This window comes from Marmota monax, unplaced genomic scaffold, assembly GCF_021218885.2.
Source record: "Marmota monax isolate L192 unplaced genomic scaffold, Marmota_monax_Labrador192_F-V1.1 WCK01_AAM20220418_F8-fsc00020, whole genome shotgun sequence".
Classification (NCBI taxonomy): domain Eukaryota; kingdom Metazoa; phylum Chordata; class Mammalia; order Rodentia; family Sciuridae; genus Marmota; species Marmota monax.
In genome coordinates this window covers 14,632,565-14,693,654 of record NW_026692912.1, presented here as the reverse complement: position 1 = coordinate 14,693,654, position 61,090 = coordinate 14,632,565, and the positions used below count along the sequence as shown (strand labels likewise).

The following is a 61,090-nucleotide window of genomic DNA, read 5'->3' as shown; positions in this document are numbered from 1 at the left end:
CTGAATAAAATTACAAAAATAGGGTTGGGAATGTGGTTCGTGGTTGAGTGCCCCTGAGTTCAATCCCCAATACCAAAAATAATAATAATAATGACATAAAACCAATGGGTTTCACTTGCAACATTTGACCTTTGAAGAACTATCGCGAGTGAATGGTGACCTACCATTTGTACAGCACCAAACACCAATCATCTGGCCCTGTCAAGTATTTGTATATATATTCTCAAAACAGTTTCATGAAATACTTTGTTATCCCCACTTTGTAGATGAGGACATTGCGGCTCAAAGGTAAAAACTTAGCCAAAGTCACATGGATGGTAAGGAACAGAGCTGGCATTCAAACCTCTTCAATGCCAAAACTTCCTAAGGTGTCTTAACATATCCTCGCTGCTTACCTCCATCCCTTTTACACGCATTACACTACGGTTGTTTTTTATGTAGATCACAAGTTTTTCAAAACTGTCATGCCCAAGCAAGCCTTAAACTTTACTTTGGGGTCGTCTGATCTAGCCAAAGTTCGGTACAAATGAGGGTAGTTGAGTGGGTGTTTATAACCAGAGTGTGTTAACAAATCACTGGCCTGAGCGGAAGGAAATCAGGGTTCTGTGGACTTTGAGCTTATGCAGCCTTGGCAGTACATTATATCTTGTGATGCCCATGGCACCAGGTCCTCCCGAGGTCAGATAGTTAAGAGTGAACTTGGAGTCCTTCCTACTCATCAATGGTTTTCAAACTTCTTCTTAGCAGCAAGCCCCTTTTTTCAAAGGAAACTATATGCTAGCAAAAGATTTAAATTACCTTTTACCAGGTTAAATTCTTAAATGCACATTTATAACCCTGTAAAGTAAATCAGAGTTATGCAAGAGTTATAATCTTAAATCAGCCTCTGTACTCAACTCATTTCTCTGTTTTGCTTCTAAGTATCAGTGATTCTTATTACCACTTGAAAGATAAAATTTGAATCATATTTTTCAAATCATGGAGACACCTCAGAATTCTGGCATGGTTTATTAACCATCCGGTACAGCTTGCAATGTGACCCGAGAGGAGTCACATCCCTTCTCGGCCTCATTTTCCTCACCTGTAAAAGGAGACTGCAGTCCACCTGTTTGGGTGTCAGACCTTTTAACAATGTGTTGGACGGGCTGGGGACATAGCTCAGTTTGTAGACTGCTTGCCTTACATGCACAAGGCCATGGGTGGGTTCAATCCCCAGCACCACACACACACACACACACACACACACACACACACAAGAATCTGTTGAAAGTTGCAGAGCTTCATCTTTGGAAAGTGCATGCAGAGAATGCACATTCAAATTTGTACACTTAATGGGGAACACTGACCCCACTACCAATATCTACTCAAAGACTTTGGTACCACTGGACTAGATCATCTCTAAGGTCCTAACTTCAAAGCTATACAGCTGGCTGAATTGCTCTTACTTCACCGAAACCAAGAAGGCTAAAGGAACCCTATGAATAGATTGCCAAGCTTTCTGCATGATCCCATTTCCCAGGCTATGGGAAACCCCTGGATTCGCTGAGGTTATTTGTGACCATCTCATACAATGATGCTGATAACAGCAGGCCCACAGCAGATCCAGTCTCAGATCATGCTAAGAAAGGAATTGGACTTGTTAATAAAATTCAGCCCTTTTCAAACTACTCCACAGCCAGAAGAGAAGACATGGGCGAGAGAGGACACTGAAACCGCTGTTAAAACCGAGGTGTTGGGGGTGGGGACTTAGCTCAGTGTGGAATGCTTGCCCAGCATGCTTGAGGCCCCTGAATTAGACCTCCAGCATCTTAAAAAGTTTTTTTTAAAAGTTCTAGAGGTTTAGTAACAAGAGTGGCTAGGAAGTTTCCCAAAACATTCCTAGAGAAAAAAAAATGGCTATAAATTAAACCCCCTGAAAATTACAAGATGCCACAAGACTATAAGGATTCACTACCAATAATATTCTTTATTTTCAGCATCAGGATCCAAAACGTCTCCACTAAAATAGTTGTCTACCTCTTCCTCCTTCCTGGGAGCCACGACTTTGTTGAGTTGTCCCCTCGCCCCCTTAGAGCTCTTACCTCCCAAGAGGAGTTCACCCCTAGCAGCTGGGATGATTTAGCCCATGGATAACTCCTCACTCCTGGCCTACCGTAGGTCATGTGACCCAATATGGACTCTTGTGAATTTGGGAGGGGTTCCTTCCTCTTCCCTTTCTAGGAAAAATTCTAGAAACATCCTTTTGCTTTTCCTCTGGGCATTGCCATGCATGTGTGCAGAGCCAGATATTTCACTACCAGACTGGGGATGGCAGAGCCAGGAGAATCAACAGGAATCCCAGACCCTTTGGTTTGAGTCAACCACAAAGGCCCCCTAAACCCTGGACTGTCACATGTGTGAGCACTGCAGTGTGCTCAGGGTTTGATTTGGTTTGAGTTGGTTCCCATTGCTCTCAGCCTAATACATCTATTTGGCCCACAGCACCCAGGGCCTTTACCTCCATAAATGTATACCATGGACAACGCTTTTTAAATTTTTCATTTTTGAGCACTTACTCTGGTCATATATTGTGTCAAGTGTTGCCTCCTGTATCTTTATAAAAATTCTCAGAGGCTAGACACTGTTCTCATTCCCATTTTGCATCTAAGGAAACTAAAGAGCTTAAGATTGCATTGCTAAGAAGTGGTGGAGCTGGAATTGGAACCCTGATGCCAAGCCCAGCTATTGCCCACAAAAGTATATCGCCTCTCAGGAGGTAACAGATGAATACAACATTACCATTTTGCAAATGGAGAATTGGAAGTTCAGAAAAAAAAAATTGATGCTAAGGATTGAAACCTCATGCTGCTAAATATGAATCTATCACTGATCTACACCCCCAGCTCAGAGGAGAATTTTTAATTAATTTCTAATGGCTTGCACAAAATAAGTACAAAGTAAGTATCTGTTGAACTGAATTGCCCAAGATCCCACCCAGGATCCTTCAAGATCCTGGCCTATCTCTAATAAGAGATGCCATTTTGGCATCTAGTTCTAGTTTCACTGCGGCTTCTCAGTTGTGGGACCATCTAATGTGATGGTGAAATCTCAGTTGTAGGACAGCTAAAATCTAAAAGTATTAGGAAGAGAAAATATATGGCTGAAGTGAAACTGTTACTGATTTCATTCTTTTGCCCTTGAAGGAAAACTAGGAAGTCAGAGCAATCCAGTGGCCCCAGGCAATTTCCTCTCAGGGCTTTGCACAGTTCTCCCTAGAAGTCACAGCCACATCCTGCACCACCGTGTAGACCAAAACAACTGCCAGGAAGGTCCACCTCCAGTAACCTCCCATGAATTCCCAGGAAGTAAACTGGCTTTGTCCAACAGGTCTCCACTTGCCTCTAATGAATTCCTAGAAGCTTCAGCTGGTAACTGTTGATTGTGTTCCAAGTGTTAAGTTGATTGCTTGCTTTGACCACTTGAAAGCAACTTTTTGCGGGTAGCAGACATCATAGGATCAAGTCCAAACCCATCCATGTGGCATTCAAGGGCCCTGCCCACAAGTGGCTCAGCTCCAAAGACTGGCACCACCCAGCTTCTATCCAGCCATATCCGCTGTCTGCCCCTGAGCACACCATTCTCCTTCCTGGCTTCCTGCCAGTGTCCCTGCTGCACCCTCTGCCCGAGAGGACTTACCCATCCCCCATGTTTCACCCGGAAAATTCCTTCTCCACTACCCTCGTCATTTCTGTGATGAATCAGAATCTCAGGAGGTAGGGCTCATGGGAACTCATGCTTTTAAAAAGCTCCCTGGATAATTTCAGGGCCCAACCAGCTTTGGAAACAACAGTGTAAACACACACTCTCTCTCTCTCTCTCTCTCTTCTCATCACATCACCCTCACACTGGTGTCTGTCTTCTACAGTCTCACATAAAAGAGCTTCACTACATAACTTGGATTGGGACAGGGTGGAGGGAGTAGCATGGAACAAGAGGGGGAAACTTGGTGAGAAGAGTCCAGATGAAGGAGGAGAGGGAATGGGCTCTTCCCTTCAGCAGGTTCCTTGGACTGGTTTGTAATGTCCACAAGGAAAAGATTTTGAGGCAGTTCATGAAAATGTTGAAGAGGGACCTCTGACACCCTGAGCATGAACAGAGATTCAAACCCAAGAGATCACACAGGGCACTGAGGAATCCCTCCCCTACGTCCCAAAGCCTGCAAACTTGGGCACAACCAGGGACAGCTCCTAGGATGGTAGCTGCAGCAGCAGAGATTTCTCCAAACAGCTCTGGGACAGCAGAATAAACCTGTGGGAACCAGCAGTGGAGAGAAAGATCCAGAAAGATGTCACAGGGTGTGACAGCTATGATGATGCACCTTGCCCAGTTTCTATGAGGGAATGTAACTAAGGGCTCTAGGCTACCCCACAGCTGCCTCAAGGTCATGCCCCTTGATGGCAGAACTCAGTGGGGACATAAGACACACCTGCTTATGAGAGACATGCAACTCCTTCCTTGGCTGACTTTGACTCTGGCCCACAACACTTTGAATGAAACCGATATTTGTACACTTATGTTCACAACAGCATTAACACAACAGCCAAAGTGTGGACGCAACCCATGTGTCCATTAGTGGATGTGTGAATAAACAAGATGTGGCGTATACGTACAATGGAATATTATCCTGCCAGATAAAGGAATGAAATGCTGGTACATGCTCTAACACAGATGAATTTTGAAAATGCTATTCTAAATGAAACAAGTCCAACACAGACAACAGCTATCACGTGACTCCACAGAGTGGGCAACTTCAGAGACAAAGTAGGACAGAGATTTCCTGGGGTTGCGGGGGTGGGGGGCGGATGAAGAATTATCATTTAATTAATGTGCAAGTTACATTACATATGTTGAGGATTATGAAAAAGATTTGGGTATGAAAAAGATAGTGTGATAGCTACTCTGAGTTACATAGTGGATAATATCACTGAATTGTACACTTACAAATGGCTGAAGGGATATATATTTTGCTATGTATAGTTAGCTACAATCAAAAACAGCAAAAATAGGACTGTGGCTCAGGACTGCTTGAAAGCTTTGCTCAACCTTCCTGATGGTCAGGAAGGATGCTTCTGCCGGCCTGCTCTCCTTCTCCACCTAGGTCGTACTTGCATCCGGGTCTGATGGCCCTCCCAGTCTTCCTGCGAGGCATTTTCCCCAGTACAGTCTGAGCTCATCTCATCTCATATCAGCATCTGCTTCTTGGAGGACCAGGATTAGCACCCAGGGTGCATGTAGCTCATCTACTGGTTCCCAAGCACATGCAAGGTGCCTCTCTGTGCATTTCTCCAAATTACGAGGGTCACAGGCAGGAAGACACTATTGCTATCAGGTGTGCAGGGCTGTTGCACGAGGAGAACAGGTAAGGCATGCGAAGTTAACACACTTCAAAAAGCTTTTATTGAATTCAATTTTCAAAGCGCAGATATTTGAGGAAATTCTGCAAGAACCCTGAGATTTTGCAGGGCTGTTTTTGTCTACTGTAAAAAAAAGAAAGAAAGGAAAAGAAAAAAAAAAAAAAACCCCACACGCACACACATCTGGCTCGCCGGAAGATCACTTGGGGAGACAGACAGTTCTAAAAGGCACTGAATAGTGACCCCGGTGGGTCTTGTTGCTCCTCAGGCAGCCAGCTCAGCCAGGGCCCTGTCCAAGGGGTCCACAGACCAGTAGTCGTCATCCCAGCCGAGGAACCAGCCCACAAAGGAGGGGGGCTCGAAGCCTTGCTTCACAACAACGATGGGGGTCCGCCTGTCCCGATTAGCAGGGTCCGTCTCGATGTACCGCTTAGCTGTAGGCACACATGTGGGAAAAAGAACCCCCAAGAATTTTTAGTGCCTCCCCCACCAGGGAGAGGGTGGTTCAGGACATGAGCTGCCACAAAACTCTCAGCCCTTCCTTGGATAGGTCCTTTGGAAGACATTAAAGAACCTGCATTTACGTTCCCAGTTCCGAAATCAGCTCCATGAAACTACTAGGGATTTGCTCTCCTACATCAGAACCCTGCTGAGTTCAGCTGTCAGACCTCCTGGACGCTGGGTGCAGCTTCTCCTCTGGCCCCTCCTTCCCCTGGTTTCCCCTGAGGCTTCCTAAAGCAACCAACCTGTTTTTTTTCACTGCCTGCTATATAATAGGCTTCTGGATGCCCTCCACAAGCCTATGCAATGCTTGGTCCCTAGCTGGGCACTATTGGAAGGAGTGGGTGGTCATGGGGCCTTTGGGGAGGTCTTCTGATCACTGGACATGTGTCCTTGAAGAGGACAGTGGACTTTGCTGCCTCCTCTTTTTCTGAGTCACAACCTGAGGTGAATGGCTTTGTTCTACCACATGCTGCCTCATCACAGGCCCAAAAGCCACAGGGTTGACTGACAGTGGACTGAAACCTCCAAAACCGTGAGCCAAAATAAACCTTTTTCTCTTTATGAAATGATTGTCTCAGGTGTTTCTAATAGTAACAGAGAGCTGACTAATACACCACCCCAGGCAGGGATTACGAGGGACTGACTGTGAAGGAGGAAGTGCTCAACCCGTGATGCTAACTTCCAGACCAGTGCCCTAAGCTGTGCCCACAACCTCACAGCCAAAGATCACACAGACATCCTCACCAGATGTCAAGGCTTCCGTCTTTTCCTCTTCTTGGGAATCCTTTCCAACCCAGACAAAGACCTGGAGGTATGAAATGAAAAGTACATGAGGGGCGCTGAGCAAATTCCCTGCTGGAGGAGGAATGGGGAGGTGCCAGGTACTGGACAAGACAGAGCCCTCGGCCGACTAACAGAGCCCAGAGCTGGAAGGATGTGGAACAGAGGTCACAAAGTGGTAACCTACAAATGTGTTTGCCCGCCCGCCATATGTAATATCTTCTTCCACAAATTCAGGAACCAATGATGACATAGACGTTTAGATTTCCAACTTCTCTTAAGAAATTAGAGGATCCAGCCGCCCTGGGTGTCCACTCTCACTTGGATGAAGCTGGGCAGACGCAGTTTGCCTCAGGCTCCACCGCTCCTTCCCGTCTCCCCACCCCTGCCTGACCAGGTCCATCAGATATTGAGTTGGAGACACCTCTCAAAAAGTTCATGAACAATCCATTTAAAGGGATTTATTTGTTGAACAAATGAGTAACACATTCTTATTCATTTATTCATCCAACACATATATATTGAAAGTCTCCTACGTGCCCATCTCTGTCTGGGTCAACATGGGTCTAAGACTTGGGATAAAAACAGCCCACCGCCACTACCACCGCTTGAGCCTTACATAAAAGTCTATTCAGCTTATTTTTATGTCATCTGTTTTTATGCATTTCTAACATTGCTTTCAAGAGCACCTGCCTTGAATGGCCCTGGACAATAAGATGCCCAACTCGATGGCTCTTTGTTTATCAGTGTGTTGCCTCCTAAACTGGAGCCCCTCCAAGGCAGGTACTGTATCTACTTGGCTCATCAGAGGATTCCCAGCACTCAGCATTTGCCCGGAAGATGGTGGTGCTGGCTGAGTGGACTAATAAACAGATGGACAAGCTGATTAAGTAGCTCATGGATCAATCAATGACATGTTGGTGCTGATCTTCCAGCTAGGAACCCAAGAAGCAGCCCTGTTGCAGGGATGGGGAGGCTCATGCCCCAGTGGCCATCTATTCCACAACCCCAAGGACTCTGGGAGAAGGCAATCTGATGGGAGGGGTGACCCGACACCCACCATGAGAATGAGCCCTGGGAGGACAAGGACTCCATTCATCCCTCTATTCCCAGCATCCAAAACAGAGAGCACCAGGCACAAAGCAGGTGCTCGATGGATTCTGGTTAAATGAATGAATGAACAGTACTTTCCCAACTGAGTCCAGCACAACAGTCCCCCTGTAAGAAGAAGCAGAGTCCAGAGCCCTCTGAAACAGAAAGAGGGGCACTTCCAACTCTTCCCCCTATCCCCGGGTGACACAGGAGCTCAGCCTTCTTTACCAACAGGTTTAGGTGAGCACTCACCATCTGCACCGACATGGTGCACTGTGTCCCCAAGGTAGGAACCCTCATTCCCATTAATAGCAGATGAAGCAGAGGCTCAGAGGGGAAATGGCCTGCCGCACTTGGGGACTTTCCTGAGAACACCTGGTGCTGCCTGTTTGCAGGCCACCTGGCCACTGCTCCTAGAGCTAGAGGTCCAGCCTCTCCCCCTCCCTCTGGCCTTCACCTTGCTTCTCACTCACCTGGTCCCAGGTGTCCAGGAGCATGACGTCATCGGTAGCCAGATCTTCCTGCATGAGTTCACCAGGGACCTCTTCGATCTGGGGAAGACAGAAGGAGGTTCATGGTGGAAGGGCATCAGCACCCTTCCCTTCCCCCAGGAGGGAGCTGCAGGGCTGCCTCCCAGGCAGGGGATCCTTTCTCCTGACCCTGGGGCCCACTGGCCCCCTGGGACCCATTTCTGAAGAGGCTCACCACAAAGCGGCCGATCTTGTTGGAGCAGGCAAAGAGGCGAGGAGGGTGGGCATCCATCTTCTTGTCCTTCAGCCGTGGGGACGTGCGGTAGGCAGCCTTTCCGCCCAGGGCCTCCCAGAAGCTGTCTATGAGGGGAGGCCACAGTAGTTGCTGAGGGATGCCACTGTCACACTAGACTGGGTGGCAGGCCCTACCAGAGCCCAACCAACTGCTCTGTACCCCAACTCCACCTTCAAATCCCAGGGGGCCAAGGGGAGGGGCCCTGGGGAGTCTGAAGATGATGAAAGGGAGGCCTACAGAGGGTACCCTTGGCAGAGGCACAGCCAGCACGACAGCACATGGGACGGGGATAATTATCACCACTTGTCAAAGAGGCAGTTGAGGCTCAGAGAGGTTAAGCAACTCAGCCAAGGCACAGAGCTGGTAATCAGTAAGCCAGGATGCAAATCCTTTCTGATCTCGATCTCCATATTCTTCTCACTACACCTGCTCTGTCTCTGCCTGCGCTGCCCACATGAGCACACTGATGTTTAAACTCATTAAAATTAAATATAAACCAAAGTTTGGTTCCTCATTCCCAGAAAAGGGAAGATGCTCTTCATCTAAATTCAGCAAGAGAAGCAGCCTGATGGCATGACTGCCCTCATGCCATCAGCCCTGGTGGCTTCCTGGCAAGTGACCACCTCCTCCAGCATCCTTCCCAGACTGCCCCTGCCTGTGCTGCACTCTCCTGTCTAACTCCCAGAGACCACCCTCTCCCTGATCACCGCCCCCATTTTAATCCAATCACTTCTCTTTAACACATGCTGGGGACAGGTGGGAAGATAGAGCCCTGAGCAGAAGGAAGGAGGGAAAGCTGACAGCTGCAGAGCCTGCCAGCTCCTACCTGGCTCACTGCCTTCTGCCACCTGCACAGGCTGGGCCTGCAGCACCTTCAGCAGCTCCTGGGCCCCCGTCTTTTCGGCTTCACTGGCTCCTGCACCCACCCACAGGTAGGCAGCTGAGGGGGTTTTCAGGACAAAGGCGTCGTTGGAGTTCAGAGCACCAGCCTTGGGCATTACCTGTGAGGAAAGTACTCACTTTATCAGGCCCCTCTTCACAGCCCAGGAGACCCTGCATTGGGACCAGCCAGTGCCCAGGTGAGGACTTGGGAAAACACACCCTAGCATAGCTGAGTGCACAGACTTTGGAAGCTGAGGGGTGCAGCTGACTCCCATGAGTCTCTAATGCACAGTGATGAGCCAAGATGATTCTAGAATTCCAGGCTCCATTAACAGAGGTTCACCCTTCCTCTCCAGGACTCAGACCATCTTGGAGAATTATATCTGGGTCTGTGCCTCCCACCATGAAAGGGACAGGGCAGTTAGAATGGGATCAGGAACCGTGTCCAGGTGGTGCAGGGAAGGAGCTGTATTATGGAGGATGTGCTAAAGACCCTGGGCATCCTTGAAACAGGGGGACGTCTAAGACAGTCCTGCTGCCAGTGTAGGAAGGTAGAACATGCGCAGCCCCTCACCCGGCCCCACCCACTCCTGGGCCTGTGGATCTGCCCATCAAGCCTGGCAGGTTCCAGGGAATCCCTCTGGGATCCAGGACCTGGGCATTACCTCAACAGCCCGAGTGGCTCCAGAGCTGCTGGACCGGACCTGGAAGAGGCGAGTACTGGCAGGGGCAGTCTGCCCACCTTCGCGGGAGGTACCGCCCTTGTAGATGATCATGGGCTTCCCGCCAAACAAGCTCATGAGATGAGCAGGCTCCTTGCCCTGGACCACACGGCTCTGGAGGGAGACAGGAGAGCAAGTTGGGAAAGGGGGAGTGTTGATCAGTCCTTCTGGGTGGCACTGCACCCACCCACCCCCAAACAAGGCCATCACACAGTGTCTGAACGTGACCCTGCTGCACACAGGCGCTGGGCAGGGAAATGGGGTTCCAGGAAGGCTGGAAACAATGCTATTTCCTGAGGTCCTCTGGGCGCTGCCTTGGCTGCTCCCCCTCTCTACCCCCATGAGGACTTGCCTCACTGACCCTGAGTCTAGTCCAAGAACCAGGGAAGCCCATGTTTGCAGATATTCCCTTAAATGGAAGTTAAGGATTGGTGGTGGACATTCTTCCAGAATGGTGACGTCAGTTCCAGACACTGAGCCGGTGCCACAGAGGACTTCCAGATCTGGAGAGACCCCTCCTGCACACGGGGCTTGGTGGTGGAGGGACAGGAGCAAGAGTTACACCAAGATGTGTCACATCCGCTTCTGCCTGAGCGTCTCCCTCACTTCCAGCCCAGGCGTGGTCTCTGCTCACTGCATCGGGGCAGCCACCTGCCCTGGCTGGGCTGGAGCTCATGTCTCAGAGCCACCTGACGGGGGCACTTGGCCTCACCTCAGCCTCTTGGCTTCTTCCTCTCTGAGTGGGGCCCAGAGCTACTGCCAAGGCTGTTGCTGGGATGAATGAGCAAAGACAGTGACCCTCTCACTGTCTGGTACCCAGACCGTCACAGTCATCAGGAAGGAAGCTGACCACTGATCCACATGCAGAGCCCCACCCGCCCCAAGGGCAGGATGGAGGTGGAACTCTTGTCTGCTTCCCCCACAATCCCCTGACAGCCTGGCTCTGCGGCCTTCCAGGGCTCAGTCAGCAGCCAGGGTGACCTTTTAACCAGAAATCCCTTCACCCAAGGTGAACTTCACCATTCAGCAACTCCCCACTGTTCTCTGGGTCAAGGTCAGCATCCATCACTGTGGCCTCCATGTGGTCCAGCCCCTCTGACCACCCCTCCAGCCTCAAGTCATTTCACCCTCACACCAACTGCTGCCTCCATCTCAGGGCCTTTGCATATGCTCCTCCCTCCACCTGGAATGCACTTCCCTTCACTCCAGGCCTGGCCAACTCCGACTTGTCTGTTAGGCCCCACCTGAAGAGTTTGTTCCTGGGAGCAGGAGAATGGCTTCTCAAATCTAATTAGATCTTTTGTGGCATTTATGTCCTTATACTTACCACTCATATACACAGGAGGAGCCCTGCATGTCAGGCGTGATTGTAACTTTCTTTACAAATGTTAACTCTTACTCCTCAACCAGAGGAATTCTGTGAGGTGGGTACCATTGTCACCCCTATTTGAAGAACATAGAGGCACAGAGAGGCTAAGTGACTTGGCCAAGGTTGCCCAGAGATGAAGACAGCGTCCAAACCCGAGCGGGCTGCTCCACACCCATCTTCTTACTGTCCCACCCCATTGCCTGTCCCACTGCCCTCTCCTACAGTGTCCTATCATTTTGCTGGCTGTGCAGTCACCGTGCATGGCCCACATATCCATCAGTGTGCATGTGTGCTGAATGTCTACCTTCCCCTAGACTCTAAGGCCCATCAGGGCAGCTGTAGGCATGATGGACAAACAGAGGAGTGACCAGACAGACAAGGTTCAGGCCACAGCCCAGAGAGGCAGTGGGCTGGCTCACCTGGACAGGGGTTCCTCCCAGTTCCTCATCCAGCTGAGCAGAGAGGATAGCAGACGCAGCGACCTCATCCTGGGTAGACTGGGCGCCCTGCCTGGAAAAGGAAGTGAGACTCGGCACTGAGGTTTGCACAGAGTCCTGGGCCTGAGAAACCCACAGAGCTCCACGCTGCAAGGGATGGAACCGAGCTAGAGAAAGAAAGGGGCTCTCGAGAGAGAAACCAGAGCCAGGAGCCAAACCAACACGGCCAGCTCTTGGCTTAGCACTGGTCTTGCACAGATCTGAGTACAACAAATTGGCTTCCCTCTCCTCAACGTGCCTGCCCCACAGGGGCTTGGCTGGGTCATCCTGTGCTGGACAGCCACAGGAGAGGGTGCTTTGAGAGACAAATCTGAGATCCAGTAAAGTGGCCAAGGACATTTCTGTGTGTGGAAAGGCAGGTCGGAGAATAGCAAGCGGACTTGAGCCCAGTTGTGGGAAAAGACATCAGTTGATTTAGCCTCATGTGGACACAGGCAGAGAGGTCTGCACAGATCGGTGACTGTCCAGAGAGGGGACAGTTAGGGGTGGCTGGGCTTTCTATCCCACCCCCTTCCTGTGCTGCCTAAATGACCCATTACCAACGTCTACTATCTGAATAAGCAAAATCTGACAAATCAGTGTGCTGCCACAGCCAATTATTTTAAAAGGGCTTTCTTAAGACTTTACACCATGTGCACGTAGTATCTATTTTTAAAATTTTTAAGCATCTTTTAAAAAAGGGTGAAGTTGTCAAAAACTGAGATCCATTCTACAAGCTAATTGCCCGACATTCCTCAAAAAACGTCAAGATTATAAAAAGAAAAGGAAGAGGGAGAAAGTGCCACAGGGTCCAGGAGTCTGAGACGAGGAGTAAATGCCACGTGGGTTCCCGGGTTAGATCTGGGTCCACGGGAAAGGACATGAGTGGGAAAACTGGGGGAATTCCAGGAAAGCCCACAGACAACACGAGGCATTGTAACAATGGCAGGTTCCTGAATGAGGGTTACCTAAGATGTGACCGCAGGGGAACCTGGGTCCTGGGTGTACAAGAACTGCCTAGGATTTTTTGCAACTTCCCTACAAGCCTAAAATTGTTTCAAAATAAGAAGTTTTAACAAGAAGAAATACAAAAGCCAATAATCAAATAAAAAAGTCTGAGACTGTATACAAAGCAAAACACAATTTATAAAAATTTTTCTTAGTATTGTTTTGCTTTTGTTTTTTTGGTTATTTGGGGGGTTTTGTTTTGTTTTTTGGTCCTGGGGATGGGGCCCAGGACCTTGCACATACCAGGCAAGTGCTCTACCCCTGAGCCACATCTCAGCCTCAAACACAAATGTAAAGCACACTGAAACGTCAAGTTATAAACTATCAGGTTGATAAAACATCTAAAAGTTTGACAGCACAGTCCAGGGGTGTGGATACAGGGAAACAGGGCCTGTCACATGTTGCTGGTGGGAATACAAAATGGGAATACAAATACTCTCCAGGGAAATTGGCCGCCATCTATCAAAGTGACAGGTGCATTGGCTCTTTGACCCAGAACCCCCTTTCTGGGAACTCGCTCTAGAGGGACTTCTCTACACATTCCACATGATGTTTGTTTAAGATGACTAATCTCAGAGATGCTTGTCATAGCTAACGACTGGAAGCAACCCAACTATGTCTCAGCAGGAAGCAGGTTCAATCAGCCACAGCACCGCCACCCCAAGAAGAGGAAGCTACGCAATGACGTTGACTCCTCTCCAGGAAGAACTGAGTCCAAAAAGCAAAGTACAGAACAATATACACAGTAACTCTCTCTTCTGTGAGAAAGGAAATTAGGAATATAAAGTTATATTTCTTTACATTTGCATAAAGAACAACTGGAAGAATGTGCCAGAAATTACTGGAAGCGGTGACTCCTGCAGGATGGGCTCTGGTGCATGGGGTAGAGAAGGTGTGAGTGAGATTTCTCAATAATACCTTTTTATCATTTTGATTTGGGAGCTGACACAGAAGGGGACCCCTGTGAAAATAGGATCCCTTAGGATAAACACCTGTCAAGGGAAATGAGACAGCAGGGCCAGCTCTCAGTCTTCGGGGTCTGACAGCCACAAGAGGAGTTAACGGTGTGCCAGTCTGCAAGGCCAAGAGGGTGAGACACCTCGCCGGGGGACAGTGGCCAGGAAAGGCAGCTCAGCCTCCTGAGACTGTGGTCAGCAGAAACGCCAGCTCCAGCCAGCCAGGGCAGGGTCTGCACTATTCTGAAAATAACGACCTTGGAGATTCCCTGATGAGAAGGGCAACTCCAGGTGACCAGGGACAAATGCAGGATGCGGCAGTCACCCAAGAAACCCACAGCTGCTTTCACCTTATTAGCAGAGTAGAAGGCCCATCCTGGGTGGAGACTCAAGATGGAAATGAGACACAGAACACCTGAGGAGGTAGGAGGAAGGGTGCTGGTGCAGCTGATGACACCAAGAGACTGAGTGCCTGCTTACACCAGAGGTGCCATGAAACGTGTCCCCTGTGCTCTTTGCGCGAGTCAGCCTGGGATCACTTTTCCCCATGTGCAGTCTCCCTTCTGCCTTGGGCAGAAGTTTCTGACCGTTTTTTTCTCTGGATCTAGCCAGACAACCTTCCTATCAGTGCTGCGACTACCTGCTGGTCCAGCCCAAGTCCCTCAACGCAGCCTGGGCTGCACTTGCAGTTCTTTCTGGATTCAGCGATCCTCCTCCAACTCTGGGTCCAGGAACTGAGTTCAGTAACAGAACAACATGAGTGTGCCCTCTACTTTAAAATAATGGTTTAGTTAGTTATTTTTAGTTGATATGTTTTTAATCATTGTAAGTATTTATGGGTATAGAAATGTATGGAAGGGTCAGCCCGAGTGTGCTCGGTGCTTGGCATGGACTGTAGGAGAAGTAGGATTTGTTTGTTTCCACCTGTTAACCGCATTGCTGACGATGTCATCTTTTGATAAGAGTGAGTTAGATGTTGTTTGGAGAAACAGGTAGCACTGCGGGCTCTCCCGACGGGGCATGGCTGTCCCACCTCAGGCCCACACACCCCAGACTTCCCTCCATCCTACTCACTCTCCTCCCATTGCTGCCACGCCCAAGGCCCAGCAAGTGCCCCCTACTCCCCCCAACACAGCAGATGGCCCCAGGCCCTCACCAGGTGTAGATGATCTGTCCCTGGCGGCCACCATGGCGATAGTTGTACAGAATAATGTAGCTGTCACCTCCGTAGAACTGCCCGTACGTGGCAGGGTCCACAGGCACTTTGTTGGAGCCTTCGATTCTCCAGATCTGTCAGGGCAAAGCTGGGGTCAGACACCATGCGGCACCCCTACCCCAACACAGGCCATCTGAAAACCACGGCATGGAGGACACAGGACAAGCTTTCCCCAGGTGACACAACTTGGGCTCAGGATGAAGTTAAATAATTTGCCCAAAGCACAAGAGCCTCCAAGGGGCAGGGATGAGACTCTGGATCTTCAAACCAAACCCCCAGCCCATCCTGGACCTTCCCCTGGGAAGGACCATGAGGGCAGCTCCTGTGGAATGTAGCTCAGTGGGGGTTAAGAGCCAGGCCCAGACCCAGGATCAGGCTCCACCCTTTACAGGTCGTGTGACTTTGGACAACTTGTTAAACCTCTCTGAGTCTCAGTTTTCTCATCTGAAAAACAGGGATAATCACAGTAGCTTCTTGGAAGCATTGTGAAGTCCCAGAGTTCGTTCATGGAAGTCCAACAGGGTGCTAGCACCAGCTCACTGCTCTGTAGATGGCAGCTGCTCTTATGAATATAACTATTATTGTATTACTAATGTTACCGTTCTCTGTATCATTATTGAATCTCCTGGATTTTACAGGTCACCTCCAGAGACAGGGCCATCACTAAGTGGCCTCAGAAAGACCCCTGCTGGCAGGTCTCTGCAGCACTTCCAAGTGGTCGGGAGGCCCTGCAGTGCCACCTGGTGGTACAGAGACACCAAGTTCTTCCAATTCCTGGGAAACTGCTCCACAGTCTCAGGATCTTGGAAATTCTTGAAGGTAAATACAGCAGGATTAACCCCAATTTACAGGCAAGAAAGTGAGGTTCCAAGAGGTTAAATTACCTTAGTTCAGATCATATCCAGGCTTCTTCTACACTGCCCTGCCCCGAATATATTTTCATTTCATCCTCCCCAACCCAGTGCAGCAGTGAATGAATAACACCAATGAGAAAACCACCAAAAGAATCGTAAATCAAAATGAACACGGTTGTTATTCCTGCCATAGGAATGCAGCCCACATTGCCCTGAAGTGGACTCTGCCTCACCCCCACCCCATCCTCACCGTGACCTCCCAAGTCTCAAGGGCATCACTTTCTCTCCCCTAAATTCTTACAACGGCATCCTCACAGGCTCTCTATCTCCATTCACCAGCTTCCTATCCACTTGCACAGTTGAGTTTCTAGAGCACAGAACTGAGCATATCATAAGTCTGCTTTTTCAAAAAAGAAAATCCCATCGGGTCCAGGATCAAGTCCAGCAGCCTGCCGTCACAGCACCTCCCACAGGCTGCCGTCAGCACGGGCCTCTCCAGAGCAGCCTTTTCCCCAAACAGGAAGTCTTGTGCGCAATGCCCACCACTCCGCCCCTTCTCTCCATGGCAACTCCTACTCCTGCTCCGATATCAACCTAAGTGTCCTTATCCCTGTGCAAGCCACCCCAGCCACCCCACCCCCAATGGCACCTGTTTCTGGCCGGTGCCATCGTCATCCATGGCGTGCTGGGCGGCCATGGCGGTGGAGGTGTGCAGTGTGGCAGCATCGAAGGGTACACGCTCCACGTTGGCAATGTGGCTGGAGAGATAGGCCAAGCCTGGGCCATCGGTCTGGTCTGGGTCACGCCAGTTCTTGAAGAACTGCTTGAACAGTGGGGTCTCGCCACCTTCGGGAAGGACTGAAACCTGGGAAGGGAAGGGGGAGAAGGAGGATGTGGTTGGGTACCCAGCAGGGGTCCTCAGATACCCAGTCCATACTGAGGGTGGGACATCGTCCCTCAGCACATACCCCCCAAACTGGCCCCACCCCTCTGGGTCCCCCAAGGCTCACCTGGGTCTGCTTGGGGTATTGCATCTTGGAGATGAAGTCAGAGGCCGTTTTGAGGGCAGCCTTCCTCTCCTCTGTGTTGGCCTGTTTGCCTGTTGGCAGCCAGAAAAGGCAATAGAGGGTTGGGGCCTGGGGTCCTGCTGCAGCCTAATGTCCAATGGTCCAGGAAAATGGAGCATTGGAGGCCAAACTCTTTTTAGTCTGTGGACAGCCAAGGCCAGAGATACATCCCCCTCCCCAAGAGCTGATGGCACCTGGAGCTCCTGGGGGTCCAGCTGGGACCCTGGTCAACAGCAGCAACCATAAAAACACTGTGGGACTGTTTACTGAGCACATATTTTGTGCTCACAACTCTACATGGATTAGTTCATTCAATCCAGACCACACTTCATGCAACCAATGTCATTATTGTTGCCGTTTACATATGAGAATATTAGGATCTTAGAGAGGCTCTGTGATTTAGCCAAGACTGCTAAGAGCCACAAAGACCACTCAGCAACTGGGACTCCCATGACTCAGACTCCCTGCACTCCACACTCCAGCCTCCCTCTACAGTGAGGAATCTATCCCACTCTCTGGTCTCAAGTTTTCAACCCTGAAAGCTCCTTGCCAGTTAGTGCCCAGACTTCCCATTGCCAAGGTCAAGAACAAGGTCAGCTAGCCCAGGCCCCAGGGCCCCAGAGAGTATTAACAGTAACAGCCACAAGCACTGTGGCTCTCTGTCCATCCACTGCCTTCCTCCCTTTGTCATCCTCCCTGTGACTACCCTTAGAGAATGTGGGGAGACCCCAGAGGGATCCCCTCAATATCTCAGACCTCTCAGAATCATGTGAGCCAACGTTTTCCAAGAGCCTCCCACAAAATATTCCTCAAAGAGTTTTGCAGACTTCAAGCATGATGCTCCCCAAACAGAAACCAAGCACCTTCATGAGAGGCCCAATGTACACAAGCAAATTAAAAGTCTAATGTTTAACATCCAATTCACTGTGGTCCGAGAACGTACTGGACCACCGAGTTAGACATTTTTCTCGTCTTTTACCTGACACCTGTTGACCTCTCTGAGAACTGATGTTGTAATGCACTTTGAAAACACTAATGTGAGCCCAAATAGGGAATCTGAGGCCCAGAGAGGGTTAAATAAAGTACCCAAGATCACACAGCAAGTCAACTGCAAAGCCAAGATATTCAACAAGATTCCTGATTTGCACGGCACCAGGGTGCCCCCAAAACTCGGCCTTCCCCGGGAGCTCCTGACAGTCACAGGAGACCAATTCCTAGAGACCAGGTGAGACCTTGGCCCTGCCCCCCATACCTTTCCAGACAAAGATTTTCCCATCCTTGCCGTGGTCCAGGATGAAGCAGTCCTCTGACCTCAGGGCCCCCTGGGCGAAGGGGTTCTCATCAGCCACGAGGGAGACCGTCATGCTGCCTGCTCCGTTGGAGACCTGAGGGGACAGAGAGGTGAGCAGAGCAGGTCAGCGTCAGCTAGAGGATGCCCAAGCACACACACGGAGCATGGCTGATCAACACCCATTGCTTCTGCCCGCCACCTCTGAGCACAGTGGGTCTCCTTTTTCTTTTTCCATTACTGCTCTGCCAGGTCTACTGACTGACGCTCGGGGACAACAGGGAAATACATGAGCATCCACCGGAAACACAGAAAGGAGAGCCTGCATCAGGGGCTCTGCCTTGCTTAAGGTTCTACAGCAGAGGAGCTGGGGACCGCCAGGTCTCCTGGCACCTGGTCCTGACGCCATGCCCAGGAGCTCACCTTGTATAGCTTGGCCAGCTTGCGGTTGGCAGCATCCACCTTGATTGTGTCCTCAGTACCTTCGGGCAGAGCTGGCTTGGGGCCCAGCACCTACAGGAGATGGAGAGGAAGGGTGGCCATGAGGGAGGGATCCTGAGAGAGCTCCCCTGGCAGGCAGGTACCACACAGGCACCCACGGTGACCCTCCAGGTGGAGCCCATCTCCCTTAGCATCCTGCATCTGTTCACAGGCCTCCTGCTGGATCTACTTGTCAAAAGCCCCCACACACACACCGCCCGTCCCCCTTCTTCCAAGACAGCCCTTCAGATAGGTCATCTGCCTTCTCTTAGAGCTGGCTGCAGCTCTGAACACCTCCGACCACAGGCTTTAAGAGATGGCATGCCAGGAGACACAGGGTATCACTCTCCGCTCACAGAAGGGGAAACTGAGGTCCAGAGAGATGAAGTCACTTGTCCACGCAGCTACGAGGTGCTAAGTCAGAATTTGAACCTTGATCCCTGTTCACTTCAGAGCCTCTGTTCACTCCTCCATTCTGGGTGTGTCAAGTCTTAACAGCAACAGCTACTGTCCCTCCAAAACTATGGCTGATGTCCAAGCTCCCCTTCTCCATATAGTCAACCCTCTGCTCTTTCCAAAAACTGGAACTGGATGTTCCCAGGCAAGTAGGAGGCAAACAGGGGGTGGTGAACTTTGCCTCTCTTGACAAGTCTCAAAACAATGACTGGTGATCCCATCATGTTATGAACTAAACAAGCCATAATCTATCAGGAACTGCCAAAGGAGGAAATTAGGGACTGGGTCTTGGTTGTCTCAGCTGACCCCAGGAGATGCTGGTAGACTTTCCTCTCCCACTCCTTTGGAGGACTTGGCCCTCTCACTGGAGGGTGTGGCTCACACTCCCAGCATGCACCACATCTGTGCAATTCTCAGGAGGTCTGGAAGTTGCCAGGGAAGCCGATCCTCCCCACTCCCTGAAGTGTTCTGGCCTGGTGGATAAACAAAGGCCTTAAGGAGGAGGCGTGGGGAACACGGTTTCCTCACATTCCCCTCCGATTGCCTAATGCATGAACCAGACCCAGAGCAGCCTACCCTGTCCACCCCACCCACTTCCCATGGGTACCTGGAGCATGGCTTCGGGCTCGGCACCTTCCTCGGATACATATACTCGGGCACGGCCACTTCGCTCATTGTCGCGGATACCCCTGGACACCAGTGTGGCCTTCAGCTTCTCATAGCGGTTGCTGTTGGAACCACACCACTGGTAGATGTTCTGTAAGAAAGAGATCCCAGGAAGTCAGCGCCCCAGACTTTATATAAGCCCTGCCTGGTGACACGGCAAGGAGGAGGCTGTGGGGTGTGCACAAGCCCATCTTGTTCTGCACTTGCCCAGGCAAGGCTGGCAGAATACACACATGTGCATTGTCCAAGTGCAATCAGTGTGAAGCTTACACTCCAGGGGATGTGACTTCACAGATATAACCACAGTTATGCCATTATAGGTTATGTACAAAAAATGTTTGCTTGCTGCTCCAGTTTAAATGCTTTGTCTCTAAAACTCATGTTAAAATTTGATTGCCACTGTGGCGGTATTGGGAAGAAGCCTTTAAGAGGTGACTAAGTCATTATAAGGGTTCATTTCTTTCTGTGGGAATGCATTCATTCTTTGGAAAGCAGCTCGTTTTAAAGCAAGGCCATCCCTCGTGTCTTGCCTCTTGTACATGCTCCTGCTTGCCCTTCCTGCTTCTGCCATGTTACAAAGCAGCACAAGGCCCTCACTGGATGCAGCCACCAGATCTTGGACTTCTCAGGCTCCAGCACTGTGAGTCAAAATTAACTTCTTTTTTTTTTTTTAATAAATTTACCCAGATTCAGATATTCTGTTACAGCAACAAAAAATGAACTAAGACACTTGCTGATGGGAATACAAACTGGTACAGGCGCTTTGGAAAACCATGTGGCCATAGCTACCGAAGCTCACTATACCTACACCCTATGAGCCAGCAAACCTCCTAGGAACATATCTGACAGAACTGTACCCACATGTCCACCAAAGGACATGGGAAAGGATGTTCAGAGTAGCTCAAACCAGAAACCACCCCAAATACCCATCAACAACATAAAAAATAAATAAATTGTGGGACACCATGAAAGTGAATCTTATATAGCGAGAAGAATAACTGAATTGCAAAATGCAACAGACAGGTGAATCTCAGAAATGCAATGTTAAGGCAAAGAATTAAGCCATAAAAGAGTGAGGTTTTAGGCATGTATAGTTCAGAAACAGGTGAAACTAATCTATGCTGTTAAGAGAGTTCTGGATGAGGATTATTTTTGTGGGTAAAGGGACTGGAAGATGGCAAAAGAGGCCTTGAAGGCCCAGTGAGCTAGTTTCTTGATCTGGTGTTATGCAGGTGTGTTCATGCTGTGAAATCCACAGAGCTGGACACTGAGGACTCATATACTTTTCTGTGTGTCTACTCTCTTTGATTAAAAAGCCCACGCTAACTCAGGGAGGGGCTTTGACCATGGGCATATACACACATGAGTCTTGGGGTAGAATGTCCTGTGGGTCCATTTGCAGATTTGCGCTCACACAGATCTGTGAGACAAGTATGTAACAAATTTATATCATCCATTTATAGGGTCATCTAGGGAAGTGCATTGTCATGTATGATGTACACGTGCAACCATGTGTATGACATATATGTTTGGGCCCAGGTCTACACATGAGGGTATTTGTTGTGGTGCAGATGTCCACATCTGGTGGGCAACAGCCGATAGTTTTTGTCCATGCTGGCCATGTACTTATAAGTGTGTGTCTCTGTGTAGAAAGGTACATAAGAGCCACTCAGGAAACTGAGGCAGGAGGATGGCAAGTTTAGGGTCAGCCCCAGTAACTTAGTGAGACCCTGTTCCAGAACTGAAAATTTACAAGGATTGGAGATATAAATCAGTGCTAGAGAAACCCTGGGTTAGCCAGGCATGGTGAAACACACTTGGAATTCCAGGGACTTGGGAGGCTGAGGCAGCAGGAAGGATTTGCAAGTTCAAGGCCAGTCTCAGCAACTTAGCAAGGCCCGAACAACTTAGTGTGATCCTGGCTCAAAATAAAAAATATAAAGGGGACATAGCTCAGTGGTTAAGCACCTCTGGGTTCAATCCTCAGTACCAAAATAAATAAATAAACCCTTGGGTTCAGTCCCCAGTATGTGTTGGGAGGAAGGTAAACAAGAGATATAAATGAAAGTGTCAGGGAATCTAGGCGTCAATCAAATCCCAAGTGCATACAAGGTGTACTCAGGTCTATGCACATGCACATGATGGGCTTGAGTCTACATGCATAGGAATCTGTGCATGCTGGACACATCTGTACGTGGGTCTCTGACTGGCCCACAGGGCACAGGGCCTGCTGGTTCCCTTGGTTTGCCCTGTCCAAGTCTATGCCCCTATTTATGAGTGTATCTTCCTCCCTGGTGTCAGTAGCCCCTGGGGAAGGGTCAGGCAGAACTCACGTTGCCCAGATCCAAGATGAAGCAGTCACCATTGTTGAAGCTGTCCCAGGACACAGGCACCTCGGTGGCACGGATCACACGCCGTCCTTTGACTTGGAAGAGTCTCTGCACCACCACTTCATTGGGTACCACATGCTTGAATCCTGATGCCACACCACCTTTCTGTTGGGTGAAGGAGGCAGCATGAGTCCAGGGTCAGGGTTCAGGGAAGCCAGCAGGAAGGGCATAGAATCAGGGTGAAGGAAACTGTGCCTGTGACCAGTGGCCTTACAGCATCACAGTGACAACCAGTCAATGCAGGACTTTCACATCCACTACCACTTGAGACTGGGACATTCTTATGCCCATTTCAGAGATGGAAACCGACTTTTAGAAAAAGGAACAAAATTTGCCCAAGGCCACACAGCTAGAAGTATTAAATTCCCTACACACTGTGTCCCACTGAAACTCACAGTCACTCCACTAAAAAGATCCCTGGAGCCACTTCCCTAAATCAAAAAATTGAAAACATTCCTTTCTCAAAACCAGCATTTCCCAAGGAATGTTCTATGACACCCAACTCCCCCATGATAGTCTGCAAGGAAAGGGTTCCATGATCAGAAAGTGTAGGGGATGATCCTTACTCCCCGCTGCTGACTGTTACCCGACACACATGAACACAGATGAGGCTCTGGCAAATCCCGTGGGGGCACTGCTGGCCACCTCTTTAAACAGCATTCCCTGGCCTTACACAGCATTCCTCAAGAACCACCTATCTCTACCACATCCTGCCTCCAGCTCAAGTGCTCTGCAAAACCCACTTTGGGGAGGGCTAATGCACTATAAATCCTTCCCACCCTTCAAGGATTCCTGGGAAGTCTTTGGGACTGGCCGCACCCACACCATCTGCCTGTTTCCTCCTGGGGTAATACAGCAAGTGCCACCAATTGAGCCTTAGGAGGCAGCTGTGGGTAAGAGACAATTACACTGCCAGGACAGTGCTGGGCAGCTTGGGTAAGCCTCAGGGTTTCACCCACCCTCTGCAGCCATCACCAAGTCCTGGAGCAGGGCCTTCGGGGGCTTCCCTGCTCTAGTCCCTAATGCCCCTGGCTCAGCAGAAAGCCAAGAAAAACTGGCTGGGATTTCTTCCCATCAGCCACAGTTCCCAAGATCAGAGCTAAAAAGGTCCTAACCCAGTGTCCCATTTTATCCATGGTGAGCTGAAGCCCAGAAAAGTAAAGTGACTGACTTACTTATAAGTGCTCAGCAAGCCTGTGGCAGTCAAGACTGGAAATTTTGCCTCCCACTCCCACTTTGATACTTCTCCCTACTCCACACTCCAGGAGGGTAGAAGCAGAAGGGCTTCCACCGTGGAAATGCTGGAAAAAGACTGGAAATGCAGCCACCCTAGCCAGGTCCCTCTCTGCCCGCCTCTCTCTCCAGGGATGTGCAAAGTCTGATGCAAGCCGCATTTGCTCAGGGCAAAGAGGCAAAGGGAGCCATTTGAATCATGCCTCTGTCATGCCAATCACAGCAAGCGACACATAATATTGTGACATGATAATGCCCACTGTGCCGAGCATTTTGCAGGCATCGTCTGTGAGGGAGGTATCATTATCCCCATCTCACAGAAGACAGAAGCAGAGCCCACAAGTGAGGACTCGCCCCAGATCTCACAGCTGCAGATGGTAAAGCTGGGATTCAAACCCAGCATGTGACACCTACCTTCTTCCCCCAACATCAGGCTTCCTACAGCAAACAAAGGTCGCTGGAGTCACTCAGATGAGAGGGAGGAACAATCCCCACTCAGAGCCCTTTTTCAAGTAGGAAGTCTTTTCCTGGTGCCAGGAGCCAGAACGCCCCCTGGTGTCCCTTCTTGGGATCAGCACAGAGCCTTTCCTTATTCCCTGGGCTCCGTGGAGCTGCCAAGCCTTTGACTCTGCCTTTGCGCCCTCAAGGGAGCTGTGGGTGCCATTCTGTGAATGTCTTTGGTGTGCAGCGCAGAGGAGGCTCAGAGCCTCCACTCTTGACTTTGCCACCCACAACTAAGTAGCAACCAACAACCAGTCACCTTCCCCGATATCAGAAGAAACAAGATGGGGTTCTGGGATGCAGGCTGGGTCTAAGGGGTCTCAGGCACTGGGTGGCACTGATGCTTGGGATCTGTGAGCAGAACAGAGTGAGAAGGACATTGGTGGGGACTGATGGAGGGGAGGCAGCGGCAGGAAAGTTCTGAGAGCTGGCTGGGAGCAGATGAGGAACAGCCAGGGAGGAGGACACATGGCCCACACCTACTGTGCTCCACCCGGGCTGGGCCTGCCTTCCACACACGCGATGCCATCCTCACAACAGGCCCACGAGGTAGGGGCTTGTGTCACCCCGTGTCACCAGCAAAGAAAAGAAGGCTGTGGGAGATTCAGGACCAAATGTGCCAGGGTTCCGGCTAGTTGGCAGCAGTGCTGGATTTCACCTCCCTGTTCTCCCTTCCATGGACAGGGCCCATGATCTGTCCGCTCAGCCCTGACCTGCGGCTCCACTCAGCTGGACATCAAGGGAGAGTGACTCTGAATGGCTTTTCCAAAATATACAAGGACCCATCAACTGTTTCTGCTGGTCCCTCAGAGACAAGGATATGAGGAGACAAGAGCAAAGGAAACCCAGTCGCTTTTTAAAAAATACACCCCTAAAATTCTTAATTTGACCCACCATGCCTTTTTGTTTTTGCTATGAACAAATAGAAAACACTAGTCAGGTACAGTGGCTCTTGCCTGTGATCCCAGCTACCTGGGAGGCTGAGGCAGGAGGATAGTAAGAAGTTTGGGGCCAGCCTCAGCAACTTAGCAAAACCCTGTATCAAAATAGAAAATAAAATAAAATAAAGAATTGGGGATGTAGCTCAGTGGTAGAGTGCCCCCGGGGGTTTGGGCAGGGGAGGGGGCTGTCAAGATAAAAAAAAAAAAAAAAAAAAAACACCTTTTTTTTAAAAAAAAGGAAAAAGGTTACTTATATCATTAATCTCAATTCTGAGGACTTCTCTGTATAAAATTTATAAAATAAAACACTACTTGATTTCTCATGATTGTAGCCATGAGTTTCCTATTAACTCCTTTAATCTTACTGATCTAGGAAATTAGATTTGGCAAGATAAGTTAAAATAAATAAAAACATAAATAAATGCTCTAAGAAAACATTAGTGGATTTCCAAATGCTGGAGGGAGGCAGGAATTTTTTGGAGATTATTGCTATTTTTTTTTACTATAATCTTTAGATTGCTTTCTATAGTCTAATCATTAGGTGGGAAGAGACTGTCATCAAATAATTTGAAATTCAATAGGATAAATTGTTTAAAAAGCCACTTTCCAAATTGAAGTGATAAGACAGATATGTTCATGGAGAGAGAGAAAAAACTGAACCAGCACTTGGGATGTATCTACAAGGGCAGAATCTTGGGGGACTTCTGCTGTCTAAAACCTAAATACGTCTGTATCGTTTGATATTTTACAGTAAACTTGCATTACTCTTATAATGAGAAGGGGGAAAGCAATAGATGTTTACATGAAAAAAACACATTGAACTGTTTATAAAACTAAAAATTTTTTTGATCAGGGTTGGTCCCCTCTACCCTCTAAACTCAAAGTTCCTTTTACAATAAATGGGAGAAGAAAATGTTTCCAATGATTCTCTGGGTTTTCAACAGTGTTTCCTGGTCCAAGGGCTCGGAGGACTCTGCCAGGCCCAGGATGGGTTTGAACAAAGGGTTTCAAATAACCCAGCCCCAGGGGGGTCCCCCCTTCTGTCTGAAAACGGAAAGGCAGGGGCCAAGCAGGATGGGAAGGTGAAGGATTACCACCTTGCAGTGTGCAATGACTTTTAAGATTTACAGGGTTCACAGAACAAGAGGGCCCCAAGCCAGCTACTCCTAGCAGGTCGGTCTCTTACCTGCCCCTTCTCACACTAGGAGGTCAGAACCCACTCCCAGGAAGAGGCTGTCACAGGGACAAGTCTTGCATAACAAGCCCTGCTCCTTGGGAATCTATAATTGATGAGAGCACCCTGCTGAGAACCTGGCTGGGCCTGTCAAGTGCGGGGGCGGGTGGCCTGGGGACTTGCACAAGGTAGTAAACAGGACCGCCTGGACCTCACATTTCCACCAGGGACCAGCACCTTTCAGGACTGAAAAACCAAATCTGAGCCCTGGTTGGGTCCTACTTTCTGGAACATGCCTCAAAACATAGTCAAGAACAACCCAGAAAATCATCTGCGGGTGAGGGAGGCTTGTTAAATATGCAGACTCTAGGTCCCATCTGAGCTAAGGTGGAAGATCAGGGAATCTTGAAATGTCTACTCTGAACCAGCTCTGAGCCCGCCCCTTCACACCTGGGTTTGAATCCCAGAGCCTGCAGTTTGACAAGTAGCTTAACATCTCTGAATCTTACTTTCATCATTTCCAAAATGGTGCTAATCCTAGTAACTGCCTCATAGGGTGAAATGAGTTAAATAAGTAGAGCGCTCAGAAGAGTCTCTGACACATAGTAAGTAACACAAGTTTCCGGTGATAAGAACCTACTAGCTGTATGTGGGGGCAAATTAGTTTACTCCACTGAGCCTCAGTTTCATCATCTATGAAATGGCAATATTACCAACCACCCTGAAGCCTACAGTAAGAATTAAATGAGATCCTGTAGTAAACGCTCAATATATGGTTGTGGTTCTGATCATCCTTATTCATTTCTAAAAGAGAGTAAATAGGGTGTGGTGGCCCATGCCTGAAATTCCAGCCACTAGAGAGGCTGAGAAAGAAGGAGCACAAATCCAAGGATAGTCTCAGCAACTTAGCCAGACCCTGTCTCAGAATAAACAAAAACAATAAAAAGGGCTGGGGATGTGGCTCAGTGATAGAGTGCCCAGGGTTCAATCTCCAGTACAAAGGAAAAAAAGAAAGAAAAGAAAACAACGCAGGGGAATTCATGATCTGCGCTGCTTCGTTCTCGGTGCCTAAGGACTCTCGTACGTGTGGCCGTGTTGGACACTGAGCTATCACCTGAGAAACAGGACGAGGCAAGACAGCTGGGCAGACACCTGAACACCCTGAAGAGGTGGCCACATCTGCCGCCCACCCATGTACCATGGGCTCGCTCTTCCTGGGCCTTCCCTCCTGGGCCTGCCCATCTTCTCACCTCTTCCCCTGGCACCCCAGGGCTTGGCCCACAGCCTGCCAGAATTAGGGGAACACTGGCCTGGGTGTGACGCTGGCTTCCACCACTTCCTGGTTTTGTGACCTCCCTGAGCCTCTGTAAAGTGGAGCTCTGTCTCCTAGGACAGCTGTGGGACCTAAGGCAGACAAAGGATGTTCCTGGTGCCGGGCCTGCCACACTCAGGCAACAATACGCAGGGGCTGCTGTGACAGGGACTTCAAAACTGCGTGTTGAGGGAATGGCCGCTGGGAAGGGGGTGAGAACACTGGGGTACACACCTTGCCCGAAGTCTCACCCCAGTTTCATGGGGTGACCTGAAACTCAGTCTGATTCCTGGCCAAGTGCTTGTCCCACTTCCAGCTCGAGGAGTTGTCAAAGATCTTCCCCAGCCCAGAGGCTGGTCCCCACCCTTTCCCCCTCTCCTTTCTCAGGCACCAAAGCTCAGAAGGGCTTCAGGAAGAAGGCAGAGAGGCACACTGGGCAGGAAGCTGGCAGATGGGGCTGGGTGGACACCAGGGAAACCATCCCAGCACCCCAGGCCTGTGCTGCTGCTGCCAGCACTTGCCCTGCCCTTTGCTCCCTGAGTCTCACAGGCACTCTCCATTATTCAACCCCTTGTGCCTGATTTCAGGAAGACAGGGTAGTGCACTGTCCCATGGACACAGAACACCCTGCAGTCCAGAAAGGGACAACAACTCTCTAAGGGCACACAGCTCATGGGTGGCACAGACAGGGCTTGAAGTCTAACCTACTAGCACCTTGGTCATGAGAGGGATGCTGGTTTGATGGGAAAATGCCAGCAGTCAGGAGATCTGGGTTCTGGTCTGAGCTCCCACACCAAGGTGTATCAGTGTAACCCTGGGCCGGTTGCTGTTCCTCTCTGTATTTCAGTCTCCTCTGCCCTCCATAAAGGGAGAACTTTGCGCCCTGACATTAAGTCTCATCTAGCTAAGAAATCTGTGATGCCCTCCCCATCCTGACCAAGAGAGCCCTGCTTTGCAAACCTAAATCTTTCCCCAGCCCTTCCAAGGAGCCAAGTCCCACACAAGATCATTTCCCAGCTTCCCTTTCACCAAATCCTCTCCCAGCCCTGCAGGGCAGGTACAACTGGCTCACCTGTAACCAGAGAGGAAAGGTAGGCTCTGGAAGTCAAGTGGCTAGATGGAGGTCACACAAAATATGAGGGTGCAGCCTCCTGGGACTCCCAGCTTGGTTCTGCTCAGTCCCATCTGGCTTGGAGCTTAGGGAAAGAGCCATCTTCAATGTCCTAAGAGTTCACCAATGTCCTAAGAGTTCAGGTTCAGGAGGGATTCTAGTGATTGGATGTGACCAAGAGTGCCTTACCAAATACCTTACTCAGGTCCTTTGCTGGCAAGGCCCAAGAATTACAGGATACAGAAATAGGGCTTGCAAGAAGGGCTAGGTTTCCACCTCTGGCCCACTCCTCACTGCTGGGGCCAGGAACACAACACTATGAAGTTACAGGGAACTGTCCTCTCCTCATTTTGAGATAAGGAATCAAAGACTCAGAGAAAGAGCATGTGATCCGTCCGGGATCACACTGCTAGGAAGGGCCCAGGGTTCACAATCAGAGCTGCTTCTGCCCATCGCCCTATGAAGCTGACAGACAGGTGACCCCTCGTGAGCCCTGCCATGAATGCATCTGTCGCAGCCACTCAAGCAAGATAAAGCCCAACATACCTTGTACTTCAGGCCAGACTTGAAATAGCCGAGGAAGGTGGCTGACTCAAAGCCCTGGACCTCTCGGTGCTGCACAGCCCGGCCATTCAGGTAGTCATCCAGCTGCACCGTGAAGATGGCGGCCGCCCCACTTTCGTCCTGGCTACACTCGTTGCCTAGCAGACATCAGAGCAGCATGAGTCTGGCTTCCCAAAAGTGGTTTCAGCACCCTGGGGGCAGGAGTATGGTGCCTCCAGCATTACCCTGGCCTCACCACAGAATCTGGGCAAGCTTCTTCTTTCTGTGAGCCTCAGTGAGGCCACCTGTATAATGGGGCTCAGGACTTACACCATTGCAGAACAGATCTGCAGTATTAGAGACCCCAGGCTCCTGTCTCTAAAGAACAAACTGCAGGAGGTTTGACTATAGCTGGGCCAGGGACGCTGTGGAGGGGTCCTCTGTGTCCAAGTTACTCACCGTAACTTATTGCAACCTCATGACCCTCCTTTGAGGTAGTACAGCTGTGTCACCATGTCCAAGCCACAGGGACATTGGTGTCTTGCCAAAGGGCAGATCACAGCTGAGGTCAGAACGTGCCCAGATTGGCTCTAGAGTCTGGGGACATGTAACCACTAGCCAAGAGCCTGCACACACTTAGCTCTCAGTCATCAGTGAGCCTCCTGGGTACCTCCTGGGACCACACCTCAGAGGTCGCGGCTATATGGGGTTGGGACCAGGCAGGTGCTGAGCAGGGGTGCCTCACCCAGCCAGTAGTGGAGGTCATACTGCAGATTCCCATTCCTCAGCTGCACAGTCTTCAGGATGACATAGGCGTCACCTGTGAAGAAGTCTCCGTAGAGGTTGGGGGGCACGGGCACCAGGTCAAACTTCTCCACACGCCAGATCTGCAGGCCGGGCTCCTTCCCTGCCTTGAGGAACTCGGGGTGTTCCACCACCATGCTGCTGGGCTGGGGAGAGACAAGGCAGAGCCTGAGAAGGGGCATAAGTCTTGGCAGGGAGAGACCCCGGGCTCGAGGGAGGCTGGGTTCCAGCACCAAGAGCGTCTCACTTGAGCCTCCCCATGGCCAGGGTCAGTTGACCCCTTTCTATGAGTTGGCAAACAGGGCAAGAAGTTAGGCTCCAATTCCTGTGCCTTGGTGAGCGAGCATCTGTCTCTCCAGCTCAGCTCCCCGATCTGCATTTTCTGGTGATGCGGAGGCAGAGGGCTCCACCTCCCTTCTCCCTCTGTTTTCATTGCCAATTGGCTGTGATGACTGAGGCACAGAGAAGTGAATGGACACTCAGCTAGGAAATAGTGGACAGGAACTGCCCCAGGCTACTCTGGGTAGACCCCCTCAGATGGTAGTGATACATCTAGGGGTCCCCAGGGGCTCAGCCTGCTCCCTTCCAGCACCATCATGGCTCTTAGAACTACAGGGTTCTCAGCTCATTGTCTACCTCCACTCTATAGATAGGAAAACTGAGGCCCACAAAGGGAGGGACTGGCCCAAGGTCACATACCCTGTTTGCTTTTGCTTTTTGGAAGTGGTAAGCTTGCCCTTGTCCCATCCATCCCTCATCACACCCTCAAGAAGGATAGCTGAGCCCAAGTGGCCTCCTGAGCTGTCTGCCTCCTCCCTCTGCCCCCCCAACACCCACCCCCAAATTCCATTTCTTGGAAAAGGCGGAGAGGACACAGCCTGGGTCTGCAGGAGCCTGTTGGAGAGGAGGAGGTCAAGGGGAGGGGGAAGGCTGTAGACATGCGCTAGGGCTGGAGACAGCGAGCGGGAGGGTTAGGCTGGAGTCAGAGGGCGGAAATCAGCAGGCGCAGGTCTCCTCAGGCCGGAGGGGAGATCTGGTGGGAGTAAAAGTCAAATGGGAGAAGTCAGAGGGACCACGCTGCGCTTAGAGCTCAGGCAGAAGGGCGAGGAGAGGAGGAGAAATCGGGGCAGAGGAGACAGCAGAGAGGGGGAAATGAATAATAGGAACGACGATAAGCAGATCGAGGTGAGATCACACAAGGAAAAATCTGGAGCGCAAGAGAGACATCTAATGGGGAGGAATCAGAAATGGAAGAAGAAATCAAATGAGGCAAGGAGAGAAGTCAGGCAGACAGGAGGAGAAATTAGACACGAAAAAGAGAAATCAGGCGGCAGCGATGGGTAGGAAATCAGAAGGCGATGAAGGAAAAGAGCTCCGGCCAAGGGGAGGGTTAGCCTGTAGGGTGGGAAACAGCCAGGGCCCCGAGGCGCCCACCCTCACCCACGAGAGCCCTGGAAGCAGCAAGAGATACTTACAAAGCAACAAAACAGTTTTTCCATTCTAGACCTGAATTACTCCCCTTTTCCTAGCGCTGTATCTGCAAGAACTTACAATAGAGAGTTACTCCGGGAGCCCCGGGGGCCCCCCCGGGCACTCACCCGTGCCTGGGACGCCTGCCCCTGGGGCGCCTGCGCCTGGGCCGCCCCCCGCGACGCGGTGGCCGCGCGGACCCGCGGCGACAGCGCGCACAGCGCCAAGAGCAGCGCGCGGAGCAGGGCTGGCGCGGAGCGGTGCGGAGCCATGGCGGCGACGGCGGCGGCAGAGCACCCAGTCGGCAGCCTCGGCCCCGGGTCGCAGACCTTAAGTAGCCGACCGCCCATCCCGCCCAAGCAGGGGACCGCCCCTCAGGGAGGGCTCAGGGCAGGGCTGCGCCCCTGCGGGCCCGCGGGAGAGGCGGGGATCTGTCCCGGATCTCGGAGACATCTGGGTTCCCACCCGGACCAACCCCACTGGGCGCGGCCGGCCCTGAACATCTGCTCCCCGAAGAAGACCCAGCTCAGGGCCTGCCATACAGCGGGTGCCAACTCAATGCGAGCTAAATGGGCGCGTGAAAGAACCGCGGAGAGCCCATCTCAGTCTCATCTTCTTGTGCAACCTCTACGAGCCCTTTCTCCTCTTTGTTCCTATCTCCAGTAATAATGATGATAATAATAATAATGCCACCACCAACAGGAACACTGCAAGCTTTCCACTGGTGCATCAGAATGGGTACCAAGGACAGCCCATTTTACGGAGGGAGAAACTGAGTGCAGAGTGATTAAACAACCTGCACACCGCTAACAAATGCTACTGTCAGGATCAGAACCCCCAGCTCAGCAGCTTGCATGCCACCAGTGAGGGGCAGGTGAAGCACGCCATGCTTAGACACCTGCCTGTAAAACTCCCAACTTCTGGGCTTGCTGGTTCTACTTTACTCAAATCAGCGGTTCCCCCCATCTTTTAAAAACACTTTACTTCTCAAAGGTTTCATTTTGATCAAAACCTAGTCACATAGTTGTGCAAGGTTGCTCTCTTTTGACCCCATTTACCTCTTCCTGGGTACAATCACTTCTATCTACCTCCGTTAGCTGGTGTCTCAGGGTTTGCCTTCATGTTTCCAAAAATACAGGCCCTTGTTGCTTCTTGAAGTTTCTTGTCCATTTTGGACAGTCCCTATCCATTCGTCCTGGGGAAGACAGGATCTGAGCCTTCTCCCAGTCCCAGGCTTGTAACTGGGAAACGGGAGATCTGGGTTTGATTCTTGTAAGTTACTTTCTTTATTTGATGCTTAACTCTTATATTTGCATGGGTACAGAAGTTTCTGAGGAGTAAATCATTTGGAAACAGCCTGGCCTGCACATGGGTAAATGGGAGTGTCCCTGCCTGTCCCTGTAGCTATAGTCACCCATCCCAGCTCTTAGATGACTTCTATCTAATCAGGTTGAAGTTTGCCTTCTCCAACCTACAATTTCCTCCTTCTTAAAAGGGAGTGGGGGAGAGATCAGATCAAAGGCTAAGGGAACTCAGAAGGCAACTGAGACTAGAGGGGTTATAAGGAGGCTTCCTGGAGAAGGGGCCGGAATATCAGGGAGGGTGAAGATGGAAAAGAAAAGGCATTCCAGGGGAGAGAATAGCATGCACAAAGGGCAGGCAAATATGGGCCACCTCTGGTGAAGACAAGGGTCTAGTCTGAAACACAGGGAACAAGAAGAAATGAGGCCAGAAGGGGTGGCAGGTGCCCAGAGGCCACACTGAAGAGTCTGCATTGTATCTAGGGTATCGGCCCCAGAGGGACACCTGAGTTCTCAGAACTCCAAGACCTAGTAAGCTTACCCCTAGGCCTGCAGAGCCTGAAGTGGGCTGCCCTGGCCTAAATTCACAGAGTTCTTCCCTCTTCCAACCCATCTGGAGGAGCGTCAGAAACCCCACTGCTCACAGGTACTTGATGGAAGTGCAAACCAGTTTCATCTCTCTGGATAGCAATTTAATTATACAAATTCAAAATGCACAATACAACATTTCCTACAGAACTACAAACAGCAAAACATGTGCGAGGATGTTCACTGAAGCATTGTCTGAAGAAAACTGGAAAAGACCCAAATGTCCTGGTTAAATAAATGATGGAGCTGCTGTACAATGGACCACTATGCAGAAAAAAGAATGAACTAGATCAAATTGTGCCTGGCACATAGTAGGCACTCAATAAGCAGAGAGATCTCCAGGTGCAAAAAGCAAACTGACTAACAATGACTAGAGTGTGCTCCTCTCCTCCTTGTGAGCTTTTTGTTGTTATTGTTCGACTGTTTCCTTTCTTTCTTTCTTCCCTCCTTCCTTCCTTTCTGTCTTTCATGCACCATTAAGAAACCAGTAAACGCTAACCTGTCAAGGCAGTTTGCTTGTAAGGAATGAAGGGGAGATTTCCTTCTTGGACATTGCCAGGGCTGCCTGCAGCTGCAGGAAGTGCCCAGATCCACTACAGTTGGCAAAGGGAACTCGTTAGGGTGATGAAAATGTTCTAATACTGAATTACGGTGATGAGTCCACAACTGATTAAACTAAAAATCACAGAACTCTATGCGCACAGTGAGTGAACTGTTATATATGTGATTCTACCTCAAGACACTTACTGAAAAAATTGTAAAAGCATTGCTGGGGGGTTTGAAATGTTACAAGTATATATATCCAATATGGGTTTGTTTGTTTTTTAGTGTATGAAGAACAATACCTTTTAAAATATATTTAAAGCAATACTTGTTCATTAGACAATTTGGAAATCCAAACAAACGGGAAAGAAAAACGTCCTTGTTTTCCCAGCCCCCAGAGTGAACCCAAGCCAGCAGCTGGCCCAGTTGAATAACCCCCTCTGGAGCAGTATGGCCTGAACCTGCCCAGTTGGTGATTAACAGAGAGCTGCTATGGCTTGGCCTAGATCCCAGGGGTCATGGACCACCAACCCAGGGTCACTTGCCCCAAGTTAATGATCACAAAGGCCCTACACTTTGCCTGCCATATAGCTGTGGGGTCTGGCTCTAATCCCTAGATAGCTGGACACCAAGCCCCTGTCCCTGCTCCCTGGGACCCCAGAGCCTGGAAACCCTCACTATTGGGCATGGAGAAGTGGTGGCTTTGCTGGGGCAACACTGTCTTACTCTGCTTCCTGCCTGAATTCATGGAGTTTGCTAGGGCTCGCTCTGCCATTGACTTCCGGGTGACTTTGGACAAGTCCTCTCTGTGCCTCAGCATCTCCATATGCAAAAGACAGAGTAGGTCCAATGTCCCCCCTCTACACCTCTTTTCTAGCCACACTATTCATTCCCAGGTACTGGCTGTGCAGTCATACCCAGAGCCTGCATGTCTCTAAGCCTCTCTTACCCCCATCTTTAAGATGGGGACACTGGGCCAGGTTGCCTCTACAGGTCTTCTGAATCAGACAGTCCAGAGCCCCTGATTTGAGGGAGGAGGCATTCATAACAGCACACTGTTTCACCTCTGGGCCCAGCTGGGGCAACTGAGACTCAGGGAAGGATAGTCACTTGGCCAGAGTCACTTGGCTGGAAGGAGGCATTGCTGAGATCCACACACATGTCTGACTTGCTCCAGAGCCAGCTCTGTCTTGGGGGATGAAGCAGGAGTCCCTGGAAACACCTGGCCCGAGCAGGGAGCGGCAGGGCTCTATGCAGAAAGGGTGCAGTTGCTAAACAAGTCAAATCCAAGTCAAGCCAAGTCAAGCCCAAGTCAAGCTGGCAACCAGGAGCATGTGGGGCCACTGACTCTGCCACACCTCCCAGACCAGGACAGGAGGCACCAAGAAAGCCCTCCAGCTCTCCTGTCACAGTTTCAGTACCTGGGACAAAAGCATACCCAGAAAGATCCCCAGGCCTAGTCCCTGCTCTTTGTTGGAGATCCCCTGACCTCTGAGTTTGGCTGTTCCTGGGTCCTCCTCAGTGCCACACAAATAGCAGATGGCTTTGCTATAGCATGGAGTGGTATAGCCATGTTTCTCTGGCAGGCCTTCCTTCCCCACAGCTGGACCCAGGACCCCCACAACCAGCTCCAGGACCTTCTTCCCTCGACACCCGCAGGCCACTCTCTGTGTCTCTGTGGGCCTCCCAGGACAGCTCCCAGACACCAGAAGAGGTGCCTCACCCTCACCTCCACCCCTGGCCACAATGCACAAAAGGCCTTGGCCAAGCCTGGAGGACACCACCCTGTTCTTTTCTCTTCACCCCAAACTCGGATGTTCTCGATTCCCCAGGCACACAGCCATTCATGGGAAGCCCTCTCTTGGAGCTCATTTGCTTTTGGCTCATCTCTCTGGACCTCCTGGGTGCACCCACCCCTCTGGCGTGGGATCTTGCTTACAAGGACAATGGTCAGTAAACAGAGAAGCCAGTTATGAAACCCAGTGAAACTGGACAGGGCCTCAACAAATTCTGGCGAGCCCTGTGGACTTGAAAGAACACAGGTTTTAGAATCTAGCAGACTAGGCCCCCTGTAGTTGAGGCCTCAGTTTCCCCAACTATAAAATGGGGAGAATGGTATTGAGCCCGTGCAGCAAGGAGAGTGCCCAAGGCCTGACACACAGCAGGAGTTCTCCCAGAGGCCTGAGTTCAGCCCATGTGCACTGAGGAGAGCAGCAGACTGGGGGAAGAGAAAGGTTACAGATTCCACAGCGGGACTTAGGCTGAGGTCTGGGCTGTGTGACCTGGAGCAAGTTCTTTCCCTCTGTGAGCCTCAGGTCACTCATCTGTAAATAGGGATAGTGCATCAAGCTACAAGGCTGTCTGGGGAATGGGCACAGCCTGCTGGAGGGCACAGCACTGAGCAGGGCTTCTTAGCAAATATGGTCATAAGTCCCTCCTGTCTTTGTGGACAATCATACCAAGAACAAGAGGATGATGTCTCAGAGCCAGAAAGCAAGAGCCTGGCAGAAATTTAGAACTCAGGTCTCTTTGACAACCAGGTCAGAGCCAAAGCCTGGTCTGCATGTGACAGGGCTCCCTAACAGGCCAGCTGGGTGTCTGCCTTGGCCAAGCTGTTCTGGGTGTGGACAGATATTGGGAAGATGGCCAGTGGGCTGGGCTGAAGCCTTCTCCGGGAGGACAACTATCCCAGGGACTGAAGCCTCTGGCCCTTTCCCAGCTTCCGGATCCAACCCCACCTAGTGCTGAGAGCCAGGACAGGACATTTGGAAAGGGCCTGACCCAGCCACTTCCTAACCTTGTGTCTTGTAAGCAGTCAGATTTGGCCATGGGTGTGAGCCTGGCCCTCTTTTTGCCAGGACCCATTTTGGCAGTCAATCTCCCCTGCTCTGGGGGAGGAGCTGACCCTGGGAGACTTGTCAGGCCAGCAGCAGGGGCTACAAATGGCTGCAAACAACTGTGTCCTAGGGGCTGGGGTTGTGGCTCAGTGGTAGAGCACTTGCCTAGCATGTATGAGGCCCTGGGTTTAATTCACAGCACCACATATAAATAAATGAATAAAATAAAGATCCATCAACAGCTATATATATAGAAACTATATATATAACTATGTCCTAGTCCACCACCACTGGCACAAATACCAGCAGCAGGACAGAGAGGTCCAGAGGCGGATAGTGTGAGTGCAGAACCAGCAGAAGACGGTGGTGGGGGGGGGGACACACAACCTGTCCACAAATCTGCTGGAGAAGGCAGGGTCCATGGTGCCCCACCAGAGCCAGAAGGAGCAGGAGAAGCCAGGGGAGGCAGCTACACAGGAGAAGGACTTTCAAAGACGGAGAAAAACAAAGGGAGTAGCCTTGTGTTTGTGATTATGCTAACCCAGAAACACCTGGGTTTAAGTTCTGGTCTACCAGAGCAGCTCTGAGCAACTGAGTGGCTTTGAGAAGTCACTTTGGTTCTCTGACCTTCGATTTCCTCATCTGCAAATGCCTTCTTCCTAGGATTATTGTGAGAACGTAATAAGGTAAAATATGTTTGGGGCTTAGCACAGGGCTTGCTGCAGATTAAGCTTGTGTAAAGAAAGCTGCTATTATTGTTAGGCGGTGCACTTGGGTGAGTTTCTCTCTCTCTGAGACTTGATTTCCTTATGTTTAAAATATGAGTAAAAAATGCCTTTTTTGAATGATAGTTGGGAGGACAAAATGAGACCATAAATGTGAAAGAGCCTAGGACCATGCCTTTCATAAAATAGATGTTCAAAGATGCTGATTTCCAACAGCAAGGTCTCAAAGAGACCTGCGTATCTGTGTTTATAGCAGGATCATTCACAAGAGCTCAAACATGGAAGCAAGCCAAGTGTCCGTGGGTGAATGAATAAATAAGCAAAATACACCTCTCTACCACAGAATGTCACTCAGCCTTAACACGGAAGGGAATTCTGCCCAGTGAACAAACCTTGAGGACATTATGCTAAATGACATAAGCCATTCACAAGAAGACAAATGCTTATATGAGGAACTCAGAGTAGTCAAAATTCAGGGGCAGAAAGTAGACTGATGGCTGTCAGAGGCTGCGGGAGCGGGACAGAGTTTCAGATCCACAAGAGGAAGAGTTCTGAAGACGAATGGGGGTGATGGTTACACACTATCAATGTCTTCAATACCACCAAACCATTCACTTTGAAGTGGTTAAGGTGATCAATTTTATGGTGTGTGTATTTTATCACAATTTTTTTAAAAAACCGGAAAAAAATAATGATTCCCTTCTCTCTCCTCAGAGGTAATGAGATGCTAAATGGTGACCCAGCCAAGAGAACTCAAGTGACAAGCAAAACAGACTATCTCTAAGGACCTTGGGACTCTGGGATTCAAGGATGTTGAGAGAAAAAGCAAAAAGCCAATAATATTGTACCTGAAGGCCCCCGCCCTCAGTCCCCTCCTGCCTGTCTGGGGATCAAGTTCATCCTTCACTGGGATCCACCAGGGCCAGCCGCCATGCTGGTGGAAAGAAGGGTGTGTGCCATCATGTGATGGTGCCACGTCCTCCTGTCGTGGGCTCCAGATGAAGCCCTTCTCTGTCCTCGGGCCCCACACAGCTCAGATTCCCTTAGTGCTTGGCTCTGGGAGGAAGCTCCAGCCCACTGTTTGGGTGTCACTTTGTACCTGCAAGCAGAACTCCCTGAGAAGAACAAAAGCCGATAAACGGAGGGGAAAGGCGGAGACCAGAATCCAGGAGCCCGTGCTGAGTCTCCGTGAGGTGGAGACACGAGAATGACCAAGAGCGTGAAGGCTGAATGATCTTCCCATCAAGGGAATACCAAGCCATGTCCAGGGATAAACTTGAAAAGAACCCAAATCTACCACCAGGAGACACAGGCAAGAGGCTCCTTCTGCAACACTTGTGTAAAAGGCATAATGATTCCTAGCCTGTGAGGTGTCTGGTAGGATGGAAGGAGCCACTGACATTGTGCTTGGCATTCAGTAAGTGCTCGGTAACCCTGACATCCAAAGATGACCACCCTGCACCTGTCCACACCCTGCAAGCCTCAGCTCTATTGTCCCCACACCTATCCTGGACCACCTGAGTCTGCCTCTAAAGCAGAGGAGGGCTGGGACGTTCCAACCCAGGACTGGAGAACTGGGGTTGGGCTGGTACCAGGGATGGAAGATCGTTTCAGGAGAGGCAGCCTTGCCACTCATTCCCCTCCCCCTCCCTGTGTCTCCTTATGACACCCCTCCTCTCTGAACTTAACCTTTCTGCTCCACCGGAGGATCCCAGCCCTGACAACCACTAGCTGGGCAAGGCACTCAACCTCTCTGAGCTTTTAGTGTCCTCAGGTAAAGCCTGGTCAGACAGAGCTGGTGATATAGCTCAGCTGGTAGAGTGCTTGCCTTGCATGCACAAGGCCCTGGGTTCAATCCCCAGCACCACACACACACACACATACAAGGACTGGTCAGATCATCTAACAGGTTTACTGGTCCTTAATACCAGTAAAAACTGGTTACAGAAAAACTCCAATGAGACAAGGAAGCCCAGAGGATACAAAGTAGCAGATGTGTGGGATAAAGAAGTGTAGGAGCTAAGCACAGCAATCAAATTGAACTGTATTTGGGATCCTGGCTAAGTGAGATTTTAACTGTCCTCATCACAAAATGGATACAAATAATGGGTAAAGATGTGAAGCAATAGATTGTGCATTTGATTCACTACTTACATACATCATATACCACCGTGTTATATTCTTTAAATATACATAGTAAAATTTATTTTTAAAGAAAAATACTGCAGCATCCAAACACTGTAGCATCATTAGAGTCTGAAATTTATCTCAAACTTTGAGCTACAATATCAAACGCTCAAAGATATTTTTATTCTTACTAATCCTTTTAAAATTCTAATAGGTTTTTATAAAAGTATTTTTCAAACTTTTAACTTAAACTGAGGCACAACACTGGAACGCTGTCCCTCCTCTCAAAACACTACACAGACAGAAAGAAAGGCTCCAGGAATGTGTGTTGCCTTCTCTCCCAGGTGCTCTGGGGCCTCACCTCCAACCAGGTACCTGCCAATCATCTATCATCCCACAGATGCTTGACCCTCTCCTTCTGTAGGCTAATTCTAGAATGCTCTGGGACACTTGGAGGCAGGTCCCAACCAGGATCATCCCATGAGGACAGTAAATAGGGCTGAGACGACAGCAGAGATACTCAACTGCACTCTCTGTCCCTCCCTGACACCCAGCCCCTAGACTCCCACACTAGCCACTATACAAGCTCAGTGTCCTGAGATCACTGTACCAGCTTCCTCACTGGCCTGAATTCTCTCCCCACTCAGCCCCTTGTCCCTTCAAGTTGTGTTATTCCCTGCTCAAGAGGAGGAGTCAGAACTCCTAGGCTTGGCCCTTTATGATCTGGTGCCCACGTGCCCTTAAAAACTCCTTGCCCACTGACCACCACCAACATCCTCTGTGCCATCTAACCTGGTCTCTGTATGACCTCAGTTTCCTGCCTGCAGGCGCCCTGGGGGCTAGCCATGGCTCTGCCTCTCTGCATGAGCTTAGACAAGCTCTTTGCCTCTCTGAGCCTCAGTCTTCTCAGGCTAGTGGGACTCTTGTGCAGATAAGACTCATTTTGGTCCTGAGTTCCAGGTGCTAGGAGGAATCAAGAAATGTATGCCTTGGGCTGGGACTGTGGCTCAGCAGTAGTGCGCTTGCTTAGCATGTGTGAGGCCCTGGGTTCGATCCTCAGCACTGCATATAAAAATAAATAAATAAAATAAATTATTGTGTTCATCTCAACTAAAATAAATTTTTTTTAAACAACAGCCTCCTCCCCTGCACTGCTACCGCTTCCACAGCAGCTGTTAGCCATTTGCTTCCTGGATCTCGACAGCACGCTCTCCCCTAAGCCCTGGAATGCAGACAAGTTGTGAGCCAGCAGCGGCAGCTAGGAGGGGAGCAGGGCTTAGAGGAAAATTACCGGGCTCCAACACCCAGCTCAGCCAATGCTGGCTGGCGGGCTCTGAGAGGGGATCTGGGGGCCTGGCAGGCCCCTCTTGAGTGTGGACTTGGCCCCACTCCCTGACCCCTCTCTGAGCTAGTCAGGCGGGGGCGGGGGTACTCTGGTCCCACCACTCCTCTGGGACACTCCGACTCTTTGGCATCCAAAGAGACAGGGGGGGAGGAGGGAAGAAAACAGGCAGGCCTTTGTGAGGAGGAGAAAAATGGCTCCTGCCACCACCCTCAGGGGCCCCAGGCTCTGACATGCTGGAGGATCCCAGATGAAAAAGGGTCCCACCGTTGCCTTGGAGCCTGCATGGTTGCCCTATCTCAAGTCCTATACTCTTGTGACCCCTTCTCTGTATCATATACATTGTATTGGGCCCAGCGTCACATATTCCATGTGACTGTGCCACACACTAGGTCTGTGTCCCCCACACATCATCCTGGGTATCTACCTGGAGGCTGCAGCCCACAGCATGTAAGCCCCAGTCATGCTTCATGTACCACGTCATGTCTGTCGTGTGACATACCCTGCACTTGTACCATCTTTCCAATCCCATGCCCACGTCCAGATCCTATCCCTTGGAGTACATGTCATCAATCTTGTCCTGAATCTATGCATTGAGGTCCTTGCTCCATGGTTCACATTCAAAGTTGGAGGAGAAGGGCAGGTAAGCAGTGTAGCAATTAAGTGGGAAAGATTCCCAGCTGTCATCACCAACCTGACTTTGCAAAAGCTATTCCTCAGTGCCTCAGTTTCTTCAGCTATAAAATGGAAATGATATGAACACTCATCTAATAAGATTGTCCCAGGGATTAAAATAGATAATGCATTTAAGGTGCTTAGCCCAGGGCCTGACACAAAGTTAGTACTTTAAAATGTGGGCTCGGACTGTTAACAGATGTCCTGTGTGCTGAGCACCAGGCTCCCACGTGCCCAGTTCTTACTGAGCCTGAGACACTCTGTGCACATTGGTGACATTCAAGCAATCTTCTGCAAAGAGGGTGTGATTATCCCCTCTCTCGATAAGGAGAAATCCAAGGTTCAGAGCAGAGCAAAACTTTGCACAAAGTCAAAGAACCAGAAAGGGTGACACTGGGAGAGGACAAGGGGGCTGGGCATTCAAAGAGACAGAAAGCAGATTAGTGGTCAGCCCAGGGCCCGGTGGGGCGGACTGCAGGCAGGCATGAAGAGTGTTTTGGGGATAATGAAAATGTTCTTAAGCTTGATATGAAGATGGTTGCATAACTCTGTCAATGTACTCAAAATCATTGAATTCATGAAAATGGGTGGATTATATGCATGTAAATTTACTTCAATAAATTAGGTAAAGTGTATATCAAGAATGCTGTTTTTTTAATAAAAAAAAGAAAAAGAAAAAGAAAAGCCACTGGCCTTCTGGTGTACCATTGTGCCCAAGCCCTTGGCAAGAGAAGTAAGCATCCCATGAGCTACCACTTGGAGGCACAGCTGGGAGCTCCCTGCAGCATTACACCAGCCGGTGGATCCCAACACCTCTGCAGACCAGGTGTGCAGGGGAATCCCTAGGGAGCTCAGGAAGACTACAGATGCCCTGACCCAGCCCTAGCCTCTGGGTCTGTAGATCTGGGCTGGGTCCAGGAATCTGGGGTTTCTCATACTTGGGGAAACCAAGGCCAGGAGAGAGGGAACTCAGCAGGCTCACATAATCAGGCAAAGAGAGAGCCAGGACTAGAATTGGGGCCCCTTCCTTTTCCCATCTCTCCTTTCCCTCCACCTCCCTCCCACGCCTCCCCCTGCCCTCATCCTCCTGTGACTCAGGGCTCTGAGTCATCTTGTGGCACCACAGAGGAAAGTTCTTAGGAAAAACAATCCCAAACAAAGCTTCCCTGATCTGGGGAACATAATAGGCCCAAGGGGCCAAGAAAGGCGGGGAGAGAGAACACAGGGTGGAGTAGGAGGCCCAGACTTCCCAGACATGATCTCTCCTCTTGGCCACTAACCCATGTGGGGCCCTAGATAAGGAGCTCCCCAACTTAGAGCCTTTTTTCCCCACCTGGAAATAAGATCTCTTACCTCACACAGAAGTTCATTATGGACCAGACGCCTCCATAATAATTCATATGCATTGTCAGGCTGAACCCTCCCCCAAACCCATGGTGACATCATCCCGTTTTATAGATAGGAAAACTGAGGCTCAAAGAAGTTCAGCCAAAGGCAACAAAAAAGTGCAGAGCACAGCTTGCATCCAGGAACATTTGACTCTGAGCCTGACTCTTTCTCCTGCACACCTGTAAAAAGTGCCTCGTACGGAAGGGCATGCAGATCAGGTGCCATCAGACACACAAGGTGAGCAGCCATGACAGGTGCTCGGTCACAAAGGTGTTTCTCCTTTCTTTCTTCCTCAGTGTCAGGCCTCATCTCAGGACTCCCAGGCCCCCTGGGGAGCACACACGGGAAGACAGGGAGCCACTCAAGTGGCTGTGAGCAGCAGGAGCACAAAGAAGGGAACCCACACCAGATGGAGCCACGAAAAGGAAACACTGAAGTAGAGCCTTGAAGGATGCACCACCAGGGGACCCGGCCAGCCAGGTGTGAGACGCTGGGGACTTTGAAAGCAGAAGGAGAACAGGATGGGAACAGGTTTCATCCTTGCTGGTGGCTGAACCAGAAATCAAAAGTGTGGCTCCCCGCAGGCTCCCAGGAGCCCCTCCTCTGAGCACTTCAGATCACTTGCTACTTACCCATGGGTCACAATTGTCCCTGAGGGTTTCCTCCTCAGTCATGGCGGGGCTGGGCAGAGGGAAGCTGGCCTTCTGACAGAGCCAACTTATTCACACTGGCCTATAAATAGGATCCTAGGGCTTAGTCGGAAATAGCTGTGCCAAGCCGGACTCCACAGACCTCACGGGCATGCAGTTCCCAAAACAGCCTTTCTCCTCCACACAGTGAAAAACCAAAACTTCCTCGGGAAACCATTGTTCATGCTGCGGTTCACTTTCTTAAGCCTGAGGCCGTGCGAAGAGCCCCACTGCCTACTACACACCACTGAGCTCTGCCTCCACCTCCGCCTTCCCCGACCCCCACCCTGGCTGCCAGTCACTACCTCTCCCTGGGCCTCGGCGTCCCCACAGGTGAACTAGGGAGGCTGGATGTAATGCCCTCCGGTCCTTCTATCCAGGATGCTCCCTGGAACTGTTTGGGGACAACCCCTGCCCCTCAGATGCCTGTTTTATTTTCTCCCCTAGTTGACCTGGGAATATTTAAATGATCACCATTTGAAAAATTGGAATTGCAATAAATGATCAGATTTGAGGCCTCCACGGAAGTGACCTTGGATGTGCCACTGTCCCTCTCTGGACCCCAGATTCCTCAGCCATAAGATGAAGATGCCATCCCATGCACCGAGCACTGCGAAGGACCCCACTTTTCCCATTACTTAGATCTCAACGACCTCATTGCCCCATTGAACGGATGAGGAAATTGAGTCTGAGAGGGACTCGGAAAGTGTTCAGGGACACATAGCAAGCCCTGGTCATGCTCAGACCTATTTGCCCCTGAGACCAGCTGCAGTGGCCTAGCTCTGGTCAGCTCAGGCAGGTCAATGGGGGCAAAACCCATCAAGGGCAAGGAACAGAAAGGGGAATGGAAGATCTTTCTGTGTGTGTAGTGAAGATGGGTGACAACGTTCCCCCAGTGACACTGTTCTTGCCAACCGGCTTCCCACACCATCCTTGTCGATCCACCCTCCCCTCTGCCTGCTGTGATTGACTGCTCTGAAATCCACTGATCAGGTTGTTCCATGGCTCTGTGGTGCCCTGAGGGTCAGGGCTAAACATCCAAGGCCTCTCCCAACCCTGCTTTCCATGTCCCCTTTTGCCACTTCCCACCTCAACTCCCAAATGCTGATCACTAGTCCCCAAGCACAGGGGCTCCTCCAGGTGGCAAACACAACCCTCTTCCCAGAGTGCTCAACTCCCCTTTTTAGCCCATTCCTTATCTCAAGAGGAGGAGAAGCCCTTGCTGGTTCCCTGGGCCCCTTGGCAGCCGAAATGCACTCTGGGCATTAGCCACCACTGTCTCCCCCTGGGACGAGAGCGGCTCTCCAGGGCAAGGGAATGGTGACTCAGCTCCCCGTCCAAGTCGGTGAAGTTTGGCCTCTGTGTGAAAAAACAGAAGAGCCAAGAAAATCCTGGAAAAGTGCTCACTCCCAGGACTGCCCAAGGCCAAGCCTCATATCATGGTGTAGCATCAGGACACCCCAGTGTGGAAGAACCAAAAATTACAGCCCCAGGGCTTCGGAGGGTCCTCCTAGTGTCTCTTTCAGGGGTTCTACTAATGAGATTCGGGCAAGTCACTGCCTCCCTTAAAAAATTCCAGCGGTTCCTGGTGCCTAGCATAAAACCCAGACTCCAGGGCCCAATAACGTGGTTGTTCCAGGTCCCTCGCTCCTCTGCCACCATGGCCCCTTCCCTGGCAGACCTCCCTCCCTTCTTTTAGTTCCTGAGCATTCCCCTGCCTCTGAGCCTCCCCAGCCATTTGCTCTGCCAGAGGAATCCTTCCATCATCCATGCTCACCCCACCGCCTCCTGCTCCCTCCTCAGGGGTTGGGTTTTCCACGGGAGGCTTCCTGACCCATCAAGACAAGACCCCACCCTTTCCCCATCATTTCCTTCACAGCTGAACAGAGAACAAATCTGTGGTATCAACACCCAGCTAAGGCCCTAAATATCTGTCAGGTTCAGAAATAAATAAATAAGTGAATGAATGCATGAATGGATCTATTTATGCAACTCAAGACAAGAAGTGGTCAGAATCCTGGGGAACATTTGAGGCAGTAAAACAGGACCCCAACTAAGATCAGAGAAATTGGGGAATAAAATAATAGCACAGCATCCCAGGAGCAAAGAGGAAGGAGTTCTAGAAGGAGGAATTAGACATGCGCCAGAGATGCAGAAAAGGAGACCTAAGGGTTTGACCAGGAGGTCACTGGGGTCTCCTAGTTGAACCAACATTCCTGGAGACTGTGAGGTGGGTACACTGCAGGGGACAGAGGACTGACAGGGTGAACAGGCAAAGCTGTCAGGTGACAGGCTGGGCCTTCTGGGGCAGGCAGAAGACATCATTACCAAAAGCATGCGCAGACTAGAACACTCTTTATCAGCAGACGACTTTGAGGCAGTTCAGCTTTTGGGGGTGTCAAAGCAGGAGCATCAGAACTGAGACATGGTCCTTGGGCACCTGAAGTAGGACAAGGCCCCTTTCTGGGCCCACGGGTCCCTCTAGGAATCCCTGGCTTTGAGGTCAAAGAACCCTGGAGACCATCAAAAGGCATTTTCAGCCCAGCGTGGGGGTGCATGCGGCCTTCGAGCAGCTTGGGAGGCTGAGGCAGGAGGATCGCAGGTTCAAAGCCAGCCTCAGGAACTTGGCAAGGCCCTAAATAATTTAGTGAGATCCTGTTTCTAAATAAAACATAAAAAGGGCTGGGGACCTAGGCTCTGGGAGAGAAAGACAGTGGCTGCAGGGACAAGCAAGCCATCTGCACTCATCCCTTCCTCCTTCTGGCCACCGAGAGTGACAGCATGATCTGGCAGGTGCTCCAGGCGCTCCCCTCAACTGCTAATCAGAATTCCTTCTCTTCCGTTGTCAGAAGCAGAAGGTTGTGGCCCCGGAAGTGTTGCTTCCTGTTTCACACCTTGCAAAGCCCTCTGGCATCTTGGAGCTTATTTTGTCCTCAGGACAATCTTGATAGGTGGTGGGGAGGGGGGACGGAGGTGCTCAACTCGTGGGCAGAGAAACTGAGGCCCACGCTGGGACTCCGCCCTCACCTCTGCGCCCCACCCACCTCAGCTCACCTGGGAATCTGAGAGTCAGGTGGCCCCACCCTGCCAGCCACCAGCGGGAATGACTCATCCACACCCGTGACTCACTCTCAGGTGCTGCTCCCAAGGTCAACCAGTCAGGGACCTGGGACCACACCCCAGGCCTCTCCAAAGTCTCCGGGCAGAATTCCCGTCCTTCTTCCTCACAGGGAATTGACCTTCCACAGAAGAGCTCTCTGAGCCTTGAGAAGGAAAGTCACTTCACGCTGCCAGGGAGCAGCACAGTCAGGGGGGAGCCAGGCCTAGGGGCACCCAGCCGGGTCCTTGCCTCTTCCTGCAGGGTCACCTGGCCCCCTCTTGAGGACCAAGAGGAGCAAAGGAGGTAACCTAGAGGCATGCTCTGAGCCTTAGGAGGAAAACCCGGGACTCTCTTTGGATCCACTATGGCCACCAGAGGCTGCTTCCCCCTGGAGTCCCTCCAGACTCCCCTGGGCAGCCAGGGCTGGGCTCAGGAGGACGATGGGCGTCTGCCATGCTGCACCTACCTTCCAGGCCGTGCAGGGAGAAGAGCTGCTCCAAGGGCAGAGTGAGGAACAGGACCAGGGGAGTCAGCAGCACCTGAAAACAAAGGGCCAAGAACCTCAGCACACACTTCACCTCTAGCAGCCACCGGGCACTCAGTTCCCGTCAAGGCTGCCAACAAAAGAATTGTCCCTAGGCTGCACTAAAACCCCTCATAACTTGCACCTGCTGGCCTGGCCTCAGTGCTACCTTCTGGGGTCACCCAGAACTCTTCCGTCCCCCTGGTTCCCAACGGCTCCTTGGTCACTTGAAAATAGTGATTCTTGACCCCCAAGTCAAGTTGCGTATCCTCTTTCCTTTAGCTCTTCCCAACACAAGGGTACCCAGTTCCCTCACTCCATTTCCCAACATGCTCCAGATGAACCCCATCCCTACTGACAGCACAAGACCTAGAATTAGACATTCAGACATGCAGGGTGGACAGGACTCTCGCCTCCATCACCCGAGATACATGCTTCTATTCATCCAGCCCAAAATTCCTTGAGCATTTAAGGCAGCCCTATTGTGTGGATTCAGCCATCCTAAGGACTGTATAACTCTAGAGTTACACCAACTGGCCCCTCATCTGTGTAACCAAGCAAGCCACAGCACTTCTCTGAGTCTCTGTTCAAGGGGGTTATACACACACACACACACACACACACATTACTGGGGATTGAACTCAGGGGTACTCGACCACTGAGCCCCACAAGCAGGATAATATTAAAACCTACCTCATGAAGACATCCTGAGGATTAAACAATACACAAAAAAGTCAAGGGTTTTGCATACATTTACTCTTTACTTATTAGTCATTTAATTCCTAAATCTTTTCCTATAAATTGTCTTTTTCATCCTGGATGTGAGCAGTTTGGGGACCTAATCTGTTACACGTGACATTTCCACCTACAGAATGCTCTATTATTGTTCTGCTGCTCCACGACTGCGCAAGACTGCACCGTCACCATCTGGTGATGGTCTTAGTCTCCCACAGGCCACGAGCTCCTGGAGGCAAGGGCTCTGTCTGCTGCACCGCTGAGGCTTGAGCCCACAATAGGACCTGGCGCACGGCAGGACCAGGGGGTACAACTTGGAGTTTTGCCCTTCCTCACTACCCAGAGTTCTCGTGTGTGTGTGTGTGTGTGTGTGTGTGTGTGCGTGCACACGTGCCTCTTCCACTGAGCTATGTCCTCAATCCTTTTCAAAAAAAACTTTTTACAATTCTCCTGCCTCAGCCTCCAGAGTTGCTGGGATTACAGGCGTGCACCATTATGCCTAGCACCCAGGGTCATCTATCTACATAAGGGGAGCAGGTGAGCAAGCCCATCCTGCCCACACTGGAAGAATTCTCTGCCCAAACCAGCTTCTCCAAGCCAAAGGGAGAGTCCAAGATCCCAATGAGGAGGGCTCTGCAAGTGCCTGGGATTAGGACACAATAAGCCCTGTTCTCAGGCTGATGGTAAATGGCCCAGGCATTGCTGACAGTCTCTGCATTTTTAATGACACAAGTGGACAGCAGTGGACCTGGAATCAAGGTACCCAAAACCTAGGAGGCCAGAGGTCAGATGTTTATCTGGGCCCTGGACCTGCGGTTAAATGGCCTTTCTCAGAGAGTCCTGGAGAAACTTCCCGGTTCCAAGGGATAGGTTAAAGTAAAGTTGAGTTTGGTCATTCCTGCAGAGAGACAAATGACCTTTCACACTCTGTCAACTCTGGGTGAGATGGAACTTTTCAAATCCAGCCCCCTTCTCTGCTACACACCCCAAATCCCATGCTCATGCTCACCCAAGGTGCTGCCTATGCTCCCACGGGCCACCTGCTCTGTGCCCCCTCTACCCCAGAGTCGCCCTCTCAGCAAACATCACCACCATCCATCAAACACACAAGGGACCAGCCAGATGCCAGGGATCGCCCTCCTCCACTCGCTGCTCTCACTGTCCCCTCCGCCCCACCCCTGACACCAGCATCTTGGTCCATGCACCATCTCCTCTCACTTGGATGGCTGCAGTCACCCCAACTGGTCCTCCTGCCTCCTCTATTTCCCCAACAATGCCACCTCTTCAAAGCAGGCCCAGACCAAGTTGCTTCTCTGCACAGACTCTGCCATGGCTCCTGTAAGGCCCCCAGACAAAGGGCAAGACCCTTAACATACTTTTCGATCACCTTTCATGATCTGCCCCCGCCCACCCCTGGAGCCTCAGCTCTCACCGGTTCCTGTCTTCCACTTGCACCCCGCCAGGCTCCAGCCAGACACGACTGCACTCTGTCCCTTGACTCCTCCACACAACCCTTAGACAGACTGTTTCCCCTGAGTCCCCACCGCCCCCAGGTCTTCCCTGTCACACTGCACTGGAATGGTTTTTCCACGTCAGCCGCTCATATATCCCAGAGCCTGGCCTTGGGCCAAGGCCACCACAGCTCCAGATTTACTAAAGGAAGAAAACAGAAAATCATATGCTAGCACACACGCATAACACGTGTGTCCACACGCACTCCCACAGAGCCTGCTGAGAGTACAGATGCTGCCATCTATGGGCAAGAAAAGCACCTCATTCTCCCCAAGATCAGGACAGCAGGAGGCCTGGTTTTCAAACTTGGCTGGGTTTACAATGAGCCCAGCTAACCAACTCTAAGTGGGTCTGTTTTCCATTTTGGACCTTGAGGCTACAGCAACTTAAAAACAAGGTCCACAAACCATTGACTCTAGTCCACCGCCCACAAGCTCCCACCAGGGCCAGAAAAGACAGAGGTTTCTTTTCAGTACTCATAACCCCAGCGGGTGCTCACTCAGTGCCTATTGGCTGAATTATAACTCCCAGCACAAGGTGAGGGGCATATTCTGCGTCAGAGCCGTCCACCGGTGTGAAGGCCAGCCCAGGGGACAGAGTGCACCCCTAGCATTACCAGCAGCCTTGCCCAGGGACCCTGCCCAGATCCCAGAAATAAGCAAAGATGGAAAAATGAATAGTGAACCTTATGCAGTTTGACCAAACTGGGGAGACGCAGCTAGGTCGCCTATCCCTACTCCCATAGAAGAAGTTACAAATTGTAGAAATGAAAGTCAGGTGACACACATGTGCAGACTCAGTTGGCCAAAGAGGGGCAAAAGGCAGGAAATGCACATAGGAAGATTTAGCTGGCCCACGCAGGACAGACAGTGGGCAGGCGATCTGTGCTCCCAGGGTTGGGAGTGCAACCCTTCACTTCATTCTCAGCATGAGGAAGTTGCTCCTAAATTTAGAGCCCCCCTCCCCAATTCAGTCTGCTTCATTAGTCAAAATGTGCAAGCTGCTGCAGAACTTTGGGTGGCTAAAGGGTGGAGTAGGGGAAGCTGGGGTGGAGTGGGGGAGGCTGGGATAGAGCCTTTTTTCATCCTACGGGACCACCCCCAATTCATTGGGAGGACTTTCAGGTGTCGGATGTTCAGTAACGCCAAAAGGATTAAAACTACCACCCCCGACAAGCAGTTATCACTTTCTGTACACCAAGTGTTAAACTCCATAGTCGCCATGATTCAGCCTCCCGATAACTCTACCAGGTAGATAATATTGTTCTCCTTTGGCAAAGCAAATACAAAGACTTAGAGTTACACAGCTAAGATGTTTAGACAGTTCCCACCAAACCAGGCTGCCTCCCCTATCCTTGGTCTTACTAAATGTCAACTGTAAGGCTAGGCCTATTGCTCACTAGAGAAAAACACAAAGTTTTGGTTGCTCTAGATGCGGGTTGGCAAACCTCCTCTGCAGAGGGCTAGGCATACCTACTTAAGTCTTTGCATACCTCCTTAACCTGTGCTGCATATTCTTCCCCATTTCTTTTTTGTTTTTTTAAAATAGCTCTTTTAAAATATAAAAATCATTCTTAGCTCAGGGACAGAAACAGACTGGGGCCTCTCCAGGAGCTAGAGTTTGCATTCACAGATACTCAGAGAATAATGTTTATGATCTTAAGCACAAAACCTTCTGGTGGAAACATTTATCTAAGCCAAACGCTAAGCCCTCTGGCGTATCCTCCCCCTTCAGATGGCTTCCTACTGAGTCACTCTCTGCTAAAGAGGGCCCTGCCTCACTTTGCAACTAAGTAGTAAACATTTCAAAGATTGTCCAGATTCTAGAAACTCATAGTTATGGGTTAATTAGTCTGAGGGGAGAAGGGGCCTGAGACATTTTTCATGTCCTAGTGTTAGGTCACTGATCTCACACCCACACTAGGAGGCATGAAAGCTCCAATCAGACCCTAGACAGGTGGAGAAGTAGACCCTGGTAGAACAAGAGAAGGTGCCATTCCCAGTTCATGGATTGGAAGGTGGGGGACAGGTCAGAGAGGGAAATGACTTACCCAAGACCACACAGCCCAGACAAACTAGGGGCATGACCATGGCCAAGTTCCTTGATCCTCCCAGGGCATTTTGGTTTAGGTGAGTATTTTTGAAATCTCACAAGTGGCAGAACAGCAGTCAGACAGCTTGCTGTGTGCTTTGGAAAACACACTTGCTGTCTTGGGGCATGAACATCGGGTCCATGAGGTCCATGAGATGCAGCCAGGCAATTCCTGATTCCTAAGAGCCAGCTTTAAAGGGGAGTCTGGAAAGAATCTGTTTTGAGTCAGGAGAAGTGTCCTCTGCCCAGAGTGGCCACAGACATACCGAAGTTTCTGGAGTTGGGAATACAAAGTCCAGTCCTTCAGTTATAAGTGTGGAAGCAGAGGAGTGACCTGGCCTGAGCACTGGCAGGGATGCTTAGGATGTGGTCCATTTTATAGACAAGGAAACTAAGGCCTTGAAAGAGGCCTGGGCCTCTCACCAAAGAATTTTTCCCTTCATCTGACAATGTGCAAGGACCCTCTATTTAAAAAGCCTAAGGGCTGGGGATACAGCTCAGGGATAGAGTGTTTGCCTAGCACATGAAAGGCCCTGGGCCCAATCCCCAGCACTGCAAAACCCACTACAAAACAAAAACAGAAAAACAAACAAATACAATGTAGATGTGTACAAATGATTGATTTGTGAATGATCAGTCAGTCTCCTTACAAATAGGGCATTCTCTTTTACAAACGCATTCATTACCAAAAAACTCCCCCCTGAACTTTGATGGCAGGGGCCCTGGTGAAATGTTTCTCACACTTGAATTTGCCCATGAATCCCATGGGGATCTTGTGAAAATGCAGATTTGAATTCAGTAGGCCCAGAATAGATGGGGTTGCCAGATAAAATACAGGACGCCCACTTAAACTTGAATTTTGGATACACAGTGAAAGTTTCTGGTAGAAGTATGTCCTAAATATTGCAGGAAGGATACTGTGCTTAAACAATTATTCATTTTTATCTGAAATTCTAATTTAGCATCCTGTGTGTGTTTAACTTGCTAAATACGGCAACTCTAAGGCAGAGCCTGAGATCCCACATTTCTGAAAAGCTCTGAGATGAAGCCCTAATGCTGAACTCTATACAACCATGAATGTTATGGTCTTTTTAAACACTGCTAAAAAAGCTGGGCTGATAGATCCTACTTCTGAAAGAATATTCTAGAAAGAAGGCAGTCATTGGAACTGGAATATGCTTTGTAAGAGAAACAGAGATACCCTGGGGAAGAGTGGCATGGGGCTAGGGCCACAGGGTAGCCCACAAAAGTCTACCTCTTAAATAGCACTCTTCAACCCAACCGAACTCATGAAGCCAAGAACACATGAGCTGATCCATAGAAGGGAATGACCTACCCGTCCCTGCCCTTTCCTAAGGCAGTTCTGAATCAAATGAGAGAATAGAAACTCCTAGTACCTGAAGGACCGCACTTGTCAAGCACCATGTTAAGCATTTTTAAAATTCCTATGAACTCAGTGTTGAAATCCTAACTCTACAGATGAGGAAACCAAAGCACAGAGACGTGACTTGCTCAAGGTCTTATTGCAAGTGCAAAGCAGAAATTGGAAGCAGAACAAAGTTCTCTCTGCTCTCAGCCTGGAATCTTAACTCTTTAGCCTTTCCTGCCACTGGACTGTGCAGATACCTTTGTGAAGATACAAAAACTTATGCCCCAGGGTGTTCATTACACTAGTGTTTGTAAACAGCCTAAATATTTAATAATAGAGGATTATCAAGTAAACATGGCATATGCACATCAAAGATGGCATGTTAGAGAGTGATGAAAAGTCTTATGCGCATGAATCACTTTCATAATTTAAAACAGTAAGGCTGGGATGGAGTTTAGCAGTTGCCCAGCCTGCTTGAGGGCCTGGGTTTGATTCTAAGCACTGTCAAAAAACAAAACAAAACAAAAATTTAATAAAATGCATCGTTTCATTTTAATCCCCTCATCTATTCCGAGTGAAATAAACTAAATATGCATTTATACTACTTAAATATAGTAGACTTTCAAAACCCCAAAAAGCCAGGATAGAAAATTATAAAAGCAGTATGACCACAATTTTACATGGCATCAAAACGAAGGCACTGAAAATATCAGGAAGAAAATGTACCCAAATGTTAGCAGTGATTGCTTCTGCTTGGTAGAATTACAGTCAGTTCTTATTTTTTAAAATATGTTTTCCTCTAAATTTTCCATCAGAAGCATTTATTATAAGGGGGATAAAGGTTCATGGAGGAGGAAAGAGAAAAATACATATGCCACCAATGTCACTAAGCCACTCCCCAAATTTAAACAGTATTTACAGAGTGCCAACGAGAGCCCAGCCCAGCCCAGCCACAGCCACTGAAGCCGGGCCCAGCCCCACCCTGAAGGCTCACATATATGGAATATATATATATATATATATATATATATATATATATATATATACACACACACCTTGTTTGGCAAATAAGCCTGACCCAGATGATATATTTGTTGAAATTAGAAAGTAAAAAAACAAACAAAAAAAAAAAAAACTATTTGTTTAATTAGCTCAGAAGAATAAATGAAGCCACTCCTCCTGGCCTGGTCCTTCCTCAGAGTTCCCTACATGGCTCCATGGCTCAAATTCTTTCTGAATCCCTCTAGGACGAATGGGTGTCAGGGACACTTCACAGCCCAGGAAAAAACTGTTCTTATTCCTTAATCCAAGTACTGAATACAAGAGAGGCAGAGGTGCCCTGTGATGCAGAAAAAACAAAGCCAGCACAAGGGGAAGCAGGAGGGCCTGGGAAGGAACCTTGCTGTCCAGGTGACCCCTGGGCAAGGGAGCTCACAGCTCTGGGCCTCAGTTCTCCTCATCAGCAAAATATATCACCTCATGACAACCTCAGGGATATTGTGAGGCTCAAAGAAAAAAAGGTTATTTCATTTCTCTAGGCAGAGCCTCAGTTTTCTCATCTATAAAGTGGAGTCCTCTTCCTTCATAAGACTGTCAAAAAACAGTGAAAGCAGCTGGGTGCAGTGGTGCATGTCTGTAATCCAAGCAGCTTGGGAGGCTGAGGCAGGAGGATCATGAGTTCAAAGCCAGTCTCCGCAGCAGCGAGGCATAAACAACTCATGAGACCCTGTCTGTAAATAAAATACAAAATAGGGCTGGGGATGTGGCTCAGTGGTGGAGCATCCCCGAGTTTAATCTCTGGTTCCAAAACAAAGCCAAAAAAACCCCAAAAACACAGAGAAAGCAAAAAGTAACACACACAGCTAACATCTCTGTACAGTGGCATCATTATCATTGCTTGTTATTAGAAGAAGGGTATGCAAATGAATCTTAGGCCTCAATTTCCTGTCTGCAAAATGAGGGCCCTCAATTGAACCCCAAAAGGCCAAACTCAAGAGCAGCTGAACTTAGGTGCATGACTTCTGTGAGCTCATTTTGTGCTCTCAGACATGTAGATGTCATGCTCCTGCGCTGAACACAAAGCCTTTTGACTTGGAGGCCATCAGCACTGAAAACCTGACATCATGCTGTCCAGCCGTAGTGTGGAATGGAGTCTGGGGCCCAGAGAAAGGCATACAACAGTTCAAGTCACCAAGCACTGTCAGTGGCAAAGCCAGGACCCAAGCCCAGGCCTCCAGCAGCTTAGCCTTGTCCACCACGCCCATTGCTATTCTCTGCCCTCCCTTAATTGCTGATGTGGTCCTGGACAGGGCAGGGGGGAACAGGCCTATAGTGGGGACGGGGGAGGGGAAGCTGGTCAGAGCAAGAATTGAGCTTCCTGTGGTCTCCAACTTCACAAACCACATCAAGCTGAAATATGACACACACTGGCTCACTGAAAGGCAGGAGATATTTTTACTTAACATCCCTCAGCTGCCTAAACACTGCTCTCTTTCTTTCCCTCCCCCCAAAATCGCCTAACTCCTGGGACCTGCTTTTCTCTGCTTTAGCCCACACTTCCTCAGGGAATAACCAGGGTGCACAAGGGGACCCACTTTCCCTGGCTTCTTTAGATAGATTTCCACAACAAGGGCTCAAATAGTGAAAAGAGGGGACCAGTCTATGCTGGGCTCCCATTTCACCAAATGACCTTGTCCGTCAAAGTCTGTGTCTAGGAGCCTGGATTTCCTGAAATATGCAAGAGACTGCCTAAACTCAGGGGCCCTGTTGATGGTAAAGAAAAGGAGGAGTTGATAAATAAGAGGGCCCCTCCAGGCCTCTCCGCTTTGTGCTGAGCCACTAAGTCTATCCCTCCTAACAGCCATAGCAGACACCCCCCCACACACACACACACACACACATCCACACCTCTTACAGTGCTCAGACTAGACAGAAACTGTGGGAGAACATTTTGTGCAGTAATTAACAGCTACAGCTCTGTAGTCAGACTTCTGGAATCCTGATACCATCTCCTTAAATAGCCACACAACTGAGGCACGTTATATATCTTCTGGAAACCTCAGTTTCCTCATCTGTAAAACGGAATCATTCTTATCTGCCCCAGAGGAACAGTTATGAGGAATCCATGAAATAATCAATATTCCAGTATGTGGTATATTAAAAGGTAACTTTTGATGACAATGATGATCATGATCATGCAGACCAAAAGCCTTCTATTTTACAGATGAGGAACCCAAGGTCACCCAGAAGAACTAAGACTGCAGCTGTACTCCTAAGCCAGTGCTTCTAACTTCCCTCAAGCAGGTGGTCTCTAGTAAGCAAATCCACACTCAGAAACTGCAGACACAGGTTGTAAACATATCTTGAAAAAAAAAAAAAAAAAAGAGTGTATCACCAGAAGTCATCTCTATGACCTGGACACATGTCATGAAGGACCCAAACTGCCCTCGTGGAGTAGGGAGGGGTGACCACTGGCCCTGCATGGCTAAGAATCTTGAAGACCTCTGGTCAACAGCTCTTGCTTGTAACAAACAGTTCAGTGAAGTGCACACACCACTGTTAACCAGTGGCCACCTCTGGGGAGGAAGAGGGTTTGGAGGGACAAAATTGCGTGTGAACTCTTCTCTATTTTTAAATCTTAAAAAAAAAAAAATTCTTGTTTTAAAACTAACAAAGAGGAACAAAACAACCATACTGAAAATAATGAAGCAGCTTTACCTGGTTTGCTTTCTCCAGTTGCTGTCTTTTCTTAGATGAAATCGTGGCAGCTTCTGAGACCTTTAGCTGGGCTTTCAGAATCTGCCACTCTGCTCAATCCCTCAGGCTCGGCTCTAGTTCAGACCTGCCTGCCCTTTCACCTGGACCAGGGATAACCTCCTATAGGTCTCCCTGCCTCCCATTCAGCACCTTCCACTGCACCCCATATATCAGCCACCAGATTAATGACAGTATTTATCACTGCTCTCTTTGAAACCTTTCTCAGTTCCTCACTGTCTTCAGAATTAAGTCCAAGTCCTTAGTTTATAATTCAGCTCCATCTTCATTTACAATCCCAACTCCACCACTCCACCATTCCTCCCACCTGCCATTATAGCCATGAGGATTGTTCAGAAAACCTCAGTGCCTTTGCATAAACTGTCCCTGCTTCTTAGAATAGCTTTCCCTAGGATCCATTTTTTTTTTCCTGATAAATAATTACTCACTTCTGAGATCTGGTTCCCCCAGAATTAGTCACCCCTCTCACAACCTAAAACTGATTTCAGTATGGCACAGCTGTACCAACCACTATAGATGGGAAGTACCTTGAGGATGGTTCCTGGGCCCCAGAAGGGTACTACAATGGGGTAGGAGAAAAGGAAGGAAATGCCATGACAGGCTAATAGTCCTGCTCCCCTGGGGTTCATATTAGTCCATAATAACAAGACTATGGAAAATTCTGGAGTAAAGTTCCCTTTCCTGGTTCACATGGAAACCTTTGCTGCTATGTAACTCACCCAAGTGCCAAACCAAGCTGCCCCAGCTGCTTACAATTTCCCTTGGCATTTATAAGTGGGGGGGGGGGGCTCCAGGAGAGGAAAATGCAGCTTCAAAGAAACTGGATACCAACTGTGCCTCTTCCCATCCTCCTCTGTCCCAAGCCACTTACCCTTAATATCCCCCAAGAAACATCAGCCAGCACCCCAAGGGTATGTCGGGAGTGGACTGGGTCCTTCAGTGAATGGAATACCAGGGAAAGAGTCGAAAGTCCCACCAGCCAGGAGTCAGCAAAGGGCAGGTAGGAACTGGGTCCTGGCCTGGCTGCTATGTGACTAACAGCCCCATGAACTCGGCCCTAGAGTTTCCTCACTGTGGAATGGGGATGGGGGTGAGTCTCCAAGGAGCTATGGTCAGTATAAAGGGCAAAGGGCAAAAGGTCCTCGTGCCCTGGTCAGAAATGTGGTCCTGGGAGAACAGGACACACAGGATTAATAAGTCTTTGAAAAGTACTAAAAGCCAAACAAAAGCGAGAGAGGCACCTCCCCTGAGGCCCCGCCTTCCACGTAGCTCTATCGTGGGGACAGCCAGGGATGAGGGCTGGGCGTTTTAAAGATGCCCTCTCTGCTCTGCGAGGGCAGCATAGGGAATGGATGTCTGAGCAGAGCCAACGTCTCCGCACCCACACCCCAGTCCTCAGACTTCCCTGGATTGGGGCTCTCCCTGGGCCCTGCCTAGGGCAGCTAGCTAGCATGCACAGGACAGAGGGAAGGTGGTTTACTTAGGTCGTGGGGAGGGTGGACCTGAGAAGAGATGGGAGCTCTGCGAGAAGGGGTTCCAATCACTGTCTTCAACTCTGAAAGGAGTTCGCGCGGGCGTGGGGCAAGGTAACGCACCCTGCAGAGCCCGGGAGGAGACAGTGCCTACAGGTAACAGACGCATGCAGATTTCAGCCCCATACAAGGAAGAACTTTCTAACAGTCCTGGTCCCAGAAAGAAGGAGGAGGTGGAGGCTCCCCATCGCCCGGGAGAGCAGACAAAGGTGTTACCCAGGAGTGGAGGAACCGCTGCGCAGACACCTCTGCGAAGCCACCGCCCAGACCGCCGGCAGGCACTCACCTGCCTTCTCGGTCCAACACCCCAAGTGCGAGGGCGACCCCGGCCCAGTTCCCCCACCCGCGGGGGTGAGGCAAGGTTAGCAGCGCAGCGGAGCCTGTGAGTGGAGGTCTGCCCACCCCCAACTCCCCGCTCCTGCCCAGCCCCGGGACTACATTCCCGGGTCCCCTGGAAGACCCCCAAAGGGGGCAAGGAAGCCCTCTCCAGCGATGCCCGGAGGCCGGGTCGAGCTGCAGGCGCGCACAAGCTGGGAGCTGGAGAGGAGGGAGAGGAGGGAGATCATCCCGCGGCCTCCGACGCCTCAGCGGTCACCCCTACCTGCTACCGAGGAGCTGGCGACGGCGGCTGCTGGGTCCAGCTGCGCTCAGCTGGTTCCGGGCGGCTGGGCGGGGGCGCTGCGGGGTGAGCGGCCGGTGGGCAGGGCGCGGGCGGGAGCCGCCCTAGGGGCGGGGCGGCCAGGCCGGCAGCGGTGGGCGGAGGAGCATCAGCCCCGCCCGTGGGCAGCAGGGAGGTTGGAGACGCTGGATCCCGGCGGGCGTTCGTCCAGCGCGCTGTTTCACTTTATGAAACCCCTCACTGTGCCCCGCTTGAAGGCAGCAAGCTCCCTGCTTGGGAGGAAACTGAGGCCAGGAATTTATGGCGGGAGTCTGAAGGAGTCTAGGGGTTGGGGTGGACAGACAGTTGCTCTGGAACTGGGCTGCGGCCCAAGAGCTCAGTAGGGTGAGCTAGGACCAGCGGCGGCAGATTTCAGCCCAGGGCCCACTTTGGTGAAATGGGCTCCCCACAAAAGTAGAGGACATGTGACAAAAGCAGATAGACCCACGGAAAGGAATAAAGGAGAGTCGTTCCCAGCTTCATCCAGAATGAAGAACCCAGAAACGCCAAGTGTGTCTCTGGCCTAAAATGAGAACAGTCAGCTGGGGCTTTGGAGTCAGAAGTTCAGAGTTGGAACCCTTGGCATCTGCCTGTTCTGGAACTCTGGACAACTGACTTAACATACCTAAGTCTTGGTTTACTCATTTGCATAATGGGCACAGTTACTTGCCTCTTCATGGAGCAGTGGGAAGACTCAGTGGGAGAAAGACTGAGTACAGTGTTCTCCATAAATGAATGTGCTCAGTAGTGTGATGGTGCCTACTATCTTAGGCAATTGAGAAAATCCACACTGGCCAGAGAGATGAGTGCAAGTTCACTTTTAAACAAACAAATGAGCTTATTTATCACAATAGTATCAAACATGCATTTGAGAAACAGCCATATATAATGGAGCAGGGCATAGGACACTCTCTCAAAAGTCCTGGTACAAACATGAGTTCCCTGGTCTTTTGCAGGTGCTACTTGACTCCAATTTGGGATAACTCATGTACCAAACAGAGGACTGGACCAGATGGCAAGGTGTCCATTCCCAGTCTAGTTGCTGGCAGCAGCCCCATGTTTGACCAGAGTAAAACTCCCTGTAATGCAAGACAAAATGCACCAGAGTCAATAACTGCTGGGTGCCAGAGATCAGAGCAGGAAAGGCTGTTGGTGTTCAAATGGCAGAGAAAGAAAAAGTACAGAACTTCCTTCCTGGTTTTTCCATTGAGAAGCAGCCAGGGAAGCCGCAGGGCCTGGGGAATCCCTTCTGGCTCTTCCTCCTGCACAACTCTCTTTGTACAACAGCAGAGATCACAGCCACCACTTCTCTGATGCTTCACATCAGGCTCCAGGCTTTCTGCTGGTTATCAACTGTCATTCTCCCCACCCCTGCCTGCCTCTCAGGGTTTGTGTTACCACGTGCATTTTTCAGATGATGAGGCCAAGCCACAGTGGGTTAAGTAGCTCTCTGGATACTGTGCAATCTGGTCCTCTGTGCAAGAATCCTTGATCCGGTTCCTTTGCTCAATGTCTTACGTCACACTCTGCCATCCTTGATGGCTTGAGCAACTACCCAGTTCTACTTTCTCTGAGTACTGAAGCAGGGTGTCTACCCCCAGAGAGGCTCACACCCTCCCTGCCACTCTGATTTTTCCAGAGGCTCTCTGTGGCTCACTTGGAGTCGTGGAGGAGGAAGGCAGAAACACAGGCTGCTTGGCTCTGAGCTCTTTGATCACAAGCTCCGCCACACACATACCCTGGAATTATCTAACATGGCGTTTCCAAACCCAGAAAATTCTCTGAGCCTATGGGAGGTGGACCACTGAATCTGTACTTTTGTAGAGCTGGAAAATATCAAATCAGGAATTGATATCAAATCAGGAGAAAAAATTGTGGAGTATCTGATCCGACCTCATTTTAGAGATGGGGAAATTGAGACCAAGAGAGCAGAGGAACTTACACACCCATAACCCTGTGATTTCTCCATTTGGTGGCTGGAAAGGCACATAGGCACAGGCTATCACCAAAGGATGACAATGGTGATGATAACCTCTACTCATTTAGGAGGGCCAAGCAGGTTCCCAGTGCTTTGCTTTGTGCATTAACACACATGTTTCATGGTCGGTCAGGATATATCCCAGCCTG

At 50.2% G+C, this 61,090-nt stretch overlaps 1 protein-coding gene across 3 annotated transcripts; it reads right to left on the bottom strand.

Annotated features, from left to right (window-relative positions):
• Window positions 1–5,413: 5,413 nt before the first annotated feature.
• Gsn (gelsolin) lies at window positions 5,414–58,987 on the bottom strand. 3 transcript variants are annotated; one of them, XM_046451448.2, is made up of 18 exons: window positions 58,907–58,987; window positions 47,236–47,308; window positions 29,925–30,129; window positions 29,183–29,337; window positions 22,308–22,469; window positions 19,916–20,065; window positions 18,796–18,885; window positions 18,337–18,469; window positions 17,028–17,116; window positions 16,667–16,882; window positions 15,104–15,237; window positions 11,927–12,017; window positions 10,082–10,252; window positions 9,361–9,535; window positions 8,475–8,599; window positions 8,243–8,320; window positions 6,642–6,702; window positions 5,414–5,827 (listed from the first exon to the last, which is right to left on the bottom strand). In XM_046451448.2, exons 3-18 carry the CDS (start codon window positions 30,118–30,120, stop codon window positions 5,658–5,660), a joined length of 2,196 nt encoding a protein of 731 aa, XP_046307404.1. In that variant the 5' UTR covers window positions 30,121–30,129; window positions 47,236–47,308; window positions 58,907–58,987; the 3' UTR covers window positions 5,414–5,657. The 3 variants fall into 3 exon arrangements, with proteins under 3 accessions (XP_046307404.1, XP_046307402.1, XP_046307403.1); XM_046451446.1 differs by lacking the exons at window positions 47,236–47,308; window positions 58,907–58,987 and adding an exon at window positions 31,582–31,740; XM_046451447.2 differs by lacking the exons at window positions 47,236–47,308; window positions 58,907–58,987 and adding an exon at window positions 31,459–31,508.
• Between the last annotated feature and the right edge of the window lie 2,103 nt (window positions 58,988–61,090).

Bases quoted from the DNA above. Each gene is read 5' to 3' on its own strand.
- Gsn (XM_046451446.1), bottom strand. From the start codon at position 31,725: ATGGCTCCGCACCGCTCCGCGCCAGCCCTGCTCCGCGCGCTGCTCTTG. The intron at 15,238-16,666 runs GTGCCATTGGGG...TTGCCCTGACAG, and splicing joins ATGGCACCGGCCAGAAACAG to ATCTGGAGAATCGAAGGCTC. The intron at 6,703-8,242 runs GTGAGTGAGAAG...TCATACCTCCAG, and splicing joins TCCTGGACACCTGGGACCAG to GTCTTTGTCTGGGTTGGAAA.